The sequence below is a fragment of the Gigantopelta aegis genome, unplaced genomic scaffold (genome assembly GCF_016097555.1).
Source record: "Gigantopelta aegis isolate Gae_Host unplaced genomic scaffold, Gae_host_genome ctg1224_pilon_pilon:::debris, whole genome shotgun sequence".
NCBI classification, from domain to species: Eukaryota; Metazoa; Mollusca; class Gastropoda; order Neomphalida; family Peltospiridae; genus Gigantopelta; species Gigantopelta aegis.
Genome location: NW_024532761.1, coordinates 214,706 through 280,264, shown reverse-complemented (window position 1 = coordinate 280,264; position 65,559 = coordinate 214,706). Strand labels below are relative to the sequence as shown.

The 65,559-nt window shown below is 30.0% G+C and overlaps 1 protein-coding gene across 1 annotated transcript; it reads left to right on the top strand.

The window, feature by feature from the left end:
* The first annotated feature begins 4,950 nt into the window (after window positions 1-4,950).
* LOC121391034 (ankyrin-1-like) lies at window positions 4,951-47,299 on the top strand. Its single transcript, XM_041522798.1, has 10 exons — window positions 4,951-4,989; window positions 6,159-6,251; window positions 10,116-10,184; window positions 12,281-12,382; window positions 13,543-13,611; window positions 15,712-15,813; window positions 17,874-17,975; window positions 45,489-45,606; window positions 46,173-46,344; window positions 47,140-47,299. The coding sequence occupies exons 1-10, from the start codon at window positions 4,951-4,953 to the stop codon at window positions 47,297-47,299; spliced, it is 1,026 nt and encodes a 341-aa protein (XP_041378732.1).
* The last annotated feature ends 18,260 nt before the right edge of the window (window positions 47,300-65,559 follow it).

Genomic DNA, 65,559 nt, shown 5'->3' with positions numbered 1-65,559 from the left:
GGTTATATAGTCACCTTGTATTACAAGATACTCCTCCATCTACTGCCACTACTAACTGAACTCATAGCTCCAGCAGGAGACGTTATGACGACGGATACGGGCACGACGACAGCCTCACTATCGCTCTCGTAAGCTGTTGCCATTAAATATCAAACTTCTCGATTTTCAGAGGAATGTTATTTCAGTATTTGACGTCTTACAACAATAATAATTGATATTAACAGCGTCATTGTAGAAATATCGTGATAATGCTCTTATAAGGAATGTTGTGAAGGAAGTGCTAATATTGTAAATTAATTTGCAGTCGTTTGCAGATTAGATTGGATCTTAGCCATTAATTAGATAATGTTCAATAAAATATACTTGATATAAGAGTCTCTGTATCTGTACTAACTACTCCATATTTCTAAGTGATCATAAGTACCATACATGACAATCTTTTAAATATTTACAATGTAGTGTGTCTATAGATATAGAGCTACAATACATTATATTATTGTTATTTTATTACTTTGTAGTGATGAAAAAAATAAGTGTATATTATTATACAGTAATGATGTGAAGACTTTGAATAAATAAATTTAAGACACGGAAGAACAAAACAAAAAAATATTGAGTGATTATAACCAATCTTAGAGGGTTAGTTAATTTTCATTTCATATAATATATAATGAGATACTGAGAAGTAGTTTGGTACTAAATTGTTTCTTTTTAATACTTAACTAATGACAAGTCATGTAGTTTGATCTATATAGTTGTAATTGTCAGAGCTATGAGATTCAGGTTAATTAGTTAGACAAATACCATGTTCTATATGTACAATGTAGTCTATATCTTTATATTCTGTTTGTTTGAACTTCAGTGATGAACATGAGGTAGGACATCTGTTGTTTTTCCTCTTGATAAGGAAGTCTATGTTGTTATCTCCTGTTGGACTTCATATCCGTAGGTAATAGTAGTATATTAATAATAAGAACAATGTAGTGTTTAGTATCTCTTAATTCTCATGATGTATTATATGTGAATAATAATGATCATAGATTAAACAGGTATATTATATATATATATATATATATATATATAATATTAATGCTATCCAAATGTAAATTTTATTGGAGTGAACATAGAACCTGGAGAACCATAGACAATGATGAAGATAGTCATACTGATTACTGAAACATTTGGTGTAAATTATTTACTTGTATGATGAATTTTAATATAAATATTATCAACATTATCCTACCTAGATATCCAGGTCTCTTTCTCTCTCTAATTTATAATGGAGTAGTCAACAGTATTAGTAACATTATCTGATTTCATAATCTACATGAGAACTGTGTCAACCTTCTTCAAGTTACATACTTAATTGTTCTTGTATATTATACAGGTATTCAACCTTTGATGTCATCTTTGTCCTAATACCATATATACCTATAGGTCCCTTACAGATTTTAGTAGACAATCTGTACCTACTAGATGTCACACACACACATGTACATGTACATACAGACATATATTCACACAACATATACAAGAACTACTAACACACATACAAATATTACTAAATGATAAACAAAAGAATATAGTAATAGAAAAATAATATTATGAAAACAAAAAAGATCTGAACACTATAGTTAAGTTATATAGTGTTAGGATAAAATGTCTTGATCTTTTCTATTTTTAACCTCTCACTGTACTATTCATTGTTTGTCTATATCATCATCAGTTACTTTAAAGACCTACTTATTATAACTTGTAGAGATTATTGTAAACTTGTAATAAAATATAGAAATTGTTATTACAAGACATCATAGACTCCAGAGTTTATATCACATATTAATTTCACAATACATTATAACATTTGTTATAATAGAACATCCACTACAAGTGGTCAAGTAATTTACACTTACTCTAATCAACTGATTGAGGAATGTAATTAGTACTAATTGAAATAGGGCGTGGTTAAACAGAAGTCACATGGAAGACATAATGATACAATAATTATATAGTGACTATATAGACATTACCTCTTATACTCAGTACTATACACTGTGTTTAAAAAATAATTCCTATTATGGAATTCTGTATAGAATGTGATATTTTCATCAAGTTTTATATGTGATTTTTTATAAGGAAACTTAAGAGATTTCTTATGATTAGAAATATTGTACACAGAATAATTCCATTTAATGGAAACTTATGATGAAATTTGAAGATTCAACAGTGTTTCTATAACTTAATATTTTATGTATACAATATGTAAATTTATTAGAATTATCAACATTCAAAGATTTTAATTATTGAAATAAAAAGTGATAACTATAGATACAATAATAATATGTAAATAAAATACAATCATGGTTTTGTGATAAGTGATATATAAAATAACAATATAAACACAAAGGTCATAGTATCAATGATAACTAGTCTCACTTTAGTTCATTTAGTTCATTTGAATACTCATGTTGGCAGTCTTCATTTTCTGGACAATGTTGATCAGATGGTAGTCCAACTAGATGTTTGAACATCATCATTTAGCCTTTACAAGACATTAAGTGAAGGTGTTTTTTTGTCCATACTCATAAAAAGTGATGTTACCTCATTCCTCCAAGGCAACGGTCTTACTAATCTTCTTTGAAGCTTTTCCGTTGTCTAGCTCAGTTTCACTATATTCCAAACTAATCAGTTCTGGGACAAGATATGAGAGACAGTTCCTTTTATCATTTATAGTTATAGCATTCATTCTTTTAAGAGCACTCTTATGCCATGATGACTTCTGGTAATGTGATAATGACTACAATAATAATAACATGAGCAAACAATTACCTGTAATAATCTATTCTCTTTTCTTTTTTTGGATATAAAAACATCTGTGTGATCATTTTATATTGAACTGCCATACTAGTGAAGCACACTTGAGCAGCCACTATTTACAATAAGTAATTAATAAGAGAATTACTACTTTTAAGAACTCACTCAAAATTATTGCTGTCAAAGTCTTTGGTAATAATCCTTTTACCACTGTGATCTTTTTTAGTATTGTCTGATGTGTTTACACTTTAGTAATTTGCTATAAAGTAAAAAAAATCTATCACATTAACTTTACAGATATTTACGACTTAAAGTCTCACAGATTATTATCTTCAAAGTCATCATACCCTTCAATAGACTTGTACACTTTAATAACAGCATTATAAAATTAATGTATCAACTATAAATGAAACAAGTTACCCTAAGTTCTGTTGTAGGCTTGACAATTTAAAGAGAATGTTTGTTAGGGTCAGAATCTCTTTCTTGGTGTCTTTTAATTTCCTGTAAAGATTCTTCCATCTATCTTCTTAATTGTTTGACAATTATATTTCAACTATTTCACTAATTTTGTCAAAAGTTCTATAAAAGTATTATATATAGTTATCTCTAACTTATTGAACAGAACTTGAAGCCGTTAATTAAATATACATTCCAACAAATTAAGTAATTATCCAAAACTAGCAGGTAAGATGAATAGGTTGTTTAATACATTTTATTTATACTTAGCAACATACCACTCGTTATTAAATCATCATTTTCAGTCCTGGTACTAGTTTGACAGCCATAACTAGGAACTTGAGACGGGCAATCTGGTTGAAAACTGATCGAATTGTATTTAGTGCTTATGCTTATTGTAGATCTTCCTCTTCGATCTGTGATTCATCACAATTTGAGATTTGATCGTTACTTGAGTCCATTTCTTTACAATTGACTTTTTTTATACATCAAGGTGGTCTAGTTAACTGACTCCCGAAGACGCTTTCATCATTGGTAAATAAATGACTGCAACTTTTCTTCCGAGGAGATGATGGGATTACAGACACTTTAGTAACCATAGAATGTTTTGTTTTCGACACAGAAGCAAAGCTATGGAGTCTGAAAGCGATTAGTCTCTAACATTTAGCCCGTACTCTGTTGAAGACTCTGTTGAGTTTTAGCAGCACATTCAACACATACCGCGGTTTTAAGATCCGCCTACAGGAATGTGCTGCTATAACTTCAACAGAGTACAGTAACTACAGCTCCACCCTATATACAATGTTGTTGTAAGTTTTCCGTATACAGCTCCACCCTACTTGAAACCACAAATATTTAATAAGGCGTGGTTTCCTAGTACCTGAGAAATATGCTGCTAGCTGAGTGACACGATATACCATCAGTGACTTAGTTGGTAAGTAATATAAAATACAAGTTAATTAGTAATACTTTATGTAGATAATATGAGTCATAGATCATATTAAACACTTGTAGTATTACAACATTTACTTGTTGACTACATACACGAGAGATATTACTTCCTATAAACATCATCATAGTGGAGACTATAGAGAGGAAGTACGGTTCTTTATATAACTTGGCGTATTTTTAGTTAAATCTGATATCAAGACAGTCTTTTCAATAATTTACAATGATAGTAACTAATATACTGATTAGTTCAGTTGAAATAATGTTAATCTCTTGTTCATGGTCCCTTTCAAATATTAGACAACAAAATACAAATATTACATTTTAATAGCTTTATATATATTGAGGTAGACTGGTTTGGTTTTGTGGTAACTTAGTATTAGACTTACATCATATTGATGAAACTATGGTAACTAAGGTGTTGATTGAAATGATGCAATCCTTTTGTATATAGTGATATAATAACTGATATATGTACATCGTAGTATAACTGATATATGTACATTATAGTATAACTGATATATGTACATTTATAGTATAACTGATATATGTACATTATAGTATAACTGATATATGTACATTATAGTATAACTGATATATGTACACTATAGTATAACTGATATATGTACATTATAGTATACTGATATATGTACATTATAGTATAACTGATATATGTACATTGATATCTAATGTTCTATTAGAGATCAAGTTATTAGTACCAATCCTCTCCTGGTAATGGCAGCTCAACTTTCAGAAGAAGAGCAGGAGAGAATTGTAAGTATATTATTAACTAATCCAGTATACTACATGTGTTAGTATACAATCAATACATTATATATTATTATTAAGTAGAGTAATGTTTAATATGTAGAGATATGTCCAGGAAAAATGACTATCACATTCAATCAATTACAGTACAGTACATATAGCAACTGTTAAAGTTGACTAATTAAGTCTTTATATAGCTAGACATAATGAGAACTAGTTTAAACAATCAAATTGTTCTTTTCCTCATACTAACATGTACACAGTTTCTTTATAACTTAAATTGTTCATGAAGTGATAATATCTTACAAACTATAGACATATAGTTAGTGATATTTCATTTGATTATCTGTAGTAATTATTAACACTATTAAGATTTATAACTAATTATATTCATTATCACATCATAAATACTATTAGTTATATAAACAATAGTTGTATCTATATGAACATGTTACTATGTGTTCATAGTACTCACTTTAATAATTTGTTTAGTAAATTTTTGGCACTGTCATCTCTATATCTCCTTCCTTTTTTTAAAGTGACTTTTATCATACTAGTATTATAAATAATTATGATTATGTATTTAAATTAGTAGTGACTGGTATTGTTAATAATAATAGTATCCTTTATTGTCTAGTTAATTTAGTCCAGAGAAAAAAGCCACATACTTTAATGTGAAATCAATATATTTAGGTTCCTAGATTTAGTGTTTAGAGTCTAGAGTATAATATTAATTTCATATTGAAGTATTGAATTTTCTACTGGGACTCTAGATGTATTATTTATTAAAATGGAACTATTGTATTTCATTATATAAGTGCTACACTGTTGATATTATTTGAAGGCAACATTTAAAGTGACTAAAATTTAAATAAATATTGATGTCATTAATATTAACTTATTGTTCTAGTTATAGTTGTAGATACATTATATAAATAAACTTAATTAAACTGTTTATTATTAGTTAGTGTAGTCTTGTATTTGTAGTATAGTCTAATTGTCTCTGTTAGTTATATACATAATATTAATTACATCATGTTCTTTTTATATAAATATTATCACTTTGTGTATTGTGTATTTGACCTGTCCTATAGTTTTATTAGTCTCATATAATACATGTAGTTGTATATGATTTACTATTTTTAAATGTAATGACTTGTTTTATTATTATATAGGACAGAGAACTTTGGATGTCTGCTAGAAATGGAGATTTAGAGAAAGTCAAGCAAGCCCTTCATAGAGGGGCAAACTTGAGTTATCATCAAGGGGTAAGATCCTATTAATTTACCTTATAATCTATTGTTATTATTTGTGTCTACTAACTTAAGTAATTAAATCAAAAATATATATTTAATGAGTATTAATTCATTTTAACCACACCCTAAATATTAATTAACAACTTCAAATTTGCACAATTTATTAATTATTATTCTATTTGTTAAAGTTATTAAATTAGTATCACAATTAATAACATACATGATCTTTACATGTAGTATTTTTAATATTGTCTTATAATTTAATTGAATGAAATCTATTATATTGTGTGATAGTAATGTCTTAATTAATGATACATGTCAATGTAAAGTAATAGCTTGTATTGTGTATACACAATATATGTAATTGGATTTTATTTCATATATTAAAATGTCTTTCTTCATTATATAGGGTAGAACACCTCATACTATAGCATATACATCAAAGGTCATAAGACAATAGTAGAGTTCTTAGAAAATGCAGGTGCTACTCCTGATTATGTAAGTATATACATGTATGTAGTTGAGGTCAATATTTAATATAACTCAAGTATTTGATTGTTATATTAATATTATGTACATGTACATACTTATATTAAAATATATTCTATTTATTGCTCAAGTCCTTATACACACAATACATTTAATAGATAATTGATTATGACATTTACTAATATAATTGTTATATACCTATATTCTGTTTATATCCACACTATCTTTCTATTAATATTAGTTTATATAGTTAATAACTATCATTAAATCATTAGTTTAAAACATGTCATATAACATTATAAGATACAACAGTGTTATCAATTGACTTCATATAACATTTATAATTACATTAATTAAAGTTAACATATAATGCTGAGTATTTTAGTACTAGGTAAATGTTTATATATCTGTCATGTTAGGTATGGAATTAATTGGTTTCAGAACATGTAACCACAGGAATGTTTATTAATGACTAATAAAATTCAATAAACCTTATGTAACACACACTTAAACAGATTTTCAGATGACTTAGCAAGTTGATTTTAGTATTTAATATTTGTCAAGCTTCTATTTAGTCTTTGTTTTTTGTGTTAATTGGTTTATAAGACTTTTTGAAAAAGGAGATTGAATTGGACTGAATATATTTCTAAACAATGACTAAATTGTCTTTGACTAGCTAGCCATATTAACTCTATGATAGCACTGTAAATCTTCTATCATAAAGGAGATCTTTATCTATTTATTTATAAATGTCTTAAAATCATTTCAGATAAATAAAGTATACTATCATGTGTAGGATATAGTTATATAACACTGTACATGATCATGTAGTTTATATATAGTTAATAATGGAGCTACTGGTTGATAAAATCTGTGTCATGTGACATTTATGTACATGTGTATTCCTAATATATACTGTTGTATTTATTATAATGTATATTATCTGTATTTACTTATTGTGATTTCTTAGGATGAAATTATGTTAACAGCTGCTATAGAAGGACTATTAGATATAGTGAAAAAATGTTTAAAGAAGAATGTTAATGTGAATGTTAAACATCACTATTTAGTAAGTTATATCTTATTATAATAAATGATTGTTTCTAGTAAAGGATAACTCATTAATTTAAAAACAATTTTTTCAAGAGAAGTCAGATGTGCAAGATTTAATGCTTTGAATGATATTTTTGTCATAAAATATTCAAACCCTAATGAGCTATACTGTATATGTCATAACATTGTAATATAGTAATCATATAATGATGAAAACACTAGAACATTGAAATAGTTTGTGTATAGATACTAACAATTGAAAACCAAAGTATGATACTCAAAGTCACAGTACATAATAAGAATCCACAGTTCAATATATAATTTGACTTCTATATTATGAACTTACTATATCTAGATACCTCAATAAACAATCTTGTATTGATGTAATAGACGACTAAATTCTGATATTGACAAAGTCACTACTCCATCTGTGTACACATATATTTTATACTGTTACTAACTCTATAGTATGATGTTCAACATTGCTGTGATATCTTCACTATATACTGTAACTGATTACCAGACTTAGTTATATTCTCTTACTGTAGTATTTTAAAAATTATAGTAGTCATATTTTCATTTACATTCTTTGTTGTTTTATTATTAGAATGATTATACAGCTTTACATTTAGCCTCATTTTATGGTCACACTGAGATAGTCCAATTTCTCTTACAGTCAAATGCAGATCCTAATATTTATAACGAGGTCAGTGTGTATTGTATATAATTTATATTTCATTTATTATCTCTACTACATGTACATATATGTAGTACTACCTGTATAGTAGGACTGTGATATCGTACAGCTACTGTTTATTATTAGGATGATAATGTTAGGTCACAGTCACAGTATAAAACAGAAGTCTTTTTGCTAGTATAATACTACAAGGAGCTCTTTCAGATGTAGGTTTTAAAATTGGTACACCAGTTGCTACACAAGTGTTAGATAGTACAGACCTCCTGTTTAAATTAATTGATCTGTGCTTTCTATAGTACAGTCTCTTACCATCTGAAAGGAAATTAATTATTAATAATTATTTAGTACTGAATATGTACACGTATTTTGTATCTTACATAACTATGACAGGAGATTGCCATAGCAAGTAATAACAAGCTAAACCAACACAGAAATCTTTCGTCTTTAGTTGACAAGCTGTAATTTATGTCTACATAACATAAAACAATGGCTATAGTCCCAAAAGTGCACCTATATCTTTTTGTTGTTTTAGTGTTTTCCATTAGAATAGCGCGACTTTACTAACATAAAAACAGTTTAAACCAATGTGTTCTTATTTGTTCGAAATAATTTGTCCTAAAAATTTTAGTGGTAACATTGCTATAAGAAGAAAGAGCGACAAAAGTGCCAAAGAAAAATATATAGTCAATGTGTTGATAAAAAAAAATAATACTAATGTCTTTATAGAGTAATACAATATAGGTAAGAGTGTGTCCAGTTTACAATGTCAGGTAATAAATTGATTTTTTTGGACACGGAATGCGTCTTTGAATGTTCATTCAGTTCTACCTGATCATGTGATCTGTTTACAATCTATACTAATAAGTAAATAAGTATTTATAAGTAAATATTCAAATACTTAGTATTTATTATAAGATAACACTTAATTAAAGTAAAAATTCCAAAATACTACATGCTTGTTTCAGAAGAAAACAGGAACACTGCAAGCTATAGTTTATATGTTTCATGTTTGTCAGGACAAGGAGTGTATCGGAAGTGCGTGGGGGTTTCCAATCCGGTTACGTAGTCTATACTATCTATGAATATACTAAGTTGACATAGAATACATTAGATACACCCACTATCTGTTCTGTTATTAAAGAAAAACTAATATAACAATAATCAATGAAGACAGGAAACTGTTTGTTAGTTATTATACAAAATAATTTTATGATTACATTTAAAAAGGTCATTTTATTTTATATTAGTAGTGACAAACATATAACTTCTATAATATATTACAATGAAAAATCCATAAAACATGTTCTCAGTGATTATAATACTTAGAAACCCTATACCTTTTAAATGTAGTCCTAAAGTCAAATTTGAATATTTAGTTAATAGAATTAATAATCATTATAAGTGTGATAAGATTGTGACATAAATGATGTAGTTTATTATTAATGACAATGTTTATAGTAAATTGAGAGTCATTTAATATCTTACTTTCTGTCTCTCTGTCATTGGTCAGTTTTGACATAACAATACAATAGTTATGATTATCTGTATTAATGACTGTTATATTGACTATATAGTTTATTGTATGATAGTTCCTATGCTTTTTATAATTAAATAACTTTTCCTCTTTTGTTTTCTAGTTTGGACGAACACCAGCACATTATGCAGCAGAGAATGGTCATGTTGATGTTCTAAAGTTATTAATTGAAGTAGGGGACAAGCTGACATAAATGTTACAGATATAGTAAGTCATATTATAGCTACTTATAAATTATTCCTTTGAAGTATGACATTTAATATTCTCTTTAATATTGATATCAGCCTCACTCATATACAGACTGTCCAATATTTTGATAACATGTTTTTGTCAAAAGATGTTCCAAGAACAATAGTCCAAAATCAAATTTTGATTTTTACCTACAATATGTCAAACATAGCCTATTGTCATTATATCAAACAATTACAATATTATTAATGGTCAATTAATTAATAGTCATGAATAATTAATACACAGAATTAGCATGTTTTATGTGACCTTTGTTGAGTACTTCTTGGTATAACTTGTACTATGATGATGACATCACTATGTGTCATACAGGTTAATAATGAGAGTGTGAATGTATGGTTTAGTTTTTTGGGTTTTAGGGTTTAGGTTGCTTCTTGGTGTAACTTGTAACTTATATTATGATGATGACATCAATATATGTCATGTCATGATGATGTCATCATATTGAAGTCCCACCAAGAACCACCCCTTTATTAGCCCTCCCACATATATACACATGCACATTAAAACTTGTCTATACTCTTGTGATTTACCTGTCTGTTTGTGGCTTCAATAGTTTTTTGAGCCTCTGTGTTACAATACACTCTACATTGATTTTCCTATAGTTAGGTAATAGCATTCTTAGGAACTTCATATATTCTAAATAGATCACCAATTTGAGGAGGAAGTACATTGACATGTGGACAAGCCATTTTGTTCATTTGTATATAAAACAAATGTTCACATGATCTACTGGACACATAATAAGTGATATGAGGCAACATAAAGTTAATAAAAAGAGTCTGTACTTCTATATGAAAGATTATCACTACATTCAACATATACCATAACAGCCATTTTGCATTTTCACTCTCTTAACTCATGCGCAGGTCAATGTATACTCTACATACATCCTCATTCCTACTATATGAGTCCTATATGTACTTGTCACCAGACCCTTCATCTCTTTGGGAGGGGTTAGCAATGCCAGACTAATATTAGTAATCTTTATTAACTAGTTAAAGAGGTAGTCTTTGATATGATCTCTAACATATGTACATCTATGTAACATATGTACAATTATGTCCTATCAGTGACTGTCACTGATAGATCTGTTTAGATGAGATTAAATTTATACATAAACTAAATATAAAGTATAGGCATTCCTTTCATGACGAAACACCTGACTATGGGAGTAATAATTAATAATGGTATTACCTATCAATATAAGTAAGATATAAGGAGTAATGGGTGTGGTTATTAGAAATTTCTATGTTAATTTGACGTGGAACAATGTGCATTATCTGGGACTGACCTTAAAACATCTAAATTACCTATGGTTACTAATATAACTAGACTTCTCCCCTTAAAAATTAAACCTTCCCATTGATGGCATACTTGATATATATTGCAATTACTTGCCAACAGTTTTGCGATTATTGAAGAATAATTTCTCTTCTTATAAAAGGACTAGCACTATATTGCACATCAGTGGCTGTGGCTTATAACATTCATACATACTAAGTTCACATGGAGTACATTAGATACACCCACAGTCTGTTCTGTTATTAAAGAAAACTAATTTTAACAATAATCATAAAGGACAAGGAAAAGTATTTGTTAGTTATTATATAAAATGACACTATTATTACTTTTATATGACAAACATATCACTTCCATAATATATTACAATGAAACCTCCTCCATAGAACATCTTCTCAGTGATTATAATACTTAGAAATTCTATATGTAGTCCTAAAGTCAAATTTGAATATTTAGTTAATAGAATTAATAATCATTATAAGTGTGATAAGATTGTGACATAAATGATGTAGTTTATTATTAATGACAATGTTTATAGTAAATTGAGAGTCATTTAATATCTTACTTTCTGTCTCTCTGTCATTGGTCAATTTTGACATAACAATACAATAGTTATGATTATCTGTATTAATGACTGTTATATTGACTATATAGTTTATTGTATGATAGTTCATGTGCTTTTTATAATTAAATAACTTTTCCTCTTTTGTTTTCTAGATTGGACGAACACCAGCACATTGTGCAGCAGAGAAGGGTCATGTTGATGTTCTAAATTTTTTAATTACAGAGGAACAAGCTAACATAAATGCTACAGATGAAGTAAGTCATATTATAGTTACTTATAAATTATTCCTTTGAAGTATGACATTTAATATTCTCTTCAATATTGATATCAACCTCTGTCATATCTGGACTGTCCAATATTTTGATAACATGTTTTGGTAAAAGATGTTCCAAGAACAATAGTCCAAAATCAATTTTTGATTTTTGCCTACAATATGTCAAACATAGCCTATTGTCATTACATCAAACAATTACAATATTTATTAATGGTCAATTAATTAATGGTCATGAATAATTAATACACAAAATTTAGCATGTTCTATGTGACCTTTGTTGAGTACTTCTTGGTATAACTTGTACTATGTTGATGACATCACTATGTGTCATACAGGTTAATAATGACAGTGTGAATGTATGGTTTAGTATTTTGGGTTTTAGGGTTTAGGTTGCTTCTTGGTGTAACTTGTAACTTATATTATAATGATGACATCAATATATGTCATGTCATGATGATGTCATCATATTGAAGTCCCACCAAGAACCACCCCTTTATTAGCCCTCCCACATATATACACATGCACATTAAAACTTGTCTATACTCTTGTGATTTACCTGTCTGTTTGTGGCTTCAATAGTTTTTGAGCCTCTGTGTTACAATACACTCTACATTGATTTTCCTATAGTTAGGTAATAGCATTCTTAGGAACTTCATATATTCTAAATAGATCACCAATTTGAGGTGGAAGTACATTGACATGTGGACAAGCCATTTTGTTCATTTGTATATAAAAACAAATGTTCACATGATCTACTGGACACATAATAAGTGATATGAGGCAACATAAAGTTAATAAAAACAGTCTGTACTTCTATATGAAAGATTATCACTACATTCAACATATACCATAAACAGCCGTTTTGTGATAGAATATTTAGTTAATAGAATTAATAATCATTATAAGTGTGATAAGATTGTGACATAAATGATGTAGTTTATTATTAATGACAATGTTTATAGTAAATTGAGAGTCATTTAATATCTTACTTTCTGTCTCTCTGTCATTGGTCAGTTTTGACATAACAATACAATAGTTATGATTATCTGTATTGATGACTGTTATATTGACTATATAGTTTATTGTATGATAGTTCATGTGCTTTTATAATTAAATAACTTTTCCTCTTTTGTTTTCTAGATTGAACGAACACCAGCACATCTTGCAGCAGAGAAGGGTCATGTTGATGTTCTAAAGTTATTAATTACAGTGGGACAAGCTAACATAAATGCTACAGATTAAGTAAGTCATATTATAGTTACTTATGAATTATTCCTTTGAAGTATGACATTTAATATTCTCTTCAATATTGATATCAGCCTCACTCATATACAGACTGTCCAATATTTTGATAACATGTTTTTGGCAAAAGATGTTCCAAGAACAATAGTTCAAAATCAATTTTTGATTTTTACCTACAATATGTCAAACATAGCCTATTGTCATTACATCAAACAATTACAATATTTATTAATGGTCAATTAATTAATGGTCATGAATAATTAATACACAGAATTTAGCATGTTCTATGTGACCTTTGTTGAGTACTTCTTGGTATAACTTGTACTATGATGATGACATCACTATGTGTCATACAGGTTAATAATGACAGTGTGAATGTATGGTTTAGTTTTTTGGGTTTTAGGGTTTAGGTTGCTTCTTGGTGTAACTTGTAACTTATATTATGATGATGACATCGATATATGTCATGTCATGATGATGTCATCATATTGAAGTCCCACCAAGAACCACCCCCTTTATTAGCCCTCCCACATATATACACATGCACATTAAAACTTGTCTATACTTTTGTGATTTACCTGTCTGTTTGTGGCTTCAATAGTTTTTGAGCCTCTGTGTTACAATACACTCTACATTGATTTTCCTATAGTTAGGTAATAGCATTCTTAGGAACTTCATATATTCTAAATAGATCACCAATTTGAGGTGGAAGTACATTGACATGTGGACAAGCCATTTTGTTCATTTGTATATAAAACAAATGTTCACATGATCTACTGGACACATAATAAGTGATATGAGGCAACATAAAGTTAATAAAAACAGTCTGTACTTCTATATGAAAGATTATCACTACATTCAACATATACCATTATAACAGCCATTTTGTGTTTTCACTCTCTTAACTCATGCTCAGGTCAATGTATACTCTACATACATCCTCATTCTTACTATATGAGTCCTATATGTACTTGTCACCAGACCCTTCATCTCTTTGGGAGGGGTTAGCAATGCCAGACTAATATTGGTAATCTTTATTAACTAGTTATAGAGGTAGTCTTTGATATGATCTCTAACATATGTACATCTATGTAACATATGTACAATTATGTCCTATCAGTGACTGTCACTGATAGATCTGTTTACATGAGATTAAATTTATACATAAACTAAATATAAAGTATAGGCATTCCTTTCATGACTAAACACCTGACTATGGGAGTAATAATTAATAATGGTATTACCTATCAATATAAGTAAGATATAAGGAGTAATGGGTGTGGTTATTAGAAATTTCTATGTTGATTTGACGTGGAACAATGTGCATTATCTGGGACTGTCCTTAAAAACATCTAAATTACCTATGGTTACTAATATAACTAGACTTCTCCCCTTAAAAATTAAACCTTCCCATTGATGGCATACTTGATATATATTGCAATTACTTGCCAACAGTTTGTGATTATTGAAGAATAATTTCTCTTCTTATAAAAGGACTAGCACTATATTGCATATCAGTGGGTGTGGCTTATAGCATTCATACATACTAAGTTCACATGGAGTACATTAGATACACCCACAGTCTGTTCTGTTATTAAAAAAAAACTAATGTTAACAATAATCAATAAGGACAAAGAAAAGTGTTTGTTAGTTATTATATAAAATGACACTATTATTACTTTTATATGACAAACATATCACTTCCATAATATATTACAATGAAACCTCCTCCATAGAACATCTTCTCAGTGATTATAGTACTTAGAAATTCTATATGTAGTCCTAAAGTCAAATTTGAATATTTAGTTAATAGAATTAATAATCATTATAAGTGTGATAAGATTGTGACATAAATGATGTAGTTTATTATTAATGACAATGTTTATAGTAAATTGAGAGTCATTTAATATCTTACTTTCTGTCTCTCTGTCATTGATCAGTTTTGACATAACAATACAATAGTTATGATTATCTGTATTAATGACTGTTATATTGACTATATAGTTTATTGTATGATAGTTCATGTGCTTTTTATAATTAAATAACTTTTCCTCTTTTGTTTTCTAGCAAGGACAAACACCAGCACATTGTGCAGCAGAGAAGGGTCATGTTGATGTTCAAAAGTTATTAATTACAGAGGGACAAGCTAACAAAAATGCTACAGATGAAGTAAGTCATATTATAGTTACTTATAAATTATTCCTTTGAAGTATGACATTTAATATTCTCTTCAATATTGATATCAGCCTCACTCATATACTGGACTGTCCAATATTTTGATAACATGTTTTGGTAAAAGATCTTCCAAGAACAATAGTCCAAAATTGAATTTAGATTTTTACCTACAATATGTCAAACATAGCCTATTGTCATTATATCAAACAAATACAATATTTATTAATGGTCAATTAATTAATGGTCATGAATAATTAATACACAGAATTTAGCATGTTCTATGTGACCTTTGTTGAGTACTTCTTGGTATAACTTGTACTATGATGATGACATCACTATGTGTCATACAGGTTAATAATGACAGTGTGAATGTATGGTTTAGTTTTTTGGGTTTTAGGGTTTAGGTGCTTCTTGGTGTAACTTGTAACTTATATTATGATGATGACATCAATATATGTCATGTCATGATGATGTCATCATATTGAAGTTCCACCAAGAACCACCCCCTTTATTAGCCCTCCCACATATATACACATGCACATTAAAACTTGTCTATACTCTTGTGATTTACCTGTCTGTTTGTGGCTTCAATAGTTTTTGAGCCTCTGTGTTACAATACACTCTACATTGATTTTCCTATAGTTAGGTAATAGCATTCTTAGGAACTTCATATATTCTAAATAGATTACCAATTTGAGGTGGAAGTACATTGACATGTGGACAAGCCATTTTGTTCATTTGTATATAAAACAAATGTTCACATGATCTACTGGACACATAATAAGTGATATGAGGCAACATAAAGTTAATAAAAAGAGTCTGTACTTCTATATGAAAGATTATCACTACATTCAACATATACCATAACAGCCATTTTGTGTTTTCACTCTCTTAACTCATGCTCAGGTCAATGTATACTCTACATACATCCTCATTCCTACTATATGAGTCCTATATGTACTTGTCACCAGACCCTTCATCTCTTTGGGAGGGGTTAGCAATGCCAGACTAATATTGGTAATCTTTATTAACTAGTTAAAGAGGTAGTCTTTGATATGATCTCTAACATATGTACATCTATGTAACATATGTACAATTATGTCCTATCAGTGACTGTCACTGATAGATCTGTTTACATGAGATTAAATTTATACATAAACTAAATATAAAGTATAGGCATTCCTTTCATGACTAAACACCTGACTATGAGAGTAATAATTAATAATGGTATTACCTATCAATATAAGTAAGATATAAGGAGTAATGGGTGTGGTTATTAGAAATTTCTATGTTGATTTGACGTGGAACAATGTGCATTATCTGGGACTGTCCTTAAAACATCTAAATTACCTATGGTTACTAATATAACTAGACTTCCCCTTTAAAAATTAAACCTTCCCATTGATGGCATACTTGATATATATTGCAATTACTTGCCAACAGTTTGTGATTATTGAAGAATAATTTCTCTTCTTATAAAAGGACTAGCACTATATTGCATATCAGTGGCTGTGGCTTATAACATTCATACATACTAAGTTCACATGGAGTACATTAGATACACCCACAGTCTGTTCTGTTATTAAAGAAAACTAATGTTAACAATAATCAATAAGGACAAAGAAAAGTGTTTGTTAGTTATTATATAAAATGACACTATTATTACTTTTATATGACAAACATATCACTTCCATAATATATTACAATGAAACCTCCTCCATAGAACATCTTCTCAGTGATTATAATACTTAGAAATTCTATATGTAGTCCTAAAGTCAAATTTGAATATTTAGTTAATAGAATTAATAATCATTATAAGTGTGATAAGATTGTGACATAAATGATGTAGTTTATTATTAATGACAATGTTTATAGTAAATTGAGAGTCATTTAATATCTTACTTTCTGTCTCTCTGTCATTGGTCAGTTTTGACATAACAATACAATAGTTATGATTATCTGTATTAATGACTGTTATATTGACTATATAGTTTATTGTATGATAGTTCATGTGCTTTTTATAATTAAATAACTTTTCCTCTTTTGTTTTCTAGTATGGAGTAACACCAGCACATCTTGCAGCAGAGAATGGTCATGTTGATGTTCTAAAGTTATTAATTACAGAGGGACAAGCTGACATAAATGTTACAGATTATGTAAGTCATATTATAGTTACTTATGAATTATTCCTTTGAAGTATGACATTTAATATTCTCTTCAATATTGATATCAACCTCACTCATATCTGGACTGTCCAATATTTTGATAACATGTTTTTGTCAAAAGATGTTCCAAGAACAATAGTCCAAAATCAATTTTAGATTTTTACCTACAATATGTCAAACATAGCCTATTGTCATTACATCAAACAATTACAATATTTATTAATGGTCAATTAATTAATGGTTATGAATAATTAATACACAGAATTTAGCATGTTCTATGTGACCTTTGTTGAGTACTTCTTGGTATAACTTGTACTATGATGATGACATCACTATGTGTCATACAGGTTAATAATGACTAGTGTGAATGTATGGTTTTAGTTTTTTGGGTTTTAGGGTTTAGGTTGCTTTTGGTGTAACTTATAATTTGTATGATGATGACATCAATATGTGTCATATGTCATGATGAAAATTCAAGTTCCACCAAGAACCACCCCTTTATTAGCCTCCCCACATATTGTGCACATAAAACTTTGTTATTCTCTTGTGATTACCTGTTTGTTTGTGGGACATGATCTAATGAACACATAGTGATACAATGCAGCATAAATTAGTAAAAACAGTCTGTACTTCTATATGAAAGATCATCATCACTACATCCAACACATACCATAACAGCCATTTTGCATTTTCACTCTCTTAACACATGGTCAGGTCTATATGTCTTCCTTGTCATTGTATAATGTATAAACCTTTCTTTTGAAAGTTTAGTCTTTTTTTTCTTAAAGCTATATATCAAAAGCATTCTTCAAAATTATTATAATCAAGTTAATTTGTTTTTTTTCATCATATTACACATGAAATATATATTATATTACTTATAACAATACAGTTGTTATTTATATTTTCACTATTTTAATTTTAGAATGGCAATAATCTACTACATTATGCCTGTGAAAGTGGCAATGAAGAAACGATACGATCTACCTTTTACATAATGTCCAGCTAAATCCAGATCATCTAGTAGCTCTAAACAATCATCAACAAATGCCATTGGATCGTATTCCACCATCTAACAGTAATAGATTTCGATTACTGAAGCTGTTTCAACCATTCAAACAATGTCACAGAGACTACCTCACAGAATCATATGCTAAATTATTTCTCTGCGGAAAGACAAAAGCTGGTAAAAGCTCGTTGGCTGCTGTTATCTCTTATCGTGCTGACAAGTGGTATGATGATATTGATCCAGAAGAATGTGTTGAAGGTGTTGTATTACAAACCACTGGAATTGAGTACCACAGTGTTTCGTAGTGTGAAATAGGAAATGTTGTAATTTTTGATTTTTGCTGGACATGCAGAATATTACAGTAGCCATGCTGCAGTACTGGAAACTCTCTTGTTGAGGTCACCAGCTGTTTTTGCAATTTTAAGCAACCTTACCGACGATGAGAAGACGATTGAGAAGGACCTGCTTTTCTGGTTTAACTTTGTTGAAAATGTAAGCATGAAGTTAATTAGCTCAAGTCAAGTACTTGTTCTTGGAAGTCACATTGATGAACTGTCCAGTGAAAAAGACTTCCAACCTTTTGTAAATAATGTAGCTAATTTGGCTGTTCGCTTTCAAAATTACAAAGGGTTTTTGCCACTAGACTGTCATCGACCAGGAGGAAAAGGTGTCAAGACATTTATGGAGAAATTAAGAGAGAGCTGTGAAGCTGTGTGGACAAAAATGATAAGATGAGCTACCACTGCCACTGTCTAAATTCTTATCTTCAACAGCTGGAGGTGGTTGCTATTAGCCTAGATGAGCTATGTTCCAAATTAATGGAACTAAATGAGCCTTGTCTTTTGACTGATAGATCCATAGTATTGGAGTTTTTGACCATTCTTGGAAGCAAGGGTCTCATTTTGTTTCTGGCTAACACATGGGTGATTATTAACAAGAAGGCTCTCTTAACTGATGTAAATGGTGTCTTATTTATAAAAAACATTGATCGTGAGCGTAAACCAGTTGCCAGTAATACTGGTATAATGCCTGTCTCTACTCTAGCTAACCTTTTCCCTAAACATAACACAGATATGCTGATTCGTTTCTTAACAAGTCTACAATTTTGTCATCAAATGGACTCTTATGCTGTTTCTTGTATCACTAACAATGTACCATCTGATGATTTCCTATTAGTAAAGATGAGAAATTTTTATTTTTTCCTGCACTTATTACAGAAGACAAGCCTACTTCAATCTTTGAAACAACAGATGGATTTGGTTGGTGCCTATGGTGTCCTGAATCACATCAATTTCTCTCCATGCGTTTTCTCCATACTCTTCTTCATCACTTAGCTTATACTTGCTGTCCTCCTCCTCCTGAGGGAACAGATGATATTACTTATAATGCAGCAATCCAAAAATTACATCGAGTCTGCACTATGTGGAAAAATGGTATTTATTGGAAAGAGGAGAATAAACTTGAAGTGATGGTTGAGGTTACTGAAGACAACCGATGTGTTACAGTTCTTGTGTCTCACAGCAGTTTAATAGAAAGTTATCAACTCCGTGCATCACTCATCAAAGAAGTACTTAATCTTAAAAATGAATTATGTCCATGTACTTCAAAACAGTTCGCTATTGCACCTGGTAACATTAAGGATGTAATGGAAAAAAGAACAGAAAAATCGCATCCTCTATGCTCTGAGAAATGTTGCTAAAGGAGTAGTAACAAGAGAAACCATTACTTCCTCTACTGACGAAAGTGTTGCTGTCCAATTAGTAGTTGGTGAAAAGGAACCATACCTCTCTCTTGCCCCTCTTGTGACCAAAGCTCTCTTTACTGACACCAACAAAGATCTACCACTACCAGATCACTATGTCCGACATATAGAAGAAGTATGTGGAGAGATCATGTTCCTCTATCCATCATCAGATTTTACCACCTCTCTGTAAGAGAACATCTCAACAAATTTAGTATTTTTGCTGGACGTATAATCCTTTGGTAAGTTTACATTCACTTTCTCTTAACAATGTGTCTATGAAATTGTTTTATTTCTCTACATAGAGTATACCTTCTCCACCAATAAAAGATGAAGTAATACAAAGATTATCAAAACATGTTCAGACAAGAACAACAAAAGGTTCTAATTATGTCAGTATTCTCTTGTATTGACTTAGTTATTATTACAGATTTTATTAATCCTGTTACCAAACCTGACAAACAGATGTCATCATCTATTACATACAATGTTGGAGGTATGTCTACATGTCAAGAAAATGTTATATTTCCAATAATTTAGTTTATTTATTTAATAGTTTCTTGTTTTTATATCTACTACATTTATATTGATTACTTTCATTAATTGTTATATATTATTATATTACAGGTAGTAGTCAGGAGACAATGTTAACAAAGGATAGTTTAACTGATGAATTCAGTCATTTCCCTAAATTATGTATGTTAGACAATCTTATATGACAGTTCTTTATCTTATTGTACTTACAGTTGAAAGACCTACAAGATATGAAGTTTTAACCAACTAGCTTGTATTGATGCTTCATGGCGTAGTATTGGAGAAGGTCTTCGAGTGAGTTATAATGTCCTTAAAGGTTTGGATGAATCTAATAAGCCAAATCAAACACGACTGAGTGAAGTTATTCAAATTGGCTTGACATGAATGGTCAAGGTGAAGGTGCTCCTGTCACATGGATTACCATTTTAGATGTCGTCAAGGGACCACTTGTTCAAAACAAAGCTCATCTATGCTATGAAAATATATGAGTACTTGAAAGTACAAAGTTCTGTACAACAGATACTCAAAGTAAGTGGACAATATGATCTTTAGTTGTTAGAATTATATAGACTACTTGCATAATAATTCCATGGTCACTAAAGAGGTAATTAATTTACTCATGTCAGCATATTGGAGGTCACTTTAGGAGACATTTTGTCATAGCTTTACAGATTGTTATGGAATATAACAATAAAAATTGTCTATGAGATAATTAGTTTACCTATGGTTACCTGAAAGAGTTCAAAATAAACAGTTATGATTTTCAAGCTATTTTATTATAAGTAGTAACAGTGAACATGTTGGAGAAGAGTCCTCTAGAGCTCATGATAATAATGGTACATATATACACTAGTATATACTATGTTCATTGTTATATTACAATTTATAGGAGGTGTGGCACAAACAGACAATAACACATTTGATAATCAAACTGATGGTAAGTTATTTTATCCATATCATTTAACATGTACATGATTACATAATAACTCATAATGATAATTGTTATATGTCCTTCACAATATAGGTGTTAATAAAAGTGTTAGTGAATCTATTACTGAAGACAGTCACAGAGTTAATGGTAAGTTTATTATTACTATAATTGTAAAAAGTGGTTCATTATATCATTGTATATATATATATATTTTAAAGAGTAGATACTTTCTAATAAAATATTAAATGTATTGTATTTTACTGACTGTTCACATATTATATATAGTTTAATGTACATGTTATATAACAATTATATTGGAAGTAATGTATTAATATATAATTGTCACTTTGTTCTACTCAATATTCTATAGAATGTGCTAAGGAATTAAGCGCTCCTGATTCAACTGAAGTCTCTATTACTGACAACTTATCAATAGAACATCAGGTATGATTTATCATATTAATAGTAGATTATATTAATTGTAGGTATAACAAATTCAATTTGTAAAAGATATTAGGGGATATTCCTCTTGCCAGTTTGTACATAATACCTTCTTACAATAATCAGGAGCTATTCTTGCTAATTAAATTATTTGTATTTTATCAACTGTATAGATTAATGCCCAGACACTTAATAGCTTAATGTGAGAAAGGTCATCTAGTATATTTATAGGGAAGAGGGCAGAGCTGTGATTTGCTCTACATATTGCAAAAATATTTTTTCACATTAAGCAAGTTTGTGTCGGGACCTGTGACTATGTCAAGTGAGCAGTCATATCACTATATGTAGCCCACACCCATGAAACATTCTTTGTGGTTATGTGTTCGTAGAAGCATTACTAAGTTTGTCATAGATAGATTGATACTAACAATTATATTGTAATCCTATCTCCAGTCTTAAAAATAATATAGACAATAGTTACATCATCAATATTGTGTATTATAAAAACTACAATACTTAATACCTCATATATCATTACTTATATCCTGTATCCAATAGCAACTTTCTATTAATGAACTATCAAGTGAACACAAACCAGATACTCTCCCTAGTAATACTACACAACAAGGTAATATAAGACATCTAAATAATAAACACTACATATAGTGTATGTGATGATTTCAATTGTGTTTGTATAGAGTTATTATATAGTCTATGTTGTTATAGTTGATATAAGTATTTTTATATATGTTAATAAATAGATTATTTTGAATTGTATTTGATTAATGAGACATGAGAAATTAAGATATATTAATTCTTAGACATCACTAATATTCATATTATCTTTACTTGTCAACAAACAAGACAGCATAGATGTTTATACATATTAGTAGCCCATAGTCATGCAATAGAGGGAAGAGCATGCAACTTCCACTTGAAAGGTGGTACTTTGAAAGTTAAATAAATCAATTGAGATTGCATAGAATGTGGACATAGTCTACACTTTATGGTTTTGCATATGTTTTGGGGTGTGGTCTAGGACAAGTACCTATATATTACAGAAAGAGATACATTATAATCATATCATTTGTAATTTACATATATTCATGTCCTAACAACAATAACTACATATTATGAAATTTAGCAATTTTTACTGAATAGGTAGTGAATATCCTTTATTCTTATTATGACATCACAGTGTTACATAAACCTTTATTTTTGTTAATCAATGACATGATTTTTATTTATACTCAGCTCCTGCTAAGCGTAAGAGATCCTTTTCCCATTCGACATCAAAGAAGCTCAAACAATCTGATAACACAGATAATGATCAATTAGGTGGATTATTTAAAGTGTCACACACACAGTTGTTAAATTATTATCTACATTTACAGATAACTTTATATATCATTTTAACTCACTTTATACTTTATACTTGTATTTGGAGTTATGATATGTTATGTTATCTATTTTTTATAGAAACCAATCCTGGCTCTCTTAAACGCAAGCATAGTAGTAACTTTAATTCAGGTAATAACAACAAATTAGTTGTTTTTTTTAGGTAAAAATAATTATTTTCTATGTACGTGCTATGTTTGTAACATTATAATATGAGGAATTTATTTTCAATTGATAACACAGACAATGCTATATAATTATCTTAAACATGAACAAATATTTTATCAATTATCTGTCTACTTTGGAAAGTAAAGGAAACTAATGTAGTTTAATTATGTTCATAACAAAGTGTTAGGGAATACATGTTGTGTTTGATTCTATGTATCTAATATTTAACTTACTTTTTAATATAGTTCTTTTATTTTACACAATATTAGATGATTTGCCTAAAGCTAAGAAGTATGTTCAAGAACAACAAGAGAGTAATGTCAGAGGTATATCATTATGAATACATGTGTATGTAGATTTGAGTTAAATGATAATGATACTTAATTAGTTAATAATCTTAAAGAAAATTGAATATATAGGGACACTTGTATCTTTAGTTATAATTTCAATGACTTAGCTGTTCATTGAGTTAAGGAATAGCTTACAAGTAATAGTTTATAATATAATAATAATGTTGCTTTTGCTACTGTTATATTAAAATACTTTATTAATTTGTATATATTGTTATTATAGGATGTGTAACACAAGCAGACAAAAACACAATTGATGATCAAACTGATGGTAAATCCATGTTACTAAACTTTGTATGATTACACAATGGGTTATGAATAATGTATACAATAGAGAAGTACTCATTATATTTCTTTTAAAACAATCATATTTACTGCATTTGATACAAAAGTATGGCTCCCCGTTACATACTATATATTGTGTAATTAACAAATATAGATTATATACCAATGTAAAGGATTTATTGAACAAAGTGTCACAGGAACAAGGTTGATAAACTAATATAATCTATACTAATGTGTATAATTAGCTTCTACCATAGTAAATTGCTTTATTCTTGAAAATTTGCTTATTGGTCAGTAATCAGTTCCTCTTCAGTAGTGTGATTAACTGATTCAACATTACAGTTGACAACTTCAATACATATTAGTATATGACACAAACATTTACTACAACATTTATCCTATAATATAATTATCACTTTGTTCTACTCAATATTCTATAGAACATGCTATGGAATCAAGTGCTGTTGATTCAACTCAAGGGTCTATTACTGACAACTTATCAATGGAACATCAGGTATGATTTGTACACTTGTGTAATAGATTGTATTAATATAGTCATTAACAAATTTGATTTGTTAACAGTGTTAGGATATACATATAATTCAAAATGTCTGACACTATTATAAAGTCACTATAATAAATAAAATTACTAATGGATAATTTTATAGCTATGATAGTAAGTTTTCCAGCTGAACTTTAACACAGTAAAATTTATAAACAAATCCTAGCAATAGAGTTTATACTTTATAATAAGCCAGGGTTATTAGTAACAATTCAATAATAACTTAGTAATTAGTCTTGTCAGCTGTAACATAATGGCTTCTTTCAGTAATTAGGAGTTATTCTTGCTAATCAGATCATTTGCTTTTTGTAAACTGTGTAGTCTCATTCCAGATACTTACTAGATTAATGTCAGACTAGATTAATGTCAGAAAGAATGTCTGATCTATTCACAGACAAAATGAGAAATCTCACTTGTTGAAGTGATATGTTCTTGATAATGGTTTCTGGTATATGCAACTGACCAGCCACACCCATGAAACATTCTTTGTGGTTGTGGGTTCTTAGAAGGATTCCTAAGTTTGACATGATAGATTAATAGTTTCACTATGTGACAATGATTACTACTAACAGTTTACATTGTAATTCCTTACCTCTAGTTTTAGTAATAATACAAACAATAGATACATCATCAATATTGTGTATTATAAAACTACAATACTTATATACCTCATATATCATCACTTATATCCTGTATCTAATAGCAACATTCTACTAATGAATTATCAAGTGAACACAAATCAGATACTCTCCCTAGTAATACTACACAACAAGGTAATATAAGACATCTAAATAATAAACACTACATATAATGTATGTGATGATTTCAATTGTGTTTATATACAGTTATTATATAGTCTATGTTGTTATAGTTGATATAAGTAGTTTATATATATTAATAAATAGACCATTTAGAGTTATATTTGATTACTGAGATCATGACAAATTAAGATATATTAATTCATTACTTCTTTCTTCTACTAACTATTCTTTAAATTATTTACTTTTATCCTGTAGGTACTATTGATCCATCAGAAATATTTCTGGATTATTTTGCTGATATTTGTGATGCCATTGAAGTTAAACCACTTTCTATTGTTAATCGGCTCTATACTGCTAGATTGATATCTTTAATTTTTAAGAAAGATGTAGAAAGTATGAGTGGTGATAATTATGACAAAGCAAATAAAGTAGTTAATGAGCTACAACGACAGGTTGAAGAAAAAGGACTTGAATTTTTAAAAGCTCTTTGTGACTTTCTTCTAAAGCAGAACCAGGAGTTAAAAGACATTGGTACAAGAATGAAAAGTCAACTAGAAAGTAAGACATTTTATTATATAACACTATAATTATAATAGAATATTAATGTTTGTATGAGTGAGTCTTGAATGATGTCATAATTGAGTAATCTACTGTGATGTTATAATTAAGTAATATAATTAAATAATGAAAAATGTGTTTATTTTTATGTAATAACTTATACTAACTCTGCCTACTTAGTATCCAGTCTTCTATATGCTTCGAAGCAAAAGTGTTATCAAAGCCAATAACATTAATTTAGGACTGCTACCCCATGACAGCATTTGTTAACTCACAAAAACCTAATAGCACGACACCTTAGTTGCATTAGACTGTGCAAATCCCATTCTATAGTATTAGAAAAACAAGCTTGTTATCATATTTAGAAGTTTATGAATTATGTAAGTGACTAACTGTGCTAGGTAAATAATTAAATATTATGCAGGCATGGCAGTCTATAATTGTTTCTTAGCCAAATGGGTTATAATAACAAATTCATTTTTGCTTTCAGCAAGTAGCTGTCTCACACAATGTAGAGATTATTTAGTAATTGTGATATGAATAATCACAAAATGTGATGATATATGTAAGCAGTTAGTTTGCATGCATGTAAAGTGCCTCTGATCATCTTTATTTGGTCTGAGTGTACATATAATTCACACAATTTTCAAACACTCTTAAATAACAAACAATAGTCATTGTAGACAACATAATTAACTTCAACAACTAAAATTATGTTAAGGCTTGGAGAAAGGGCTTTCTAGTAAATGTGGTGATGGATATTTCCAACTTAATGTTGATTTACCTTCTGTCTGAATTATTTTGGATGGCGCAGTACATGTTGTACTTTGTATGCTTATGTGTGGACAATCCTTTATATTATATATTTGATAACTGCTATCAAATACATTGATGAATAAAATAAATCAATCACTTACTTTTACACTTCAGAGTAATATATTTGACTTCAAGTAATCTCATTAGTTAGATACTGATAACTAGTTTTTCAATTACCTCAAATAACTCATAACTTTCTTATCTCCAATAAAGATATCTGTGTAGTTATCTTGCTAAATTGATTATAGTTCAAAAATAGTTGGAAGCTATTGACTAAATTTGAAGATTGTTATCCCAATAAGTCATTGCCTATATACTTGACTTTATATATAGTGACTATTATTGATACTATAATTTTTTATAGTTCCTTGGTCTTAGACTCTAATCTATTATTAATTGATATTGTACATTATATGAGCTGTGTAAATAGTCAAATCTGATCATGGTGCTAACATTATTGTAACTGTATATATTATTTTTTATCCTCTTAATTTGGTATATTATTAGTTGGAGCAAGAATGATGAAAGAAAAGTGAAACTAAAGATCTTTTGCTAGAAAATTTGCAACTAGTAAAGGAACAAAAAGAAGGTATTATTGGTAATCTTATTATGATATATGTTGTTGTCATTAAATAATCACTATGACTATATGTATAATTATTATTACACAGGTCTATTTAAAGGAATGGTAATAGTAGGAAAGAACTATTCCAAGTTTAATGCTGCTGAAGATCAACAGTTATCAGTTGAAGAATGTGGGCTAAAAATTTTAATACCTGCACAAGTAGTAGATGGTTCATATGAAATTACTGCTAATGGATTGTGGGGTGGCAAATTTGAATTTCCTGAAAATACCATACTTATCAGTGGAGTGTGCTATATATCAGTATCTAGTTCATCTCAGCTCACTAAAACCAGTTACAGTTCAACTAGAACATTGTGCTAATATTACAGATGAGAAACAAGCAGAATATCTCAGTTTTGTTGTTGCTAAATCTGGTCCACCCTTCAAATTTGAATACCTACCAGGAGGATCATTTTGTCCTGGTTCACAATATGGCATTATACATCTCAAAGAATTTTTCATTCCTAGCTATAGTACTTTGTGCTGCAGTTGGTGGTGCCACATTTGGTCTAGGAGGAGTAGCTCTAGGAGGTGCAGTTGGCAGTGCTATTGGATATCATTATGCAACTAGTAAGTATATACTTATCACTAATACATGTATGAGATAAAATGTTTAGAGCAGTGCTGTTAAGTCAGTAATTGTATTTTTTGTGTTATAAAGTAAACTTTGAATTAAAACCTAACATATTAATTATACACAATACCTATTTATACAGATACAGAAGTTCCTGACTGCAAAACTATCGAGCTTATATCTTTACAGAGTAGAGAATAGGGAAACATGGATCATGCGATTCACAGTTGTTCAAGATACCATATATTCTTATGTAATAATGTTCAACGCTTTAAATAATTATTTTAATCATTAATTTCTCTTATATAGGTAATTCTAAACCTAACATCTACGTTTGGTGACAAAGAAGACAGCTTTCGATTTTGTTTTGCTACTAATGTGTCTTTATCACCAGAACAGGGTGAAAGAGAAGAGAGTTTAAAGTTATTAGGATTCCCTGATGAAGCAGTTCATGGGTGGGAAATAACACCTCTACGTAGACCACTAGTAGTAAGTGATATGTATTTTGTGAGTGAGTGCATGTGTGGGAGGGGGGATGTGGTATTGATGAAAAATATATGTAAGCTACATGTCTTTAAGTTATTTGTTTTACATTTCAATTACTCCTATATAGATTAACAGGAAATATGTAGATGACTTTAATCAGTCATTGAGTTTTAATCCTCCTAATATTCCTGTGAAAGTATCTGCTAATCCTAGAATGAGTGATTTCAGAAATAATATCATACATTCTATAACAATTGAAGGGATTAAAGTTACTGAGAGTCCAACATCATCTGACAATAGACCTCAAATTGTGATTACTAGATCATTGGCCAGTAATTTACAAAGTGAGTTTTTGTTACTACTTGTTTTTGTAGTATCCAAATTATAACCTTATTCTGAGTGTTGCTAATATTGTCATTGACGATATTATTTTTACGTTAAGTGCTCAAGCACAGGGCAAATTTATTATGGTTGTTATGATTCTCAATTCTAATCCAGAATCTCTTAATTTGGTATATTATTAGTTGGAGCAAGAATGATGAAAGAAAGTGAAACTAAAGATCTTTTGCTAGAAAATTTGCAACTAGTAAAGGAACAAAAAGAAGGTATTATTGGTAATCTTATTATGATATATGTTGTTGTCATTAAATAATCACTATGACTATATGTATAATTATTATTACACAGGTCTATTTAAAGGAATGGTAATAGTAGGAAAGAACTATTCCAAGTTTAATGCTGCTGAAGATCAACAGTTATCAGTTTGAACAATGTGGGGCTAAAAATTTTAATACCTGCACAAGTAGTAGATGGTTCATATGAAATTACTGCTAATGGATTGTGGGGTGGCAAATTTGAATTTCCTGAAAATACCATACTTATCAGTGGAGTGTGCTATATATCAGTATCTAGTTCATCTCAGCTCACTAAACCAGTTACAGTTCAACTAGAACATTGTGCTAATATTACAGATGAGAAACAAGCAGAATATCTCAGTTTTGTTGTTGCTAAATCTGGTCCACCTTCAAATTTGAATACCTACCAGGAGGATCATTTTGTCCTGGTTCACAATATGGCATTATACATCTCAAAGAATTTTCATTCCTAGCTATAGTACTTTGTGCTGCAGTTGGTGGTGCCACATTTGGTCTAGGAGGAGTAGCTCTAGGAGGTGCAGTTGGCAGTGCTATTGGATATCATTATGCAACTAGTAAGTATATACTTATCACTAATACATGTATGAGATAAAATGTTTAGAGCAGTGCTGTTAAGTCAGTAATTGTATTTTTTGTGTTATAAAGTAAAACTTTGAATTAAAACCTAACATATTAATTATACACAATACCTATTTATACAGATACAGAAGTTCCTGACTGCAACTATCGAGCTTATATCTTCTACAGAGTAGAGAATAGGGAAACATGGATCATGCGATTCACAGTTGTTCAAGATACCATATATTCTTATGTAATAATGTTCAACGCTTTAAATAATTATTTTAATCATTAATTCTCTTATATAGGTAATTCTAAACCTAACATCTACGTTTGGTGACAAAGAAGACAGCTTTCGATTTTGTTTTGCTACTAATGTGTCTTTATCACCAGAACAGGGTGAAAGAGAAGAGAGTTTAAAGTTATTAGGATTCCTGATGAAGCAGTTCATGGGTGGGAAATAACACCTCTACGTAGACCACTAGTAGTAAGTGATATGTATTTTGTGAGTGAGTGCATGTGTGGGAGGGGGGATGTGGTATTGATGAAAAATATATGTAAGCTACATGTCTTTAAGTTATTTGTTTTTACATTTCAATTACTCCTATATAGATTAACAGGAAAGATGTAGATGACTTTAATCAGTCATGAGTTTTAATCTCCTAATATTCCTGTGAAAGTATCTGCTAATCCTAGAATGAGTGATTTCAGAAATAATATCATACATTCTATAACAATTGAAGGGATTAAAGTTACTGAGAGTCCAACATCATCTGACAATAGACCTCAAATTGTGATTACTAGATCATTGGCCAGTAATTTACAAAGTGAGTTTTGTTTACTACTTGTTTTTGTAGTATCCAAATTATAACCTTATTCTGAGTGTTGCTAATATTGTCATTGACGATATTATTTTTACGTTAAGTGCTCAAGCCAGGGCAAATTTATTATGGTTGTTATGATTCTCAATTCTAATCCAGAATACATACATTATATATGTGTACCTTCAGCAAATTCAGTAATGTTTGTGTTATATAAGTTTTGTAGGTCATTATAATAACAAATATATATCTAAAGGACCACACTTATAATATGCACACAAACCACAATTAAAGAACTCATCAAGGCTTTAGAAACGAATTTAAAGCAAATGAATTTTATTCCAATTATGATAGGTATCCCTGCATTCAGTAATACACTTATCAATGTTCAGGAATGCAATTATAAGTGTATGATGAAAAATATCAAGGAGTGTAGGATGAAGGGTGATAGACAATGAAAGATTCTAGTTTGTCAGATATGAGACGATTCAAATGTCCAGTCACAATAAGACAGTGGTCAAGAAATGCAAACACAAGTACAGTTTTATTCAGTAGAGTAGATTTCCCCATTAAAATAAAGGCATGTTCAACTTTTTTAATAGGAGAGAGTTTCTTAACAAACACCTTAGATCTAAGAATTTGACCAAGACTTATAATGTTCAACAGGACACTTCTGTTTAAGCCATAACTATCTATAACTACTTACATGTGGCTCAAGACATAACTGTGTATACATATATATACCTATTTTATAATAATGATACAGTTATATAGTGTTGGTAAGTCATGTCCATGTACATTGTATGCTTACTTACATGCAAATGCATTTTGTTGTAGAAGTTCCTTTACAAAAGAAGAATAGGCCTGTATCTTGTATACTTTCCCAGACACAAGTATGTTGACCATATCTTGAGATTTAGAGATTATTTCTTAGACTAACAAATTAAATTATTAGTAAACCTCCTTTTTATAATAACAAGCTATTAACACACTTAATGAAGTCTATTTAACATTCTACCATTTTTCATTGAAGAGGTGTGATATAGTAACTACTACAAATATGCATACATGGACTCTTACCTTTCATTTTATAACAATCAGCTCAATTCTTACATATTTTAGAAAATACAGTGCTCTAAAACATCAATAAGTATAGACAATTCTCTCAATAGACAATACCTGTCACAAAACACAGATTTTAGCTAACATTATTGACCACAAATAATGCATCTGATGACTAATTACATGTACATATAACAGTTTGACAGTTTGTTTTATGGTTTATTAAAGCAATAATGATTTTTGAAATTTTTTTTAGGTATAATCATTTCTGTGACTACTTAATACTAAACTGTGACTACTTAATCTTTGATACTTTGAAACTTTAACCTAATTTTCTTTTAGCAATTATATAGCTATATTAAATAAAATTAAATCCAAAAGTACAAACTTCCTGTTCATAGCCACTCCCAACTATGAATATTGTGTTTGTTTTTTGTATTTAAATTTTGCAGTTTTTTTTGAACAGTTTGACTTGTTAAGTCATCTATACATGTGTTAATCTATCAACAACTTAATTACACTTATTATATTGTTTAACAAAGAAAAAATCATTTTCTTAAATCAATATTAAATTGTATATTATTCCATTTCCATATTAGGTAATATGGTTGAAGGAGGTGTACATGTATCTACTTTACCAGATGATCTCTTGGATCAAAACCTACAATTCAAGAAGTGACTACACATGCTAGAACTGCATACTATAATCTGTTAGGTGTAACACTACAACTAGACAGTGTCAAACTAGCTGGATGTTGTGATTATACTAGTATGTATCAGTTATGGATTATGGAGAAAGCTGAAAAGGCAACAAGGAGGAATTATTAGTTGCTTTAAGAGCTATTAGACAGAATAATGAAGCAAAAGAGTATGAAAAATATTTAGAAACGATTGTAAGTTACATTTCTCCACAATTAATGTACATACATGTACAGAGTGGACCCCTTAGCTAAGAATAGCCTCATATTATTACACGACATTGATCTACATTTAAATTGACACTAATATAACTTTAGTTGCAATATTAGTATACTGACTGTTAATTTCTATATTGTTGATATAACATTGGCTTTATTATATTATTGACTATGTAAACTACAAATTAATTTTCTAATTTTGTAGGTGAGACAAAATGAGAGTGCTCAATCTATATAAGTGATGTTATGTATATCAACACTTCAGTAAGTATACTAGTTACCTTAATACAAGTATGTATGTGTTATGTTGGATATATTAATGTGTACATGTAAAAGATAGTTCATTTGAACTATTAAAAAATTGAATGATTTGTGGACAATGCTTTGGATTCAAAAATTGTCTCTTTACTAGCAAGTCAGTTCCATACATGTATAAGACTAAGTCCATAATTACAGAAAAGGCAAAACAGAGAGGAATGTGAACCTTCTACACAAATAATTAGAATGTTCCCACACTGGTCATTTTAACTGATAGATTTACATCAATATGTTTATGTCACACATATCTATGTTACAGGCTTAAGTGTATTTTCTCTCTGTTGCTATTTCTATGATATTCTTGTACTAAAAGCCTTTGTACCATCATAGACTGTTGTTATTCATAGCCTACGTGTTGTTATTAAGAGTTATGTAAGGCAAGAATAATGTGAATCTGAACAACAAACTATAGTTTAGTAGCCCTCACTCACAAGTTAGTCTTCTTGCTTAAGCTTTTGTTTAAAAAATAGTAATATGACTATCGTTGGAAGATTTATTATTTTAACCATTTACATAGGAGTTATACTCTAATTAACATTATTATATTGGTAGTTAGGTATATTTGTAGTTACTGTACATAATTATTATCTATTAATTCCACAGATATATACCTCAATATCTTAAAAGAGAGATCCTTGTAACTGCTTTGGATATATTGTTTAAACCAAAAAATGAAGCTGATTACACTAATTTAATTAACTACCTATGACTCACTATACATTTGTAGAGTATTGTTTGTTCTTTAAAATTGTTTTAGTAATAACAATAAACTAAAACTGAAATATACAATTATTTAATGGATTCATGTTGGATTGGAAAGTGGACATTGAAGTTGGAAAGTAAATTTTTCTTGAGATAGCAAAGAATGTCATCAGCGTAAAGGGGGCAAGGGTGGTTGAAGAGAGGAGGAGTGGTTTTAGCAATGTCATAAATTAATCCTCTATTTATTATTTATATTAATAACATAAAATATGAAGTAATCCACAATTACATAACTAGAATATTTCATTAAAACAATATACAACATTATTCAGTAATTGTGTAATAATTTTTCATAACACATTTACTTCCAGCAGTGAGTAGTTATCTAATGTAGTGTCTTTATTGATGAATAGATTGATCAACAAGACTTTAAAGAGTTGAACTAGTTGATCAAGTTTATCTTGTACATCCCTACAATAGTGACAATATAACTAGAATATATAAATAATACTAACTTGACTAGCTAAGTATTGTTTTGTTTGTAGTATTAGTTCTACTATTTTTCCAGTCATCAATCTCTCCAGGAGACACACCTCTATTAGTGAGGATTAAAACGAAAGAAAGGAATAGGATCACGATATTTCTGACATGAGATAGCAAAATTTTGAGCAGTTGTCTCTGACTCACCAATCTACAGTAAATAAGACATCATATAATATATAAACTAACAATGTTATATTATCAAACATACTACATGAACATACACTGAACACAGTTTACATAGACCCAAAAAATTTATAACAAAAGAAGAAGGAACTATTAACAAGCTCCTGACCATATTTGGAAGTTTGAGTGAATACAATTAACTCTTGACTATGTTATGAATACAATTAAACATTTCCTTATATGGTCATCTAAGTTATCTATAAAACTGTTTTCATTACTTCCTCTTCAATGAGACTATATGTTAACATTATTAGTTATACAACTCACAGCTTGAGTTAACATGTCCACCATTTCTTTAACATACTGTAACTGTTTCTTAATATTAAATCCTTTGCCCCATTCTCCTCCTTCTAATGTCCTTGTCTGGATATATACCAGTACCCACAGACATAGCTAATAGAAAATGTCGCTTGGTATTCCATAGGACTGGTCATACAAGTTGATCTCTTTCATAGCAAACTCACAAGGATTATTAGCCATAACACTCCATCAACATTACTTGCCTTGATAGGGTGTAAAATACATAGGAGCAGCACTAGTTGCTCTAGCTGCTTTCCAAGAGGGAAACTATGGAAGGAAATGATACATTGTTTAGTTACATATTAAAAACTTACTGTCTGTTAGTTCTGGTTATCTGTCATAAAGTTATTAAAAAATTGAACTTTAATTGGAAGCTGTTCTTGTTAACAGTACATATCATTATTCTAATAAACAAATGATCATAAGTACATATTATATATCAATTATACTTTGGTTTATGGATAATGTTAAGTGGAGTATCTCCAATTTCTCTTTTTAGAATGTGCTCAAGATTACGTGATTTTGTGCCATATTGAGGATGTACCAGCAATACCTGAACCACAAATACCTCATTCTTTCATTTGAAAAATATACTTGTTTCATCTCAGTCAGGGTCTTATTACCTATATATAGAAATAAATAAATAACACTATATTAATACTTACTACAAGTGACTTAGGTTAGCTACCATTAGTAAGCTCTAGACTAGTAAACAGCAGTAACCACTACCCTAGGACTATAGGTTCACAGTTGTCCATGTACAGATGTAAGCTATAGCTTATACTATCCTTACTTACCATATACTAGCCCCCAGTACTACTATACCTCAGTACTAGTACCAATGATCCAATCAAAGAGTTCTGTGATCCTACGACCAGTACGATGTTCTAACTCCATCAACACCTCAATTTGAACAAGACCTCGGATTACCACCTCCATCAAGAAACAACACACGATTTCCAGCAGTTTTTTTCCAATTTTTAATATATGAACATTGACCATTCATTGCTATATCCTCAGAAATCTGCTCCAAACTTCGTTGAGTCATTGAGAAGAATTCGTCCTCAGGACTTACATGAAGTTTCTCCTTTTGGTGTTTGTATTTCAGTGTCCATAAGTCGTACTAAACCAGACATTCTTTCTGGTACCATAAGACGTCCAAATAATTTCATTCTTTAACTCATCAACATTTAATGATTCTAGCTCCTGAGGTAATGATGCTAATGATAGAAACTCATTGACCAAAGGCTCTGGAAATTGACTTAGTAGCTCTAACAGTTGACCCTGTTTTGCTAAATCTCTAGGTGTTAGCTCTTGATAGTTCTTTACTAATATATCAGCTCCAAATGCAACAAGAATTTTGCCATACAAATAATCATTTTTCTAAATAAAGTAAGTTAAAACAATAAATTAGAGAAATCTTTCAACTTTTACATGTACATGTATAATATATTGATCAATAGAAAACAAAAGTGGTCTCACAAGAGACTTAATTCTTTTAAAAAAAACTTACCTCAGCTGCAATGTGTAATGGGAGTATTGTCAAAGTTTATCTTGTGCATCAATATCAAACCACACCCACTTTGAAGACACATTAGTAATAACTTATGACGAGCTCTTCGTGGGTTTCTGTACATACCAATGAAGAGCAGTATTATCCTTCATCATCTCTGATATTAGGGTCTATAGTTTTATCTTTTAAAATGTTACAGAGTTGCTATAGAGAGAATACATTAACTGTATATAACAGAAAGAAAAAAGGAAAAGTGTTAAACTCACATTTAAAGTCGCTCTATGAAGAGGAGGTAATTTTGATTTAGAAATTCCTGTCTGTAAATAAAATAAACATTTACATATCAAATTCATTGTATATTTGTTATATTATATCACATAACATGACATTTCATTTGATGATTAAATTTTTAACAATACATCTTCAATTAAATAGTGATTATTAAATATAATGTCATTGTTCTCTTATTCAGTAATAGAGTAGGAAAATATAAACAAAAGTTACTATTATGACATTATACTTTGTTCTCATTAAACTAATCCAATACATTGTAGTCTTTATACTACTAATATATTTATTGATCTTATACCTGACTAATAACACTCTCTCTCATCATCCATTCTAGTCTAATATCAACAGTTATATCAGTAGTGGGGTGTATCAGTAATAGTGGGTGGAGTCTATTTCGGTCTCCAAATATAGGACTCTAAATGAACAAAAAATGTTAGCAAATTATATTATTTATTAATAAAATACATTGTGTCAATATCCATTTATAATGACAGTAGAATATACAGAAATATACAAAGAATATAAAAAGATATACAGAGATTATCTGATCATTTTCTCTTACATACTTTTAACAAAAGGTACCATTAAAGTTATTATAGATGTTAACTTACACATCTAATTACATCAAAAAATCCTTTAGATTTACTTCTCTCTGTAGATGATGACTGGAAAGATACAGAGGATGACGATCTAGGTAATTTGGAGAAGTTTGACGTTGCTCATAATGATACAAAAATGGGAGGAGTCTCAGTGATGGGAGCACTTTTCTTTCTATCTCAGAAAAAATGAACAATACATAATTAATAGTTCCATTAATTAAACAGTTAATTGTAGTTAAATATTTTCTTTACCTTGGAGGTTTATCAGGAGGTGTTCTCTTTTTGTTGATGATGTAATATGATGTAATCCATCTTGAGTCTATACAGATAGTGAACACAATAAATATATGATGTTAATTTATGAAAATCCTCACTTCTTTAAATGATAAACCAGGTATTTCAAAGTCAGGTGTCTCTAGAGTTGACTCTCGTTCTCCCAGAAGATCACGAGTAGATATTTCATTGATATCCAACTGTGTTAAAAGATATATAAATTAATAGATGAATGGATGGATAGATAACTAAATGGATACACTTTACATTACATAACATACGGTTTTCTCTTTGATATCTTCTTCATCATTTCCTACATAACGATGTCGTATTGACATAAAATTATCAGTTGCCAAATCTAATATAGGTATGAGACTAGGAGGGATCAGACCCACACGGACTCATACCAGTACCATGAACTGGGAATGGGAGATATATAATGACCATTTGGCTTTCGTTTTTGACTGTTCTTGATTTTTCTTATGTTCAAGTTTATATTCTTTACTTCCTTTAGAATAAACACACGTTTTCTGCCATCATCAGGTGACTCTTGAGAAATCTTATGTTTAAATTGCATTTCAGGTACCTGTGTTATTGATATAGAACCTCTACCTGGTATCTTAGTACGTGGTTTGGAAACTGGTTTTTGTTCATTAGTTGGCTGTGGTTCTGATGACTCTTGATATCGAAGTTCAATTATCTTCAATGAATCTTCACCATGGAAAACTAGATGGGCGTGGCCTTTGCTGTGTCTGATTCTCAGGTTCTGTTCGTCTGGTACTGGAGATCTTGAGATGTAGTCAGAGGATCCTGGACATTTACGTCTGGGTACTGGAATAGGCTGTGTTGTCTCCTGCTGCTGCAATGCTGAAAGGGGAGGAGTTTCTTCTGATTTTCTGTGTGGTTCTCTCCCTTAACTGTTTAAAAGGAACAAGACGACTTTGAATATTAGGAACATTGAAATATGAAGAGGAATTTGTAGATGAGGGATCATATGACGCCATATTGTTGAGATATCTGTTAGAAAAATAACACAAAATACTAATGTCAACTATATAAATCAACTTGTGACCTCATTATAGGGGTCACTTTATGACCTTTGACCTGTACCACTATAAAGTATATAGTGTTATAAATACAAAGGATGTCATATTGTCAATATGAAACACTACACACTATAACTTAATAAAAAAAGTGCTATTGCTTATTAGTATTGTTATTATTGTTGAAGGAGTTACTATGTAATACATCTAATGTCTAAGAGAACAATGTCACTATATAATAAAATCATTACTTAACAATTAAATATGTTTACACAATTGTCAGTTAAAGAAGGGAGGGAGGTTCAGTAAGGGCCAAAGCTAAAAAAATCATTGATCAGTGACTATTTCATACATAATACCTAATAAACAAGGGAGGTTCCTCACAATGCTGGAATGACCACTATCAATAGTAATACGCCCTTATAATAACTTGTAGCAACAATCAGATTGATAGTTATAATAATTATTATTATAACTTGAGTTAATAGCCATTAACTAAACTATTGAGATTACAATAATCAATACTATTAACAACAGACGTCATAGTACACTAACAACTATCTTACATAATTTACATTATCCCCAAGTATGTACTTGTACATATAACACTGTTCATATATATATATATTAATATACAATATAGAACATATATCTAAGTTATATAATAACTACTCACAAATCAAACTAGTAAGTATTGATAAACTAGAGTTTAGTCAAGCAATACAATCACTTAATGTTAGCATCGCCCAATATATCAGTAAATATATCACTAACTCAATATTATATACTACTATAAGATGGCGAGATTGGTCAACTGTAATATTATATCTGAGTCAGTGCAGACTATTGGATGGACATGTACTATAGTCTAGTTACATCAATAAACTAGCAATTATAATAATTTATTCACTCTAGATTCCAGCAATACTCTTTACAATGCCATTTGCTAGAGGAAACGTTGCAGTTAGACAACAACTTACATTTATATACTGCAAGAAGGACATTTGGTGCCCTTAGAGGGAAAGAATGTCAAGTAGTTCGAGCTAGATGCCACTCCTCCCAACAAGAAATGATTATATGTCGTATACAGCTATGAATATAATTGCTGAGACTGTCCTCCGGATAACATTGAGATATTCTCGTTCTTTTTGCTATTTCCAGGAAACAAGTTATATAATATATAATAAATAAAATATTTAAAGATATTATCTAACATTTAGAGGTCATTTGTCTAAGTACTGGACCTCTAAACACATCATATAATAATATAACTAATGATTGTCTATATCTATTGAATAGGTAATTGAAAATGACTTTTGAATACAAATATTCCTATAGTATAAACTAGCACTTTATTATACTCCAGGCATAAGCAGCACAGTCTCCACCCACTGTTGCTACGTGATTGGTTTTTTTGTCCCAGACTAATCCTTCCACTGATCCACAATGCATTTTATGACATGACACCATTTGAGCTGTGATCACATGGAATAGGACGAGATAACCATGTTGAGTGGTCACCATTAATAGAGGCTAGAGAAGAAAGATAAAGAAAGAGAAAAGAGGAAGAATAAAAGAAAGCAAAGAGAGAGATATACATTTGGCAGAACAAACAGGCAGAATAATAAAATGCCACATCATCACATACACAATTATCTGACACTATATTATTACCAATTTAACATTGACACATAATTTGATAAACATTATTACGTATTAAGGAAATATGTATTACATGTTAAATGTATGGAATTAATACAGTTTAATACATCATTACTTTCCAATAACATTATACATTCTAATACCTCTTTAGTTTGTAATACTTCATTAGTTTTATTAGTAGTAAACGGACTGAACGCAAGATATGTAAGTGTATGCCATCCATGAAATTGATTGAGTAGACATAACATGGAGGAGGTTAAACTGTATATTAATAGCTTCATATAATCTGATAGTCTATAGGTACATGAACAGATTGGTAGGTTAAATGAATGAGTAGATAGATATACAGAAATATATATATATACTAATAATATTATGTATATGATATATGAATTACTAAACCACTAATATATCATGAACATACAATGGATCAACAATGGAAAGATTCAAACAGATCAGATGTTCTTACCCTATCATCAGAGCAAGATGCCAATAAGCTCCGCCCATCAATGACCTTCCAATCAACACTAGTCACAGCCATTGCATGACCTGTCAGTGTAGCCACACCCACCCAAGACCTCGTATCCCAAACCTTTACAGTTTGATCCTCGGAACATGTAGCAAGGTGATCATTATCAGGACTCCAACACAAGCTCCATACTTCAGCCCTACAGTATCAATGAAATGTATATTAACACAACAGCCACAAATGATACTATTATCATCATAATACAATGATTATAAAGAGAATATCAAAAGGAAAAACTTACCCTAGCTCACATCTGAACCAGGACCTTACAATCACTTGTTCTCACAAGTAAACTATATAAGACTGATAAGACTGGCTGATCAAAATGTAGACTCAAGGAGTTAAAGAGTGCATGGCTATACTTACTGTTTTCCAAGTTGACCAAATCTGCTATCATGTTTTCCAGGTTGTGGTTTATGAGCTAAAAAACACACTAACTGGACAGACTGTCTCATGAGATGTCCTTCCATGTGAAGCCACACCAAATATCTTCCAATAAATACACACCCACTTACCTCGAGATGTCCCAACGGCAAGATACTAATAATAAATTAAATATTCAATAAAATAGACACACAATGAGGAAAGACCTAGTCTGTTTATAATTTCTATTAATTCATATAATGGAATATCTCATAAAGGACACCTTCCATATTGAGAACACTAGTTCTAGTCCCATACTAACATAAGCATTCTTATCTTGACTAACAGCAGTGATATATTTGTCTTCTATACAATTGATCTTTTGGGAAGCAGGTTAGTATTAATTAAACATGGAGAATGTATATATTCACAATGTAATAATATCCTCTATTAATTGTGTAAGATCTGCTAGTCTGTCTCTACATTATTATAATCTATTATAACTAATATAAATTTAATATGACAATTGTCAAATTAATTTGAGTCAATATAAAATTTATATTTCTTGTGCAAATTATATTAGTTTATTAAAAATTTGAAGGGCTAGATACAATCTCTGAAGTCCTAAACTAAAAGTGTCCATTATAGAAATGTACCACTTTACATTACACAACGTGTACATATACACAGTGAGTCAGTGATAAACTGTTAGTTAGTAGATAGTGATAATGTACATACATACCTTATTATCATGACTAACTCTCATATGTATTATACTACCTTCCATAGCAAAGAATATCTAGGGGTTAAAAATAAACAGACAATGTAGTTATATATGATAAAGTAGCAAATGAGAGAAAAACAAATAATGTGTTTATAAATTGTACAAAACTAACCATAACAAGATAAAATGGAATGACAAGAAAAGTATGTTAATAATAAATATATTATATGACACACATATGTAGTTACTTTAATGCCATCTTCAATCTTCCAGTAATGAATTAATCCGTCAAGACAACCAACTAACAATGATGTATTATTCAGCCACACTAAACATCGTACTGATGCTCCAACCTACAACCATTACAAATAATGACATCACTGTAATTATTATAAACACATTTTGTGACTTGATTTATTTGCAATAAGGGACCACAATTAAAAACACTTTTGTATACATACGGTTGCTATAGATACACAACTATTCTGTATGTATACAAAACTGGGTTTTTGACATGTTTAACAGTGTTTTTTAACAAATCAGGTGATGAATGTTTTGATAGAAGTGTCCCCTTTTTACAAATCAGGTCACATTTATTAAAATGTATACAGTATTAGTCTAATGAGATAACCCCTACTCATTTTAATAATCAGACAGGCAGACTTACTACCTTATATGGAATATGTGACAATATTATATAATGATTATTACACATTATTATGACTTATTAAAGTACTATCTATCATATCATAATACTAGTCAGACCAACTTACATTCCACATTTCCAATGGTACTGATAAATCTATATGACATCCATAAAGATACACATTGCCAACTAAATCTCCCACAGCTAAGTAGGTGGAGTCAGGTGAGAACCCCACCCACAGCAACTGATTTCATGAGTGTGTACTTTATAAGTTGAAGACACTTTAGTAATAATGTCTGCACAAAAACACATGTACAAAATAAATATGAGATGGGAATGTGATATATATATATGATATATTTATCCATTTGTTTGCTTGTCTGTCTATAAATATGTCCATATGTATACTAGACTATCCATCCATCCATCCATCCATCCATCTATCCATCCATCCATCCATCCATCAATCAATCCATCCATCCATCCATCCATCCATCCATTCATCCATCCATCCATCCATTCATCCATTACCTTTATCATTCCTTTCTACAATACAATAACTCAAGTTACTAAATCCACATATCATTAATCCATCTCCATAATAGACCAATCAACATGTACAATAAAATCACTAGAACCAACTTTAAATTCATAAATTTTATTACCTAAAAACAAAGAGAAAGTTTGTTACATGAACTTGTCAAATATTATGTCTCCATTGATACATTGTACATGTATGCATATTAGAGTTAAAAATAGAGTATTATAGAGAAGTACCTGTTGTAATATCAACCCATGTGAGTTTACCAGAGTCTATAGGTAATATTAATAAATCTCCATCCCCATACACAAGTTCTGGATGAATTGCCCTACATGGGAAGGAAGGGAGAAATGAGGACAGGGGAGAGAGAGGAAGGGGAGAAGGATAAAGAAGAGAAAGGAAGGGAGAGGAGGAGGACAGGAAAGAGATAGGAAGGGAGGGGAGGAGGACAGGGGAGAGAGAGGAAAGAAGAATAGTTTCACATAACCAATTTCACTTACACGTTAAATATAGTCACAATTTCAAGCTCCTCCCTTTTACCACAAACTATATATCCACCTTCTGCCATAATGACATAACTACCATGATGTAATAATGACATCATCAATGAATGGACCTCACGACGACCATCCAATGAAGACAACTTGTTGTTTTAAGTTCTTCCCAGTTTTGGCATCAAGTAAATGTATTAATGTACATGCTTTCTCTCTCTCTTCAACAACAAAACAGTTACCACTAGGATTAATTTCTGCCATATAATAAGCATCACCATAGTGATAGTCCTTTCCTGTCATGTGATTTCATGTGACTCTGGTTTACTGTCATGTGATGGTATTTGTCTAGTAGGTAAAGCATCATGTGATCTCTGTTCTTGATCGTGAGAAATGTCATGTGATTGAATGTGCAATTTATCAATAGTGGACTCTCTAGTCTGAGAGAGACCAGCCGGTGTTTGCCAGAGAAGTTCCAATGTAACCTTCTTCTGATCTTCACCTTCACAGATAGCATAGAATAATGTTGATGAGTTATGTCCATTACCAACAATGACTAGTTTCTGACTATCAGCTGACCAACCTAACTAAAAGAAATATAGTACTTTGAATTCTAAGATATCAATATTTATAATAAAATAATATAGTGTGAAATAATATTACAATACTACTATCATTACATATTAAGAGTTACTGTACTAAGGTACTAATAATGCTATATACATGTCAAGTATATGTACTCTATTAAATAAAATTAAATAGACTCCAGTAATAATTGCATATAGATGTATCATTCTCACATGAAATAATGAATTTATTGGAGCCAATGTCTCAGATACCAGTGTCCAGGAATGAGTCCACAGTTTAATTTCTCCCCCACTACTACATGTGGCAATATATTGTGCATTAGGAGAGAGACGCATACAGACAATGAGATCAGAGTGAGCCTGTAGGTAAAGAAGAGGGAGTTGAGATCACTTGACACAATGTTTAATTTATTTCATGGAGCGGGGATATCAACTAACATGTGTTTTTTCAATATTCATTTTATTTCACCAAATAAAAAATTTATTAGCACCAAATGTTTCAATAGTCAGAGCAACTATCTTGAAACGTTTGGCGCTAATACATTTTTGTTTGGTGAAATAAATGAATATTGAAAACACTAATCTACCCAAACACCCAGGCCTTTTTCTCAACTAACATCAATACATTGAACATAACCGCCATTATAAACCACACCTACTTGAAATTGACGTACTCTCTCTTCACCCTTCAATCCCATCTCACTACAGAAGGACCTAATGGCGCATCAAACAAATATGGCGATTCCCATCTCTGACAACCACTCCAGATGTGTGTCGAGCACTAGCTACACCCCAAGAATGCTCAGCAGTGAATCCATACTTCAGCCCTTCAACCTCTTCACTAGCAGCCATCTTGTAAACACCCCCACTATTAATTTATGAGCCACTCCCCCCCATACTGCAGTCAACAATGTCAGAATTTTCAGTTAAAAATTTCTTTCAGAAACACAAGGCGACCTATACAAAACTCCTCCAAGACACCTTAGGTTCCAAGCTACCAAATCTACCTGCATTATCAAGTGATGATCTGGTCCCATTGAAATGGGAGGAGATTGGAGATGGTAATATTAACTTTATATTTAGGGTGTGGCTGGACGAGATGAGAAGAGTGCAGTTACTGTAGTTGTTAAATATGCATCTACTTATATCAGAGTAAGTTAATAATATGTAGACTTGTTATATCTGTTTGTAAGATGTCCATTTTCCTTTTGTTTGTCCATTATTATTTTTATGCATCCATTCTTATTTTTATGTATCCATTTTTGATCTATCTAAATATGTTACAATAATTAATTTATATGTAAAATCGATTAAAACATTGTAATTGCTAGTTATTAAAACTCTATAATAACTAGTTATTAACTGTGAAGTTTATTAAACAACATGCATTTTGTCATATGTCTTTTAAATACAACCATTTCATACAGTGTCTTGGCCCCGCCTACCTACTTACTCAGGAACGACTGGAGTTAGAGTACAAAGCCATGTGTCAATATCATAAACTCCGCCATTTGTGTTCCCACTCCTGTACTTTACGACAAAGAGTTCAGTGCTAGTAAGTTATTCTATATAGATGATGGCCAGTACTGTACATTGTAGCATGGTAATATTTCCTTTGTTCTATTAGTTGTTATGGAGGATCTGACTGGTTATCAGGTAATGCGTTCTAATATTGTTAAAGGAGTTGTAGATTTGAGAGCAATCAATGAGGTTATGGTTGCTATAGCAACTACGCATCGTATGACAGTTCAGGAAGTGTTGGGTAGTGCTGAACATCAGAAGCTATGTGAAGTATTTAAGTAAGTTTCTCTCTCTCTCTCTCTCTCTCTCTCTCTCTCCTCTCAACTGTTGCATTGCCCTTTCAGAAATACAGCCATGGTGTCCATCACTGATCAATACATCTTTACAAAAACCTTATCTCCATGACGATGAAAACTAACAAAACACCACCCACTTCTTAATGAAGAAGTTACCAAATTAAGAGCTGATAAGGAGGCATGTCAAAGAGCAGCTAAAATGAGAAAAATATTTTTAGAATATCATCAATGTCTTTGTCATGGTGATCTACATACTGGGTCTGTCATGAATAAGGAGAGTGATGCAAAGGTATGGATGATGAATGGATAGATACTAGAGCAGATGGACAGACAATGTGATTCAGAGAGATTGACAGAATGAATGTCTTCTTTCTTCTAGATGTTTGATATTGAATTTGTATTTATGGGACCAGCTTCATTTGATTTTGGCATGTTCCTTGCTAACATTATTTTTGCTATTATACGACATCATCATCTTAAAAATCTGTCAATAGTTGAAATACTTTGGACAAGTCTTACAGAAGCTATCAAAAGTTACTATAATGCAGAAACATCTAATTTAATCTGTGGTACTGATGACTTTAATACAATGACTTATGGTTTTATTGGTTGTGAACTTATAAGAAGGTAAATAAATGAAATATAGCAACCAACTCATTTGTACTGCATATAATACTACAATTTACATACTTATAAATAGAATTACACATTGTTACATGAATTGTACATGTATAGAGTTTTAATTTCGATATTATTTTTTTATTTACCTATAATTAGAGTTATTGGTGCAGCTCACGTTGAAGACTTAAGCTCTATACCAGAAGGAGAGCTAATGTCTCTACAACTTGGAAGAGAATTTCTGTTCCTTGACTCATTAAAATCGGACAAAGATATGACAAATGTCATTACAACTATACTGAAGAAAAGAGGATTATAAGAAATTATTTTAGACTTATTTTTTATGATTTTTATAAATGTTCTTTTACAAACTAAGTAAAGAAAATGATTATATAGAAGTTTAACTGTATACTATATTAGTTAGTAACTAAATATATATATATAATATATATATATATATATACACATATATATGTGTCAAATTTTAAAGTTATGTAAGTAAAACATGTCTATAAGAATGTATTATAGTAATGTACTATCTACTGGTAGTGATAAACCTGCCAATAAAAACAGCAATTATTATCATAATTTAATAAACAGCCCCTCCTTAAATCTGAGGTGGTATTTCCTTGGCTGCTGTGGTTGATGTCTCAACTTCACAATACTTCTATTAATAGCGATACCATGAGTCATTCAGAAGAGAGCACTCGTCTTGTAGGCTCATTAGTTGGTGAGTAACATATTCTTCAGAATAAATACACTATGCATATAGAAGGATTAATAGTGTTAAGTTAACAGTCAGGTCTGGAGATTCCACCCAGGCCTTCAGGCCATGCATGGCCTGGGGATAATTTGAGGACAACTATTTTTTTCTTTTAACTATAGTAATTAAATTCTTGAATTCAATGATCATGAATTGCTGCACTTCATTTGCAATGGCCTGGGCAGCTCATTTGAGGTTTCTCCACCCCTGACAGTGTAATGCCATTAGTAATATAAGATCATTATTATAATTCAATCTGTTGTACTAGATGTTATACAGTTCTTCACTAAACACATTGATATGTGCATTAATGTCAGTAGATGTATACTTACATATACATGATATATTTATTACATGTAGATCAATTGTAATGACTACATTTATATTATTATTATATTGTAATACTCTTAAGATTTAAATGACAATATAATAATATCCTTCAACGTCATTAGCTATTATATTTTAGAGATCAGGAATTTTAATATTTGACGCTGACTTGTAAATAACCTTAATTTAAAGGTATCTCATTATTTAAAAAATCTCCCTTGAGTATTGAGATAAACATCTACGATATTTAGCTCTGAAAAGGGAGAATACTTTAACAAACCTGACATCATTATAAGTCCTTATGATATGATATAATTTCCATGTTTTTATTATCACTTCCTGGAACATCTATATCCTTAACATGTAGATTATTATCTTTGGCACCTTCACTTAAAAATATATACACTCACATTAAATATAGTTTACTTAACAAATATAATAATAACATTTAATTGTCTACAGATTCAATGGAGTTAGCCAGAGAAGCTAGAACGGTAAACCACTATTAAAATATCATTCATGTCCATTTATTCATACCTCATTCCAACCTTTCATACTTTATTAACATTCCATGTACCACAACATTTTTGTGTTTTCTTATACAATAGAGTCATGCCTATGGAACATTGGACTCATCATCCTCTGAGAGTTACAAATCTGAAAGACCTAGTAGTATTTTGACAGTAAGTTATGATACACTCTAACCTTGTGTGTTCATTAAATTATTTCACTTGTACATTTCAATAATACAATAATAATTCTCACATAGTATCCCAGAACATACTCTATATTGTGGACACTTGTTCTAGTCCCATACTAATACTTTAGTGTATTATACAACCTCTATATTGAGGACACTTGTTCTAGTCCCATACTAATACCTTAGTGTATTATATAACCTCTATATTGAGGAAACTTGTTCTAGTCCCATACTAATACTTTAGTGTATTACATAACCTCTATATTGAGGACACTTGTTCTAGTCCCATACTAATACTTTAGTGTATTATACAACCTCTATATGAGGACACTTGTTCTAGTCCCATACTAATACCTTAGTGTATTATATAACCTCTATATTGAGGAAACTTGTTCTAGTCCCATACTAATACTTTAGTGTATTACATAACCTCTATATTGAGGACACTTGTTCTAGTCCCGTACTAATACTTTAGTGTATTATACAGCCTCTATATTGAGGACACTTGTTCTAGTCCCCATACTAATACTTTAGTGTATTATACAACCTCTATATTAAGGACACCTCTATATTAAGGATAGTTTCAATACCAAGGACTGATTCTTTAGTTACAAAATGTCTATAAAAGATTTTTTATATATATTTCACATTATCACATCTGCTCTAATGCTACTATGTATCCATTCATTTGTGTGTTATCCTGTCCATTTTCCAACTATCTATCATTTTATTGTATCATTCATCCATTTAGTTAGATGATTTTGATCAATTTCCAGTCTATGCTAACTGTCCTACATGTCAAAAAACGGTTCTCACACACATACAATATAAAGCTGGATTTATAACATGGCTGATATCTGGAATACTTCTACTACTTGGATGTTGGCTGTAAGTTCGTTTAATACATGTGCGTATAGTGTTAATTTAAATAAATAGTGAAATTGAAGCAATAGATGTATATCACAATGTTACAGAATTTTGGGAATGAATTACATTGTGTTATGTCTACAAGTCTTTGTAATTTTTTATAAAACACAAAGTATAAAATACCAAATTTAGTTATTATTTTAATAATTTTCTCTTGCTACTAAAATAATGATAAATACATTGTCAGCAATTTAAAGTTCTTTTTAAAGAAAGTTCACATTATGTAATGTAATATGATTTTTCTTAGAACTAGTGTATTTAATATTTAAATATCTTTTGTTCTATTTATAATGATCCTATAAACTGTCTGTATCGTTATGAATGTAAGGTTTAAATTTTACTAAAATTAAATTGATGCTATAACAACTAACCTCAAGTGATTTAATATATGTCCATTAAAGGTATTATCTATAATATGCTAACTTAACAATGTTAATTACCCATTCTTTTAACACTTAGTAATTTTATAAGATTAAATATATCAATTATGAAGACATATTTAACTCTGAATATAATTTCAAGTCATTTCTGATTATTAAAGTGTTATCTCTTTTTTTTCCTACATTTAGAGGTTGTTTTTTGATACCATTTTGTTTGAACATGTGTAAAGACGTCAAACATGTTTGTCCAGATTGTCGTACTGAACTAGGTTTATACAAGAGGACCATAGGATGAGATGTGGGTAGAACATAAAGTGACCCTATTATATTGATATAATTGAGTTTATCATTACAATAATTATTCATGTACTGTTATGTTCAGGTTTACATGTATTATATCATTTGACACATATTGTTCTATTGTGTTAATATATATATAGTAATAATAACTGATAAAGGAAGTTATTATAATTATAATTATAATAATTTGTTTGTACATGTGATATAAGATCATCTGAACTATGAGTATGATAATATGAAATCAGAGCTAAAAATGGATATGAGGGAATCCATTGTTATATTTTATTACTCATTTTTTTGTTCATTCTGTATAAATTGCAATGACATTTTTTGCAATAATATGTACTAATTATTAATTGATATTATTAATATTATTATTATACTACAAAGTATCTTTTGAAGGGAAAGATATGACATTAGTTATCATTAATTACCCTTAATTAGTACAATAATAGAGTTACAATGTTATAATTAACTACTAAGAAAAGTCCCTACAACCAATTAATTCAACTTACTGAGTCATAGTTAGAACATTCTAGATTCATCAATAGACAGACTTTGCTGTTTCACTACAGACAAATATGTGACTAATGAAGGAATGGTGCATGTAATAGTTCCTGTATTACGCCATATAACAAGTAGTATGACCTTCATTATGACATTCTTTGTAATATTATCTGCTTGTTCATTGCTACACGTAGCATTATTGCAATTTTATTAGAATACAAAGTGTCTTCTCATGATTGGAATGATATAATACAAACTTTATCAGTTATCATTACTAAACAAGCTGTTAACAATTACTTATTAAAAAGGGGATCTACTAAAACTTAATTCAACTTGCTCTGTCATTGTTAGAAGTCAACAGGCAGAAACAAGTTTCTTTCAGCATTTAAATTAATTGTCTATTTAAGCCAATGAATTACAATAATAACTGAGCATGCTTTGTCATGGTATTACCCACACACATGACTGATGTCTTAAATAATCTTAAATATTTTTATTATTATATTTACTTCTCACTTTATTTTTGACATTTCTTAAATTTTTTAAAACAAACTACGGGAAAAGGGTATATCCTTTAATTATGGAGACGTCATAGTACAAGCTTCATTAGTTGCCATTAGTTACCATTAATTACAAAGTGAACGATTCAAAATTTCCCAATAAAAAAAGGGTATATCCTTTAATTAATGGAGACGTCATAGTACAAGCTTCATTAGTTGCATTAGTTTACCATTAATTACAAAGTGAACGATTCAAAATTTCCCAATAAAAAAGGGTATATCCTTTAATTACATGGAGACGTCATAGTACAAGCTTCATTAGTTGCCATTAGTTACCATTAATTACAAAGTGAACGATTCAAAATTTCCCATTACAAAAGGGACTAACAAAACACTTAATTTAACTTGCTCTGTCATTGTTAGAAGTTAATAGACACAAACAAGGTTCTTTCAGCATTAAAGTTAACTGTCTATTAAATTTAATGAATATGTTATAATAACTGAGCATACTTTGTCACTGTACTACCCACACTCATGTGACTGGTGTGTTAGTATATCATAAATATCTTTATTGTTATATTTACTCCTCGCATTTATTGTTGACATTCCTTGAATGTTTAGAATCAAATATGGAAGAGGGCATATCCCTTGATAGGGTAACATGTAACTGTGACAGCGAATGTGATACTAGTCACATGACATTGATACAATTGACATACATCAAGACATGGACCATACCAATGTACATGATACTACATGATATATGTTCCTACATACGTGTTAAATTTGCCTATTATAGTATCTAACTTTACTATTATCTTGCTATATTGATTTTATTTAGGAGTCATGTCATGCTTAAAATTAGTTTTTAAGGATCTAATGAGAATGACATTACAAGGTGGACAATAAAATGATTGTATTTATTATTTCAATAAGATAATTATATAAATAATTATAAAATCAATGACATGATATTTGAATTAATAATAAGGAGTTGATAAATAAACAAAATTGTCTGTAAATATTAATTAAAATACAGTATGTTTAGATAACAACAACAATACATGTTTACAGTTACTATTAAGTCCAGTCACTTATTGACATCACCTTTCTTAGTGGTTATATATGGATCAGATACAATAGATGGTCCCACCTCTTTTGTAAGAAGGGTACTAGCTTGTGGAAAACCAGTAATAGATTCTTCTTCATACATCATTTGTGTCTTTTGACACTTTGTTAGTCAGACATTTGATAACATTTAAACCAGACATGAAAATGATGATCATCAACAAACAATTATCACTACTGCCATTATTACTATAACAATTCTATAAGTTGTAATGACTTGACTAGTAGAACCTAAAAAAATAGGATTACAACATAAAGTTTGATATTGTGACAAAATACAATCATACATTCTACACATGTACCATGTACATACTGTTTTATTGAATTAAATACATGTTATAATGTGTGGGTGTATATTGGTAGGAGTTGAAGATAGCAACATAGTCTCCCCCTATATAATGTACTTTGGTCATACACTCCTAACAAACAATAGTTTCAGTGAAGGAGGAAACATGTACATACTGTTTTATGGAATTAAATACATGTTATAATGTGTGGGTATATATATATATATATATATATGAAAGTGGGAACATGGTATATATATACCATTGGTAGGAGTTGAAGGTAGGAAAATGGTCTCCCACTATATAATGTACTATATGTTTTGATATTTTATATATTATATATAATATATATTAATTTAATAGAGTAATAAAGAACAAATTATGGTATAAAAAGTAAGTATTATTTATTATGACCACAATTTACAATCATTTTGTTTTATTCTATGATATATGGCTCCACTCAAAGTATATGTATCTTGTGTGCAATTAGATACATCCTTGGTAACATGTGAGTAGTAACATGTGGTATATTGGCAAGACTCTAAGGGAAGGATCACGTTTATATCAACTGTATAATCTACTAATATGCTTGTGATATTTATATGGGTGTGGTTTTAATGTTTACAAATTGTCAATGGTATATACGTAATAGGAGAGAAACAAAATTAGGGGAATTTATTCATACCAATATAATTGACACATCCTGTGGTTAACATACAGTCTAGTTAATTAAATTAACAATAGAGTATTGTCTAATAGGTATGTGGTTAGTTAATAATAGTTATTAAAAAATGTACATTATTAATAACTATTTTACTTGAAGTATTAGGACAAGATGATGGCAGTGAAGAGGATTTCAGGGAAAGAGTTGGTGAGGGAGAGGTAATAGAAAACAACTAGAGACTGGAAAGGATGTAGAGATCATTTCAACTGAACTTGAGATAACTGATGTAGTCCTTGTGATCTCTCGTACAGAGTTAAAAGTAGTTACTTTGATCTTATCAACTGATGTAGACATTGTGTTTTCTTTAATTGAGTTTAAAAATAACTGAACTAGTACTTGTAGTTTGTGTAGTAAAGACATTTGGTGATGATGAAAGTGGACTAGTCATCATGACAAATACCATAGACGTTGATGAAGGTGCTGCAATGAAAGTACATGAGAATTACAAGGAATTTTACTAATTAGACTATAATTATATTAATAAAGGATGTTATTGTGTGATTACAACTAAAACAAAATTGGGATAATTACTAATGAGCCAAATAACATAATCTTATTTCCTCTTAATGATATATAATGTCTTTAGTTAATGGAATAGCGTCATGCTGTCTACTCTAAAAAGGATCTTGATAACATCATCTAATCAAATTGCTACTGACCATATATATCAGTATAAGATAATGTACTTATTATTAACTTTAAATACCTACCTATTGTTGAAGTAACATTAATTGTAAGAGTTGAAGTGATTACAGAAAGTGTGACTGGATCATTGGGATCAATGAGATCAGCTTCAGCATAATATTTACCAGTATCATAGACAGTAACATTACTGACATTGAAAGTTAAGTTCCAAGAATCTTGAGAATATGATGAACCAACTCTAGAATTACCAGTACATGAGCTTTGATCGCAACGTATTAAGCTATCATCATTAGATGAATTTTTAAATCTCATGTATTTAATGCCTTGTTTCACTCCACGAGCTCCACCATTGACATATTGTATGGAGATGTTTAGAGTAATATCTAAATCTTCTGAGAAATGTAGTGTTGTATCAGGATTACAATGTGATTGTGGAGTACACCAACAAAAAGTTGGAACAGCTGTAAAAAGGAAATAATATATATTTCTAGTTTTATAACACATTAAGTATCTACAAGTATTGTTTATTACTTACCCACAACAGTCAAATTAAATATATCTTGTCCTCCATTGTATTCACAACGATATACTCCTTCATGATCTGCTACTACATCCTCAATTACGAGAGTATCATAGATATAAGAGACACCAGAAAGAGTTCCAGGATTAATGGAGGCACTACCACTAGGACCACCATAATACCAAGTACATTGACCACTATTACAATAAAATGTAGTATCTCTTCCCACACCACCTTGTATTCTACGATGTTGAATAGCTTCTGTAGATAAAAAGTTGAGTAATCTTTTCATTTATTTATTAAAGTTTATTAATCTCTATTCATTCACTCTCAATTCACTCATTCTTACGTTCAGAAGGTGATAACAACATCAATACTAGTATTAGTACAACTTCTCTGATAATGAAATAATCATATAATAGTTTATGTCCATTTTGTAGTTTTGAAAAGTACTCCATTCTCTAAAACTGAAGACAATCATTACAATTATGAATACAATATTGATATAATGACTATATAGCTACTATATCTATTTATAAAACTTTAATAAAAATATTATATTACCTGTAGCTCTTGATAGTAAAATTGATTTCTGCTAACAAACTATACTCTAGAAATTTTAACAATAATAATTTTTTTGCTCTTTTAAGAGTAACAGTCACATGGCTCAAAAAATGCACGACTTCCTGTGTAATAATTATGGTAGTGGTCAACTATTCTCTCTCAAAACTATGAACAGTAAGTTGTTTTAACACTGTGGAGTTTAGTTCTAGATCTGATATGACAGTGCTCGTTTAGTACTTTGATGACAATGTCAAATATCTGTCTACAAAACCACAATCTCTATCTGATCAAAAGGTATATTATATATGTAATATATGATCCAGTATTCTTTTCCAGCTCTTTCAAGTTTGACAGATGCTGTGTACACTTGAACCTCAGGTATTTGAAAACAGTCATTTCTGCAGTCAAAACAAGTCCATTGATTAGTATGACAACATTTCAGTACTAGTCATTACAAACCTCGATGATAAAGTAGTGACTGTAAATTTTCAGCTTGTAGTCATAAACCTAGCATTGTTCACAGACGCACAAAAGATATCAATCAACAAAACACTGACAATACAAAAGATGTTAAAAGTATTTCCTGCAACATCAGTTGTTATAACAACACGACTATGCTTGCCCTGATTTATTAGTCATTGCTTGAGTCCTCTCTCACACATTTTGTTTCGCAAAAAGTAAAGTAAAGACATACTATACTATATTATATAATAAGTAAAAAGTTCCTTATAACTTTGTTGAAAGTCTCCCACACTATTTATAGCCCAACCCTTTGATTAACCTCAAAATTATATAAACATGACCACTGATTTGACCTCAGATTAGAAGTTACATAGCATAAAAACAATGTCTAACATAATCAGGTTATTCTGTTATACAACAAATATGGTGTCTATATAATGGGAGTTATTCTATGTTAGGTAATTAAGTGTATCCAAAACCACACATGTCCAAATATGTACATATATGGTCAGGCCATTGTGTCATTGGTACCACCTCTCTCTGTACATGTACATGTGCTAATAAATTACAAGAAAAAAGGAAATGTCTGAATTTTTTTGGTTTACATAAGACAATAGTAGTTTACACTAATTAAGAGTGATATAGTATTGTACTAATAATTAGATAATACCTTATAAGGTATAGACACATATCTCATATCCAATGATCTAATATACTGACGTTACACCAAATACACCTATACTTTTGAGATCATCAAGCAACTTCATAATGACTATAATTGGTAATAAAAGGCTTACATATAAATTATTAATAAATTATGTCACTTTCTTAATAATAGAAACCATCTTAAAGTAAGTGTGCCAGTTACAGAGACATTTTTTAATGGGTTTTATTGTTATAAATGACATATTTAGTTAGAAACCATCCTAATTCTAAAGGATGTATTTACCAAACACTATATTACACTATAAAAGAACTGGAACTCAGCTGCCACATCTTCGTGATGCTTTAATAACTGATATGGTAATGTTATGGTACATTCACTTCTTTGTCAGTCACATGTGTGTTATAACTTTCCTTGTGTTATTAAAATATGTATAAAAATTTACTAGATTAAAAATATGACTATTATTTTGTAGTAAACAAAATTAAAACAACATTAACAAACATTAACAAACATTAACAAACATTATAAACAAATAGTTCAATATTACTTTTGTGCATATATGTTTGTGAAAAATACTAGAACATTAAAAAGAAAAACAATGCATTTAAACAGATATTAATTGGTGAGTTAAGATTTTCCGGTAATTTCAATCCTGAAATTAAGTATAATGGATTTTCGTAACCAATTCCACGCTCAACAATATCCTTTTTTTTCACTTTTAAAATACTCACAACAACAAGAATTGTTATAACAACAGTTATGATGATAAACAACAATATACCAACTACAACAGTAACATAGTTGCAGGAGAGTCTTTGACACCTGATGGCTGAGAATCTAAAACAAATGAAAAATTATGAATTATTTAAAAGAGCATTGTCCAAAGGGAAAACAGCTAAACATTAAAACAAAACAACATGTAAGAACATAATATGTGGGTATGAAATTCATATGGGATTATGTCTAGTACAAATTCAAACAAATTATAAAATATTTCACAAGTACTCATGCAAGAGATTACATGTAGTTATCATGTAATAATTTCCCTCTCTCTCCAACCAATTCCTCCTACAGAACTACACAACAACTGAATTATCTTGAGTAATCAATGGAGAGCGAAAACATTAGGGAATCAGTAACCTCATTAAAGATTACATCATTGATTTAGTCACAATTCCTGTATCTTAAACATTCTCAAAGTCCACTCTAGTAAAACCCACACTACATACCAAAAAAAACCCTTAATGATTAATCCATTTTAGTCATACCTGAAATACCATTTGTTTCTATTGCATACTCTGATGTACTAGAAGAAGAGAGAAGAACAGGAGAAGGAGAATTATTAGATATAGTGGTATCTACAATTGAGGAGACAATAGAAGGTGTAATAACAGGCATATGGTTATAACGACAGGTATAGTGGTACTAATTATAGGCCTGGAAGTCTCAAGCGAGGTCAATAGAGTATCACTTGTTGTCTGTGTCTCTTTTATAGTGCTTGACAATAAGGGTGTGCTCGTTACCATAGTAACCATGGATAGAGATGTGGAAACAATCGAGGTATAGAAATGTCCTATACAATAATGAGAAAGAGACATTAAAAGATAAATAGATTACATGTATAATATAACGATGTGTTAATTATTATATTCAGGTACCTTCAGTAGATGTAATAGTGATAGTCACAGCTGAAGTAATAGTTGATATTGAGTTTTCATCAGTGGTATCAATTAGATCAGCTTCTGCGTAATATAGATTGGTATCATTTAATGTAACATCATTGATATTAAAAGTCAAATCCATGAGTTACAAGTATACGATGAAACCAATTCGAGCTGGATCAGTCATACATAGACCACTTTGAGAAACAAGATAAAAGATTAGTAGTTGAAGAAGACTCTTTAAATCTCATGAATTTAATGCCTTGTTTCTCTCCACGAGCTCCCACCATTGACATATTTTATAGAGATGTTTAGAGTAATATCCAGACCTTCTGAGAAATGTAGTGTTTTGTACCAGGATTACAATGTGACTGTGGAGTACAAACCAATAAAAGTTTGGAACAGCTGTAAAATAAGACCAAAATATATGAATATAATATATACAATATATAAATATAATATAATATAAATATAATATGTATGGTAAAGACTCTTGTGAAGTCTTACTTACCCACAACAGTCAAATTAAATAAATCTTGTCCTCCATTGTATACACAACGTAATATTCCCTCATGATCTGCAACTACATTATTAATTTCAAGATACCCTCCAAGTACAGAGACACCAGCCTTATTTGATGGATTGCTATAACTACCACCAGAGTGAACGCTGTACTCCCACGTACAATCATTACTGCTGCAAGTAAATGAAACATCCCCCCCACACCACCTTGTATTTTAAGATGTTTAGTATCTCCTGAGAACGGGAAAACAAAAAACATTTGTCACTAAAGTACATTGTGACGACCTGTGATCCATCCATCTATTGATTGGTGTTTATTGATTCATTTATTCTTCTTCCTCCTATCCATTAATTAATCCATTCTTTTATTAATGCATTAATTTCTTACCTTCTATGGATATTATTAGTCCAAGTACTACAATTATTAGTACATTTATTCTAAAATAAAATGGCTATTTAATTTGTCATGTTCAAATAAATGAAACTCCTGAAAATATACCATCTTTACCCTAAATAACAAAATCATTAAAAAATAAAATAATCAAATACTCAAGAGCTGAAACTTACCTGAAAATGACTAAGTCTTAAGGAAAAGAAAACACTTCTTGGCCCTAGCTGTGTATACCTGACCAGTAGAGATGGGGAATTTTGTTGGGATATCTAACCTGTTGTTTGTCTGGTTTATTAGTTGTAGGAAAAACCCATTACTTGCTCATTGTGTCTATAGAATGTGTCCTACTAAAAAGGACATAGTTGCTATAGCAATGTAACTATGATGTCATGGAATTATTACACCTAAAACAAATCTTTGTTGGTATTAAAAGTTTATTATAATAAACAATACATAATTATATTTTCAATACAAGATATTAACAAAGAATAACAATCAATAAAAATAACATAAAGACATAATGAAAAAAAAAAAAAATATACCATAAATAACAAATAACTATAAGGAATTAAAAATAGCACAATTTGGAAAATTAAAGGAGGTATGAAAATACAATGTCTATATTGCTTTCGTATACTCATGTCAGCCAACACTTCAAATTTGAGCCATAATTTGTAACTTGTTCGATCAAAATAGGTCAGACTGTAACATATACATACAAAATACAAATACCTTTTAGACTATTAAACATATGTACTAGTAGAATTATATTGTGGCGATAATCTCCAATCAGGATCTGGTCTTATATAATCATAATGTTTACTCTCACAATATATTGTTGTTGTAGTATTAGTAGGAGCTCCTATTTGCATGTAAATGACAGGTTCTTGAGGAGGAAGAGGAGGAGCTGAAGCCAAAACAGGTCCGTTATTAAGAGTGGTCGTACCCATTGGTTGTTTTTTCATTTTTTCACTCTCATTACCGCAACGTCGTCCAATAAAAAGACAACAAACGCAAATACCAATAAGAGCAATTAAGATGATAATACTTAATAATACAGCAAGAGCTGGTAAATACAATTTCTCAAAATCATCAACATTTGGATCCACTATAGAAGAAAAGGACAATTTGTGAATATAAACAAAAACAAAAAGAGATCTATTCATTACATTTTATAATTTCCATCTTAAAATTTACAATTAAATTTTAATTGTCCTAGAATAAAGAGGTTTCCTCTCATTTAAGTTAAATGGGACACAATAATCAAAGGATATTATAGTGAATGATGTAATTTCAAGGATAACAAAAAGAATCTTAGCAAAATAATGTTATAATACAATGCACTAAATGTAGGCTCTCCATTGATATTAAGAGACTATGACAACCTCATATTAATATTACCAAAATTAACAGGACAATAGTACAGGACAAGTATTAAACTCATAAAACAATTTCCTTTTAGAAATTAAGATATTTTAATAATAACGTACATCCTCCATCATTGGCTCTGTAGAAAGAGTAGGTAGATAAATGGAAGAGGTGCTGGTAAGGACAGAAGAGGAGGTTACCAAGGAAGAGGAAATTGAGGGAAGAGAAGGTAGACGGTGTCGGAACAAGAGAATTGATGGAGGTGGAGAGTGTGGAAGTAGTAACAGTAGATGATGGTGAACTAGATAAGGAACTAGATGGTATTTCTGTAGTAATGGGTGTACTCGTTATCAGAGTGGACGATATAGGTTGAATAAATGAAGTTGATGAAGGGCCTACAAGATAAAGATATACATGTTACTTCACAAGATATTGAAACATCTATAGTGCCTTGAAAACTATATTATATAGAGGTGTTCTTAATAAGGAGTTAAAGCATTAGTGTGAAAATAATACAAGTGACCATAGTCACCATACTCCATTGGGTACTACTACAGTGTTCCTTTCAAAGATTTAACTATAACTCATATATAATATACCTTTTGTCATTGTAACATTGATGTTGATGGTTGACGTAATAGTAGAGATTGAATTGTGATCATTGGGATCAATGAGAGATCGGCTTCAGCATAATATGTACTAGTGTCATAGATAGTAACATTACTGACATTGAAAGTTAAGTTCCAAGAATCTTGAGAATATGAACCAACTCTAGAATTACCAGTACATGAGCTTTGATCGCAACGTATTAAGCTAACACCATTAGATGAATTTTTAAATCTCATGTATTTAATGCCTTGTTTCACTCCACGAGCTCCACCATTGACATATTGTATTGAGATGTTCAAAGTAATATCTAAATCTTCTGAAAAATGTAGTGTTGTATCAGGATTACAATGTGATTGTGGAGTACAGCCAACAAAAGTTGGAACAGCTGTAAAAAGGAAACAGTATATATTTCTAGTTTTATAACACTTTAAGTATGTACAAGTATTGTTTATTACTTACCCACAACAGTCAAATTAAATATATCTTGTTCTCCATTGTATTCACAACGATATACTCCCTCATGACCTGCTACTACATCCTCAATTGTGAGAGTATCATAGACATAAGAGACACCAGAAAGAGTTCCAGGATTAATGGAGGCACTACCACTAGGACCACCATAATACCAAGTACATTGACCACTATTACAATAAAATGTAGTATCTCTCCCCCACACACCTTGTATTCTACGTGTTGAGGAGTTTTCTGTGGATATAGGAAAAATGTACAATGATCCTGTCAAATCATTTATTTATTAAGCTCTATATCTCCATCCATTAATCTAACTATCCATTAATCTAACTTACGTTCAGAAGATAATACTAATCCTAATAACAATAATAGTATTAACATTGTAGTTCCTTTCAGATCGTATATATTTCAATGGTAGTATTGTTTAATTGTTGGTACCAGAATGTGACCTCCAAATATTCATTTTATTGCTTCTAAATAAAAAGTATGTATATATAATATTATGATATTTGTAATTAATAAAATGTGTAACACCTGAACAAATACTTATGAGGGAAAACTCCCTAACCAAAAGGAAGCACTAATAAGGTCACAATATTATTTTAAAGACATAAAGAGGAAGACTGGAAAACTCCATTTTCCAATAACAGTAACAGTATATATTACAATAAACAAACTGATGTCTACTAAGCGGAGACAAGTTGACAGGAAATTAAGGTAACATGGGGAGTGTTTTCAAAACAATATATGATTCCAAGAACAACCAAAAGGAAAGGATACATGTAATATTATAATAGTAATAAGAATATATAGTAAAATATTACTTTTATAAATTACAATATTAAGTGATGTTATGATATTATTTGATATTATATATACAAACTTCTCTGAAAATACTCAGAGTTATCCTTTCGAGAAATCTCCTTATAAGTACATGTAATGAATATACTGTTTGTGACCAATGTATGGACTATTTCAATTTTCCATACAAAAATACACACACATATATATATTACACATACTACATGTAACATGTATGTATTTAACAGCTGATTATCACATGACTTTATAATTACATCATACATATATTGTATAGTTGATTTATTTGTGACATAAAATTTTGTTGCAAAAATTTACACAAATTTATTTGTAATGATATCTTCCTGTCCACTGTTTAATTTATGTCTTTTCATGGGATTTAACTTTAGTATATTAACAAAAATACTAATATATATTATAATATTAAGACTACTTATATTGACTATGAGGGGATGTAAGCCAAAGTATTTATCTACAACTGAACCTGTTCAAGTACATGTACTTGTAGTGTCTTCATGACCTCTTCACTCATATAAAGTAAAACTGATAGTCATATGATATTATATGGAGTACTAGTTCACTGAAATGAAGCCAAAGAAACTAAAGGACAGCTGTACTATAACACAATTTGAAAACTGTGGTTAGGGTAAAAGAACATCACTGTCTGTAACAAGCTCCAGTATGACAATGTGGTTGGAAGCCTTGTATTACAACTACTGTCTCTATTAATTCATTCATTCATCCATTTATTACAAGTAGTGTGTCCATTTATTAATTCATTCATCCATCTATTACAAGTGTGTGTCCATTAATTCATTCCCTTATCTATTAATCCATCAATCATTAATTTCCATATAGAATTCACAGGGAAGAAGAGGGAGAAAAGAAAAAAAAACACTTAAGCTTCCCAAACAAAAACATATACAACAATAATATACAATAGGGACTTGTATTGTCAGTTATATTACATTCATGTAATCACTGTAGTTAAGTCCCATCAGTTATTAGGGGGATTTAGAAACCCCCTAATTGGAACTAAACTGAACCCATAAAAATTGAGTCATGTGTATCCCATATAAGAACAAGGAAAAAAACCTGACAACAACAAGGAAATAAGTGGGAGTAGTTATCTTACAGGAAAGTTGTGTGGGGGGGAAATAAATGGGGTAGAATAATAATATAAAAATTTAATGACATCATTCTCTTATCATGATAATCAATCTTGACGGAAATAATTTTATAAATAACATGTCTTTTATACAAGCCTAATGAACCATTTAATAAACCAGTAGGACAATAATCTATTATTGAGTGAGATAATAGTGACATGTTATTAAAAGTAGGCATAGTTGCCTTAAATTTTAGACTAGTAGTAATCTATGAAGGATAGACTCTCCTCTTTGGTGATGTACAAGAAGGGTCTAGTAAAGGTCACAGTACAACTACAATCATGAACAGCAAAATAAAGAAGCCAATATTATTATATTATATAAACTAACAACTAATAATATCACTTTTCATTGTATACTGGCTGTGATTAGTAGACTTAAAAAAAAAAACATAATTACAGATTTAGTAGTTATTAGACAGTCTCCCTAGATACCAAACATTAAATAGCTTCACTAATTTTGTAAAAAAACAAAATTTCAGAGAACAAATACCACTTTGACCCGGCCCAGGCAAATATAGATTACTGTCTAAAAAATCTGGTAGTGAAATCTGATTGGTCAACTGAAATTTAGTCAATTCTGACCTTTGCTAGACCCTTCTTGCACATCGACAAAGAGGAGGCTCGTCTGTAGCTAGATAGACTAGTCTATTGACACCAAGAAAATGACCATGGCTTCAATAATACCAAATAAAGACATAGTAATAATAATAAATTTATAAGACTTTATATAATAATATATAATACAATTATTATAATTATAAGGTAGAGTCCCTATCTTACATATCCTGTAATATAATATCAATAAATCTCCATAGAGACACATAATAGAAGATTTATATGCACAATGGACATGATCATATAATGTCATATATGGTAATTGTGGTTTGCTAATATAAATACTTCAAATTCCATTACATGTAGGACACATGTGTCAATGTACATGTACAAACATACCATGTACAATACATGTAGCATGTTTGTACATGTATATATAACATTAGAGTTTTGATAATAATTGTATTATAATCACAACAATCATAATAAATTGTGTCCAGATCACGTTTTACTCTAAAAATATCAAAAAATATTTAAATCGTTCATCTCTGTAAAAGAATGGAAGCAGGAACTACTTTAGTTCATAAGTATGAGAATGAGACTATCATAAATGGTATGGGTATCAGGATATAACACTGAGAGAAGTTTGTCTCAAAAACAGATACAGTTATGATAATTATGAAAACTACAACATGACAAACGAATTAATGTGAAAATATATATATATATATATATATATATATATACACACACACACATACACACACATATATATATGTATAATATATATGTGTATAATGATTTATAAAGTGCTTAGTGATACTAAAGTAAATAGAATGCTATATTCTAATTTGAGCTAAAATAATACATTGTGTTCTAAAGTTTAGCGTTTATATTATAACTTCATTCTTTATTGAAGTATAGCATCTATTACCAATCTCCCTTTATCCCAATAAGTTAAAGATTTATCAGGTATGTTAAAGATAGCTTAAATACTACTTAGTTTAAAGTTTGGTCCTGTTCAAAACAACCAATTCATATCGAATCAGCTAATGTATTTAATTCTCAAAAATTAATGATATGAGAAATTAATTAGAGAAACAAAGCTATCCTTGTTTATGCCAAAAAAATATAACATCAACTGACATCAATTAATATCAATAAACATCAATTATTATACTGTCAATAATGCTTTAAAAACAAAGCTTTTTATTAATTAATGCTTATAACAGTGCTTTTATTTAAATATGGAGAAATGTTAATTACATTCTCAATGTGCAATTAAATACTATTATTATTGAACCTTAACTTCTTCTTTGTTTCCTTTCTCATTAATAATATATAAAGGAAGATATATGTGCTACTAAAAATGACCTTTATATATAAAACTGTTATATTAGATAACTGTTATATTAGTCATCATGTGATAGTAACTAAAGACACTAGATCAAGACATATAATCCTTTTAATAGATCAGTCAGTGCTCAAAGACGGTCATATAAATAAGACATCAAAAACACCTGAGAATTTTAAAACAATAGAAACTCCAGTCCAACTATTAAAGATGGTAATCTACCCATTGTTTGAATGAATGACTCAAACAATAATCAG

Bases quoted from the DNA above. Each gene is read 5' to 3' on its own strand.
- LOC121391034 (XM_041522798.1), top strand. From the start codon at position 4,951: ATGGCAGCTCAACTTTCAGAAGAAGAGCAGGAGAGAATT. The intron at 6,252-10,115 runs GTAAGATCCTAT...TTTGTTTTCTAG, and splicing joins ACTTGAGTTATCATCAAGGG to TTTGGACGAACACCAGCACA. The intron at 15,814-17,873 runs GTAAGTCATATT...TTTGTTTTCTAG, and splicing joins ACAAAAATGCTACAGATGAA to TATGGAGTAACACCAGCACA.